We start from the raw sequence: 72,089 nt of genomic DNA on the forward strand, positions 1-72,089 counted from the left end.
AAGTTTGTTTTTTTGCTGTATTTGAGAAGTTAAGAATAAATTAGCCTGGCTGAGCTGCAAGAAGTGGAAAAACAGGTTTCTCCCAAGGGGAGGGAAATCCTCTCAACAGAAACTCACTGATAATTATGATAATTGTGGGTTAGGCCAGACTTTTGTCTACAAAAAGAGAATGAACAGTGGCAGATCCTCCAGCACAGGACACAGAGGTGTGAAAGGGTTGGAAGGAATTCTCCAAAGGAGGGGGCTACTCCTGGACTCCAGGGAGAGACAAAGGGGCGGACCACATGCTGTTAAGAATGAGCAATGAACAATTTTTAAGAGGCGGTAGAACTGTGTAACATATTCTGGACAGGAATGACAATATATGTGGTTTTATGTGAACTGTGTTAATGCTAGAATTGTGAAAATGTACACACACCTCCCTATGTTAAACACACACATTTGTGGAAATTTGCAAACAATTTGGAAAATGCGTTAATGGCAAAAAGGACACAATTCTGTAGAAAGGTGAAACAAGATCCCTGAGCTGCGGGATTTTGATGATCAGATGCTACATAAAATATGGAATCTTTGTGTGTGATTTGTGTAGAGGTGACCAATGTAGAAATATGTATTTAGGATAAAATCGATTTTGACACTAGTGGCTGAGGGGAGGTTTCTAAGGACTGTAAAGCTAAATCATAAATGTGACATCATACGGCCTTGATCCAATCACTCAGATGCAAGGCAGAGATGAGGTCCTGATCCAATCCCAGCTCACAGGGGCAAGCTTAGTTAAGCCGGCCCATTCACCCATTTTGTGATGTCATTTAAAAGGATAAATAGAGATAGCTGACAAGATATAGGGACTCACTGATTCACTCACTTTCCTGATTCCGGCGAAGTACTTTGTTCCAGCATTCAACATCCAGCTTAACATCCTTCCAGATCCAGATGCCAAGACTTTTGCCAAGCAGTAGAGAACTATTGATTTTCAGCAAGGCCTAAATCCTCAAACTTATTCTCACAACCCATTGGAGCGCTGTGGTGTGGGAAGGCCTTCTGAACCAGTATCCTGAAACTATCTGGCTTGCTACCACAAGGGTTGCCTGGTGAACTCACTATCCAGCTGATTTGAAATACCCAGAAACAAGGAGGGCAGATCCTGTGAAAATATGGTGACCGGCCTAGCTGGTTCAGTCTCGCGCCTGATGTGCTGTACTTTCCCGATACAATGAACAGAACTGACAGTCCAATTAATTACAAAGGACTGTAAGTATTAATAGGAAGAACTGTGACCCATAATATATCTGCATTGTATGATCGCAATCTCAAACCCATCCCCTCTTTAATTCAGAACCATAGTATTGCTAGAACTATCCTTGCACTGCATTTCTCTCATCTGTGTTACTAAACTCTAACTTCTATTTGATTTGATTAAGAAAAGTAATTCCCAAACCAAACGGAAACTAGAGTATCACGCATGAATGGTTATGAGCGGCCGTGAATAACTGATTCCTGTGTGGCATTCTCCTTTTTGTAGTCCTTAACATAGTACAAGAAAACCTATCCGTCTTTTTAACCCGAATTTCTGTTTTCCATTCTCATGCCTATTTTGCAAAAACTACTCTTACTAAAACCTCTATAACTCCCTCCGTTTTTATGATAGAAGCGGGATTTCAACTCCTACTTGTACCTAACATGCTTAGCTATCCATAGAACCCTAAACCGCAATGTGATTGGCCCGTTATAGTGAAAACCGCACAAGGAAAAGTTTGCCGTGATTTGACATTCTGAAATATTTTACACGTGTGAATTAGCTTTAAATTATTTCATACTTTGACTATGAGATTACAAATGTTTTCGTTTGACTAAATCATTGCATGTGATTGTGTAAATCTGTTCAAAGCGGCTCCCGTAGAAATGTATCATAATTTAAGAATTTTTGACCACATTTGGTGTTTTTGCTCAGGCAATTTCAAAGCCATTCTGACAGTTGATAAGTCAACTCTGTTCTTCTCTTGTGTTTAAAAGGGTGAAGGTGGGAGTGATATTCTGTTTGATCCGTGTTATTCCTGAATACCTGTTCTCTCCTCACATCTATTAAAATTGCCTATTGGTAAATTGAGGGGTGTTGCAGGGGGAACCTCTAACTAAAGTGCTGTCTGTTCCAAACCAATACAACAGTATTCTTTTCTGTGCTGCATTTGTTTTTGTGTTCATTATTTGACTCCTAGTGCGTTAAAGACAACATTTGGTGTTCTGTCACCCCATTGGTGATTGTTGTTACCTATTAAAACATATTGGGCCTCATTACGACCCAGGCACTAATGGGTTAACAGCGCCGTAAAAGGCTGCGGCACCGTTAACCTATTAGCGCCTAATTACGAGGTCCCTTTGCGGGACCCGACCTTAACGGCTGGTTTTACCAGCCATTAAAGTAGGGACCCGCAAAGGGACCTTGGTGCTAAGTACGGTGCCGCAATTTGCGGCACTGTACTTAGCGCCTTCCCCATTCCCATTGAGCCCTATGGGGCAAAAATGGGAATGGGGAAGGGCCATGGAGGAAGTGGGAATTACCGCCCCGCCAACCTTGTAAAGGGGTGGTAATTCCCCCTTTCTCCATGGCGGAGTCGGTAAGTTACCGGCATGGACCATGGTGCTGTTAGCACCATGGTCCTCCGCCTGGGTCGTAATGAGGCCCATTGTGATTTAAATTCTAAATACATAAATAAATATTTACCTTTGCAAACTAGCCTGATTGCTGGTTCAGTGTGACCGGAGGGTCTCAGGAGAAGGGTGTGATATGAGTGGTATATCGTTCAGAATATTGAACTTATAGATAAAATAAATAAGGGTTTCATTTGTGCACTACATGCTGGGCGTGACTTGGGTGTGTGCCAGATTGAAATCACTTACAAGGCCAATGATCTTAAACCACACGTTCCTGTAGTTCAAGGCTCCACATCAGCCACGGTTCTGACAGAATCTGCAAGGCAGAGCCATGTTACAGCTGCCTAAGTTGATTACCAATCTCCCAGATCCCCATCCCCCTGCGAAAAGAGTGTCCCTCCTGCTTGAGTTTACTGTTCAGCTGGCACATGGAACAAGGAAAAGACTGAACAACAATAATGGCAACTTTGCTCTGGGGAAAAAGAACTCCAATTCAAGTATGACTTTAAAGTGATTTTGCATCCATTGAGTGGAGTCCTGCAATGTATGTCAAGCTCTCCAGCAGCGAGACCTTGCTGAGATCTCAGAAGTGTACCCTTGACATTGAGCATAATGACATTTAAAGCAATTCCATCTACTGCATCCATGCCAAGCAGCGAAGCAAGCAGCAGTTAAATGCAAGCACACATGCATTGCAAACAAACAGCTCAAATAAACAGCACACAAGGAAAAAAGAAATGCGTGTCTGTTCTGTGTTATTGAATAAAATATCCTTTGCACCACGTGTACTAAACACAATAGCAGTACAAATGCATATTGGCAGCACAAAAGGAGGAAGACAAAGGAGTGTATTATTTTTGCTTAGTGTATGTAAGTGCATATGGGACTCAACTGAGGAGGCCTTTTGAAATGTGAATTCCCTGCTGCCTCTGCTCAATGAATGGGATGCCAACAACAATAACAATCACTGCATAGCATATGAAATCACAGGAGAGCACATCGAAAAAAGGTTTTCAGAACAAATCTGGTGAAAAACAATCAATCATGGCCAGGGCCATCTTAAGCATTTTTGGGGCCCTGGGCATGGACATCATTGGGACCCCCCTCCACCAAACCAAAGGAATAAAGTGATCAAGAATATCTGGTGGCACCCGCACCCCCCACCCCCCACTGTGATCATAACCTATAGGTTGATATTCTGCATCGCATCATTCAAAATAAGCATGTTTACTCCATTCAAGTCCCCTTACCCTCTTCATTCTTGCTCTAATTAGAATGATAAACAAGTAGCATTTGAAGGCCAACATTAGCAATCTACGAAGAGGTTACTTTCCAAACCTGACCATTTTTAAAACCAAAATATTACAGAAGGGTGTTATGCAAAATGGGAATGATTCTAGCTTCATTCTCTCCATCATCAAGGGAAGTATATAAATAGCAGCATACCAATCGATGTGATTTAACAGATTTAATGTAGCTATGTCTTTTGTACTTTTAAGCATTAAATACTTCCAAAACAATGGCTTGTGAAATTGTCATTCATAAACGTGCAGAAAAACCTTTGATTTTTATACAAAAAGCAAAACGTTTTTGGTGTCAAATGAGCAGACCTTAAAATATGCTTGTCTGAGGCCTGCAACATCTGGTCCGCTCTCTCCTGTCTACCACCCCCTCCGCTCAAATGGCATACATAAGAAGAAAGATGAAGTAATGCGCTAAACGATGCCACCAGCATGCAAGAAGGCAAACCTCACAGAAGACAGCACAGTAATGCAAGACATATTATATGATTTGGCCAGGATCACTGTATCATCTGCTGACAAAGCCAGGATACAAGAATTAACATGTTGGTTCCACAGTCTTGAAGTTGGATACTTATTCACCTCTTGGACTAATAGTTTATGCTCATCTTTGCAGGGGATTGGCTAGGTTTTAGAATGCCCCATCTGAACAAAGCAATTTCTAGACCTTCACCATACGAATGACATGTTAGTTTTTATAGCAATCCTGATCTGACGCAGGAACATAGCTGATAATTGCACCTCTTTTGATGCAAACAAAGTACACATATAGGTAGGTTTATAAACTTCAGACATAGGAAAGGTTAACACACTGAGATAACTTCTGAACCATTGTGGCACTCAATGTATCAATATGGATTTCAACTTTGGCTATTACAATGATCAACATAATTCCCACAGGAAGGAAAGAATGCTACAGAAGTTGTGCCGTATGGAGCACACAAACTATGTATTCCACAATAAAAACAGAAAGCCTTACAATTGATCAAGGCAGAATGTACTTGTCAAAACGGACAGGCAATAGGTTTAGGCCTCAGCAGCATGCCATAAAATCTCCTGGCGTGTGCTATTTAAGTCTGGTGAACAATAGAATCTTACTTTAGATCAGGCAGCCTTGTGGGGGCCCCCTCCAATGTGGGGGCCCTGGGCAAGTGCCCCTTTTGCCCTCCCATAAAAGCGTCTCTGATCATGGCTGCGATCGGTTTTATGAAAAGGCAGCAGGAGTCATATGTAGTTCTGTCAGCGTGGGGAGGGGTCTTCGGCACTTCAGCAGCATGCATGCTGGCTTTCCAGTGGATGCCAACGGCGACAAATGCACAAATACTTCATTCTTTTCAATACATGTTTGCCAATTGGTCTTGGAAATCACGCACTAAATGCTTGGTGTTTCTTAGAAGTTCATGAAGTCTTCTTAATCCCCACTAAAGTGTTATTATGCTATGGTCTAATTGTTCTGCCATTTGCAGTGCCTAGGCTTCTCTGATAGAACATTTGTTCTCATTTTGCAAAGCATGCACTAACCCCCAAAACGCCATATAATCTTTCCTAGGACACAATGCCCACTCAGGAGGGTCTACAATTATATTTTAGGTCACAGGGTCTTACCAGCAGTGAAATATCAATTAACATATCAGACTGGTCCCACCACAAGGATGATCCAGCACCAGCATTCAAGGCATTTTGGCTCTAATCAAGAGAACTAATAAAGACCAATAAGAATCCAGATGTGTGTTCCATGTAAATCCTGACGTGTGGCTGGGTTGTATCTCTAGTGTCTCTCTGAGCACAGAGAGCAAAGGGCCCATGTCTGGAATTACCTTACAAACATAGGGTGAAACCTCTATTGTTTCAAAATTTTACAACACTGTGATAGCCCCTGGGACAAAATGACTGCTGATCAGCATTAATACAGAGATACACACTAGTTTTTAAACACTTACTCAGCCCCACACTACTACTAGGCCAGCAGTAATCTCAATCACAAAAGTGAAACAGGCACATGTACGGTACACCTCCTTCGCCGCTTATGGTAACGTGTGCTGAGAGCAGTCTTTACTCTTCAGAAGGGGTGTGAGCTAGCAAAGAATCCTCTAAACAACAATAGGACTGTGACACAAAACTAAAAGAATGTACAATCAGGGATCTATAATTAAACTAAAAATAAAAACAAACTGTTGCGCAAATATCAAGATGGCCAGTTCTAACCGAAGCTCTGTGCTTCCAGCTGCTGAAACTCCTTTTGCACCCGTTAATCCTCCTCACGGGTTGGCAAATCAAATATTGAGTGGGAGATCCTGAATGACGCTGCCACGCTGTCAAGCCGGAAAGTGCTGGAGCCGACTCTGAGATCGACGTGAGCTGATCTCCGGGCCTGTGCGGTCTGCCAGCACATTGCCATACTACATTAGTTGTAGCATGTAGGCCCACACCTCCCTCCTGTGGCTGGATCAGGAACCCGGAGCGCAGTGCTTCAGCAAAAGTGGCATCCCTGGACCCAGACATCGATTGAGGTCCTCATTAGAGGTCGGAAAGCATTGAGATGGGAGTGCTGTCAGGAGGGAGGCCCACTGTAACCTCGGCCCCTACTCTGCTCTGGCACTTCCTGTCAAATATCCCTTTGGGTGGTGTGTTGCTGGGCCTACATGACGTTCCCCTCCAAGGATATGTGAGCACAGTGTGGATGCTGCAGCCTTAAGTGGAGGAACTTGCACCTAGAGAACATTTATTGTTAATACAATGCAGTATCATTTAGATTGGATGTTCTGCTGCTTGGGCCACTATTTCTTGCCCTGTGTTTTTTGTCTGAGCTTGCCTGCATGTCTGCAGGTATGAACATGGCCATGGGAGCAAATAAGAAGTAAGGTAGCATGAATGCATACACTAGGGAGACTCTGAAGGCTCCAGATCAGGGCTACCCTGTGGCTGCCACTTCCTCATCCTGATGCTTCTGAATCTTCAGAGCTACAAATAATCCTCTCCAGTATAACAGCTGGCTTTACCACTGTTAACACCAAATCTGATGACATCACAAAGAATATCAATGGCCTAAACACTAAACTGGAAAAGGTTTATGGTTAAATTACTGTAAGCGTAAACAAGAATGGGGTTGGTCACAGATGATGTGGCCTTGATGAAACATGAACTGGATACCCTCACGAAAGAGGTTAAAGCCACTCAGAGGAAATGCAAATACCGTAAATCAAGATATTGCAGCAATAACATTTGCCTGTTGGGGGATCCTGAAGGACCAGCGGGTGGTAACATGGAGTAGTTTGTCCAGAAGACCTTGCGAGAAAAACTCCATCAGTCCCAAATGTCTCCTTCTTTCAAGTACAGCGAGACCACATGTCGCTAGCTGCACCCCCTAATCCGGGAGCTGTGACCTGGCCCATTATTGCCAGGATCCTTTACTTTAGAGCTAGAGACACTATCCTGTGGGTAGATAGAGATGAGGTGACTTGCAATTGGGATCGCATAGAGTTTATATTTATCAATGTTGCCATTCCTCGGGGTCATGAATCTTTACCTGGGGCAGGCTGATTCAAGACCCAATACTATATCCAGCAAAATTGCGTTTTGCCTTTCAGAACAAGACATTTTTGTATCCCCTGCCTGAGGAAGCAACCTAATTTATTGAAAACAACAACCCAGGTCTTGACACTGGAAACATATCCTTGCCGAAGTGAGACAGGTGTCTGACAGCTGAGAAATGTTCATCAAGTTCTATAAGGTGCATTGGTTGGGATACTTGGCAAAAGTATTTCACTTAATTGCAGTTCTGCAGGAAACACATATACCTATTACAGCTTTCCCAAATCTAAGTTGCTTTTGGCAAATGATTACGGGGTGGGTGTTTACACCACAGGGGATGTCAAGGTGGTGAGAGTGGTGATGGGATTGCTGCTGTAAGATGTGAGGAAAAACTACTCTTGGCAGTTAGATAGAGGATTATATCTATAAGAGCACCAGGGGACCAATTCTGTTGGTTACGGTGTGCGGTACAAATACCTTTAAACAGTGAAAAGAAGAGGATTAGTAGGCGCACTACCTTGTGTTTTGTATGAAAAGTCAACTTTCTAATTTCTGTGTGGTAATTTCATATTATTTTCAGGTGCGGGGGAGGAAACGTGACCCTGGCACAGGATCACTTCAACATGTTTGTGGGAAAAGAAAAGAAGATCCAAAGGTAGGAGCCCTCCCGTCCCCTGCACTCTATTTTAAATCCATCAACAGATGGTTCATCAAAGTCAAGTAAGCTGGTTGTTATTACACAATAGTATATACGTTTTATGAATAACAAAGATGATCATTCGTCTAGTAAAAAACCAAAGAAGTTTTAATTGTAGTCACAATTAGTTCACCATTAAAACTTAAAATGCAAAAGCCAAATTAGCTGTCAACAGAATATAATGATAAGCAATGATAATCGATGTATACAATTCAAAAGTGGCTGAAGCGTTTCGGGAAGCATCCCTTCTTCTTGAGCCAAGCGATTTAAACTGGAAAACATAAATAAACGAAAACTGTTTCAATCCTGTGTTCTTCACATGAACATCATGTACCTACATAGGTGTATTAAACTATACATAACATTGCCAATTAGTCGTAAATGTGTTGATGTATCATTCTAAGTACAGTTCAAAAGACATTCTAGCATGCTAGTCAGAGTTATTCAAAATTTAGAGGCCTCTACTGTAGCCAGTGTGTACTAGTATACTCAATACACGCCCCAAATCAATCAGTTAAAAAATCATATTGTTTTGAAAGCAACTATCCATCATATTGTTTTGTGTAGGCATACCTTGAATGTAGAGTGAGTGGAGTTTGTGTCTTCCACTAAAAATGGTGATATGGTGTGTTCCAATTCCTCACACAACGGTTAGAAAAAATGCTCCTCTCCTCTCCTTCAGCTAAAGTAAAAAAATTGGAAATATATCTGTAACCAGCATGACCTCTATCCCTGTGGTGTAGTACATAGTGTTTAATCTCCAAAATGCGTGGTGAATAAAACTATTGGTCCGTTACAGCATGTGGTGTCAGCGAGTATGCACCAATGACTGGACTATAAAAGTGCAAAGCAAAGATTTACTTCTGGATGAGAACAAATCACCGTAAATAGTAAAATGGCTTACCTCTCAAGTTGAGAGGTTTGGAGAAAGTAAGAGGGCTCTGACTCGCCTTGCTTCGAACACCTGGCATACCAGGCATTGTTAACACAGGATCATCTGTGATATTCTATGTAAAAAATAATCCCCAATTCTATACAAACATTCTAAATGTGTGCCACTTGTTTCCTCAAGTACCAATCTTATGGGGGCGTGATTTCAATGTGATATTAGATGCCTCATTTGATCGCATAGGGACAACTCCACACTGCCGGGTACAGACAGCTTGAGTATCATTGCAGGGTATTAAATAACTACAATTGATTGATGCATGGAGCACACAACATCCAGAGAAACACGATTACACCTACTATTCCACAGTTCACGATTCATCCTCTAGGATTGACCTGTGGCTTTTATCCCACATGCTTATGAGCACTGTCACTTTGAATATAATTCTGCCAAGGATCTATTCGGATCATGCAACCATACAGGTCCATTTAATCTTCGCCCAGAGGGGTAGATACCCCGAAACCTGACGGTTTAAATTGCTGGCTTTACAGGGCGTATTCTTCGCCACCAAAGTTCAAGATAACATACAAATGTTTTTTGAGATCAATATGGGCACAGTACAGGAGTTGGGAACCCTATAGCAGGCTTTAAAGGTGGACGTTAGTAGTACTGCAATGTCCTCAAAGTTTGGGGCCCTAAAAGTGGTTCACAGAGATAGTCCCAACTATGAGATGGAATTATGCCAACTGGAAATGAACTATTCTGCCAATCACTCAACGGACAACTTAAACCGTATAGGCGAGGCATTAGATATATTCTGGGCTATTAGGGACAAGGAACTTAAGTATTTTGAGACACCGGCAGCAGCTTGCTTGTATGGTGATGGGGAGTGACTGGAGAGGGCATTAACATGAGTGGTATGACGGGACCAAGGAGAAAGTGGGACTCCATATGTCAAAGACCCAAACAGTAAAGTGGTATATACGTGCTCAGAAATAAATTGTGTTTGAGGATTTTAATACTGCACTATATGCTCAACAAGACACATGTTCCAGAACAAAGATCGATAGCTTCCTCGACAACCTGCCACTGACGTAACTTTCTAGAAACACTATAGAGTCGCTGGACCTACCAACAACACTCACTGAAATAATGAAGGCGATCTAAGACATCCCTCTCGGGTGTGGAAGGCCTCACTGAAGGTTTTTACAAACACTTCAAGTCCTTACTTAGCAAGCACTTATTAGAGGGATGGAACAAGGCAATCGAGTGACAACTTCTTCTCCCTTCTACGATGAGAGAGGCAGTCTGTCATCACTATGCTATTGAAACCCAGTCAACCTGCCGACGACTTTAGCTCCTGTCAGCCGTTATCGCTGATAAATGCTAATGTAAAAAAATATTTGCCAACATATTAACTAATAGGCTACTGCTGTTTATGCAGTATGTGATAAATCTGTATCAATCCAGATTTATTCGAGTTCAATCAACCAACCTAAATATATGTAGGGTTTTTCATGTAATGGTGTGCATTGACACTAAAATACAAGGGCCCTCATTACGACCCTGGCGGAAATCGAAAAACGATGGCGGAAATGCAATACCGCCATCGAATAGCGCTCGGTGCGACTACGACCCGTCACCGCAAAGTACGATGCCATTAGCGACACCGTAGTGAACGCCAACGCTAACTGCACCAAGTACGCGCGCGCGCGCCATGCCAAACCGTAAATACCACCATGGCGCAACGGTACGCGAATTCCGACCCTAGCGGACATGTACCTAACGCCATCAAGCACGGCGGAAAGTACCACCATGGTGAGAAGTACGGCATCGTGAATCAACCGTAAACGGCCCCACTGAGTGCCTGTACACCGCTCCCTGGCCACATTGTACAACTCCCCGTAGGTGCAATGAAGTCACAATGCAACCAGTGAAATGTACAAGTCACCCATGCATGCCAACGAACAAAAGAATCTCAAGAGGGGCCAATGGGAGCTGCAGGGCACAGATGGCACGAATACAGAAGCCATTCCAATGGACATGACCTCAGTCTCCCACCAAGAAACGCACGCTAACACAGGCACCTGTGACCAGCAATATTCCGAAAATCACATCATTCCACCAGTCCACCTGGCTGACCGGCATCTGTTACACAAAACCTAATCCCCCGCCCCTGAGCATGACATCATTCAAACAGTCATATTGGCAGCCCTCATCCCTGACCTCACTGGGCTTCGTAGGCAAACGCGCCCAGCACAGTACCACGCAACTATACTCCGAAGCTGGAACCCAATGCAGATCTCCTCACAATACATCGCTCCCCAAATAGGAATATGCCACATCACTTGCAGAGAAGAACGCTACACGGCCCATATCAGAATAGAAATTTAATGCACAACAAATTCACCAAGCCCATACAGCCATTAGGCCATGAACTCCAAAACACATTTCACCATTGTGGGCTGCATCCGCAAGAAATGACCAGCTACTTCTTGTGTGACGCCCTGTTCCTTCATGGTACACAGGGCCACATTCTCGTACGAAAAGGCAACATGGAAGCGCACAGAACCGCAGGGCCGTCCCAATGGGGAGGCACTAGTCCAGCTGAAAGGCCGAAATGTTGCTCCGAGCCACTAGTACTGCGTAAGGGCATGTGGCCCATTGGCGATCGTCCCATAAGATCGTAATGCTGCTCCACTGATTAACACGAAGCAGCAGGTGTCGGGAGTAAAAGCCATCTGCAGGAGTGGCATACAGATGGCAGTGGCAAAAGGGGAGGAGATACCTGTCAACCAAAAGAAAAGAAAAAGAATAGAATGGCCATCAGAACTACTTTCGAACAACTCACTTCAATGATCACACTAAATCCACAGCCATATGCATGCTAGCCCACTCCAAAGGATCATCACCACCCAAAAACCACTTGCGACTCATAACTATCTATATCGAGGTGAAAACACCATCACAAACGAGTGTACCTGTGCATGCGTCTGTGAAAACAGAATCCATCAGATGGGATTGGTAACGTGCATGGACACAAGTGTCTGAAGGCGCGTCGAGACAGGGAGGGCTCAACAAGGCCAGATAGACGATGGTCCCACTATGGCAGCCCTGCATCACATAGCGCAGGGGAGGCGGACAGATTCCAAGAAGCCCTGTACATGGCAAACACTGTATCAAATCATCTGTCCATGCATCCATTCATCATTCCCTCATCCCGTAATGATAACGCCTGTTTCCATACTCACATAACATGTGAGAATTCCATTGAGTCTGTGCGTTATGCAGCCTGCAAAATCCACTGTGCCCCAGCCCGTAATTCCAGTGTTGTGAAGTAACATGTATTTGGGAACGTCCGGCCTCATCGTCCACTTCGCTATTGCGCATCCCAAACTATTCATATCAATAATTGCATCCTCGCCATGGCCCCTGTCCCAAGGACATTGAACAATAGAACGTTATATTTGCAGTCAGACCTGTGGGCATCTCCTCGCCGCTAGCTGATAACCGAAAGCGCCGCCCTTCGAATTCCTCATTTGCAACATCACGTCGAAAAGGCATCTGTGGCCGCTTGAAATCACAAATTAATCCATCTAGTGCGGCAGTGTGTGAAAATGGCAACTGCCTTCACTCACAAATGGGACGCCCCGCCCGTCGTTGCAACTCGGTACAGTGATGCATGAGGGTCCACCGTTACTCGAGTACTACGTTCCACTGACCCTTCACAAGTCTGTTCGCGACTGCTAAGATAGTATGTGAAACAATGGGACCATAGCCGAATGAACATATCAACCAATGTTACACGGCCATCGGGTACAAATACATGATTGTAATAGCAAGATGACATTCCTCGAATTGCAGCGTTGTGTGCGGGACGTGCTCGGCCAAAGGGGAAAGCAGCTTGCACAGGTGGAATGAATCACCACAGGTGGAGGCCATACAGCCTGAAAACACATAAATAGCACACCCAGTCTCCTCCCACAACCACACCCACTCCGAAATGCTACCGGCAGGACTAGCTATGTTGGCCCTGGGGGACCTGATAGCACTGCAAGTACTCCAACTTCAAGAAGAAGACGAACACCAACTACAACCGGCCGCACGGAGGAGACGCAGGAGGAGGAGGAGGGCAAGGCAGGGCCAGCAAGGGCCGCCAGCACAGCCACTACCACCACGCAGGCAGCCCGCAATCCCACGCCTCCGAGCACATCCGTTCAACCTCACTGATGAGCAGATCCACACCCTCTACCGTTTGGACCGGGACACCATAGCCGCCATTGTGGACATGACACAGGCTGAACTTGTCAGCATGATAGATAGCCCAACCGCCATCCCACCCCTACTGAAGGTGGTGTCTGTACTCCACTTCCTGGCCACAGGCACCTACCAGCACACAGTCGGACAGTTGCATGGCATTTCTCAGCCACTGTTCTCACAGACACTATTGCAAGTGCTCGATGCCCTCCTGCAGCACGCAGACGACTACATCTCTCTACCACGCTCGGAGCAGGAAATTACCAACACAAAAGTGGGATTGCATGCACTTGGCGGCATACCGGGTTGCCTTGGTGCCATCGACTGCACCCATGTGGAATTGGTCGTCCCACATGCCATGGAGGCCCAGTACCGCAACCGAAAACAATTTCATTCTCTGAATGTACAAATGGTGTGTGACTCCAACAGGATCATTACACATTGTTGTGCCCGATTCCCTGGATCAACCCATGATTCTATGGTCTTGAGGAACTCAACAATACCATGCTACATGGAGCGACACGCAGGGTACAGATCCTGGCTACTCGGTGAGTCTCATTTCATGCATGATGATGTGGGGTATGTGATGCGGCAATGACCTGGCAGGAAGGGGGGGGGTGCGTACGTAGCAATGGCATTCCACATAATTCGTTTATCGTCCACATACAGGTGATGCCGGATATCCACTGAAGAGATGGCTCCTCACACCAGTCCGGAACCCACGGGACCAGCATGAGGAGGACTACAACCATGCCCACTCACGTACCCGTGTAGTCATTGAACAGGCATTCGGCCTACTGAAGACTCGTTTCCGGTGCCTCAGCAGGTCTGGCGGGGCACTCCTGTACCGCCATGAGAAGGTTGCAAAGATGGTGGTGGCATGTGTCATGCTACACAACATGTGCGTACGTAGAAATGTGCCCATGCCCCCTGACGCAGAACTGCAAGCACCTGAAGATGGTCATGATGAGGGTGGGGATGTGGCAGCACCTCAAGGAGTCCGCGAGGCACAGGAGGGCCGTGACATTCGTCAGCATCTCATTGATGCATGCTTCTAGCACTCACGCCTGGTGGCTGATACATGGACACGGGACTCGTGGCACTGTGTGTGTCTGGTACATGCACAATATGGACTGTACGCCTATGATGGCCTAGTACACAAAGATCATTGTCCACACATCTCATTGGTTGATCGTGCATTGTTTATGGCATATGTGATATCATGTTGAACACCCTATCGACCCGCCACCCAAGTGAGCCCAACACACCCCCTCCACCCTCCTACCTCCCCCCCGAACACCAGTGTCCAAAGATGCTCATTGTCAGTGGGCAGTCGCTATTGCAAGCCCCCTCTGCGGGTATCAGGGGCACCCCTGCCTGTGGAGCGCAGGTTCCTCCCAGATCTACGTTGGGGGCTGCCCTGGACGGAACTTGCAACGGATGATGTCTCTGCCTGCTCACGTCCATGCATGTCCCTAAGGGTTTGTGAGAGCTCAGTGAGCACACGGCGCACTGCGGCAAGTTCGGCACATACGTCTTTGGACGTCGCATGCAGTTCCCCCCTCAGACTCTCGGTGCTTCTCTCCATTTGGACTCTCAGGCTCTCGGTGCTACTCTCCATTTGGACTCTCAGGCACTCGGTGCTACTCTCCATTTGTGCCCTTAGTGTCTCTGTACTTCTCTCCATTTCTGCCCTAAGTGTCTCAGTTGATGTTTCTATGTCTGCCTTAGTGCCCCCACATTCATCGGCATGGTCCTTGAGGAGCGTGGCCAGTTGCTGCTGTTGCACGATTAACTGGTCGAGGGACTGTTGCCTCTGCTGGGCCATGGCCATTTGCGGTGGTGTCACAGAGTGGCTGTTCGCCTCATGTTGCCCTGCCACAGGGCTTGTGGGGGATGGCCAGTCGTCGTGTTGTGGGTGCCCCTGCGTGGTATCCTCATGGTGTACGGGATGGAACAGACAGGGGGATTGGGACAGGTCATGGATGGATCTGACTTCGACATCCCCGTCTTCTGTGTCGGAGCATGCTGCCATTAATGGGGTGTCACCTATGGTGCTGCTGCCACCAGAGGCAGTGCCTTCTGTGGCATCCATTGGGGGGACCTGTGGTGCTGCTGTTGTGGGCATGCTGGCTGCTGGGGTGCCTGTTGATGTTCCCTCCTCTGTGCTGCCACTTGATTTGTGCTGCTGCCGTGTCTTGATGCGTGCAGCTGAGGTGGAGGGTCTTTGGTCGTTGGTCTTGGCCCTCTTTGCAGGTGTGCTGGTAGGGGTGTCCTGAAGCTCGTCGTTTGGATCGGACCCTGTGGTGGAGTAAAGGAGGGCGAGCGTTATTAATGGGTCTGTGGGAATTGGAATGGCAATGTATCACATGCATTGGGGTGGTACCTGAGGGTGATTTGGGTCGGGGCCTTGGAGGTGCTTTCATTTGTGTGTGGAGTGAGGGTGCAGTTGTTTGGCAGCCTGCAGTTAGGGTGTGCCTGCTGCACGTGTAGTGGGTGTTTTTGGGGTTTTTAATTATTTATGTATTTATTGTGAGTTTTAAAGTGCGCTATCAGGCCAATGTGTGTGGACGTTCTCCTGGCCATGTGTTACTGTTGCGCTATGTGGACACATGTGATTCACATGATTGGACATTGTGGATTTGGCATGGTTTTATTTGGCCCACCTACCGGATTCTCCGGATGTCTGCACTCCTTTCTCCATCCCTCCGACACCCTCTATGCTCTCCATTCCTATGGTGGAGGCACAGATTTCTTCCCAGGGGGTCAACTTGATGGGTGATTCCGATCCTCCCCCGGTGGCTGTGTCAATGTTGCGGTTGGCAGAAAGTATGCTACGGACGCGTATCCGCAGGTCGTCCCATCGCTTTCTGCATTGCTGTGGGTTGCGGGGTGCGGTCCCCACCGCACTTACCCGCTGTGCCACCAGGGCCCATATGGCCTTCTTGTTCGCAAGTGCCGTCCTGGTCATTTGCGTGGAGAAGACGGCGGCGGCATTCTCCTGGAGGGTCTCTGTAAGCACGGTGAGTTCCTCACGGGAGAAGTGGACCTGCCGCTTGCGGTCGCACGCTTTCTTCGCTACTTTTCCCATTTTTCTTGGTTTCACTAGGGTGGATGACGGGTTGGGATGTGTCTCAGGGTAGTGTTTTTAGTGGTTGTGTGGATTTTGTGGTTTTATAGGTGTACGGCGTGTTGTTTCCCGTTCCGGCCCCATGTTTTTACTTCCGTTTCCGTATATTTACGGTCACCGTACTTTCCGGTTGGCGCTCACTGCGGTGTCCGCTAAGATGGGTGGCGGTATTGCACCTAGGGCGCCGTACGGCGGCGGTGTGGGCCGTTTTGGGGTCATTTCCTCCATCGCGGACTTTGCACTTCCGCCATGCCGTGGTGCTCGTGCCCGATGGGTCGGAATGGGCCGCACTTTGCTCCATCGTGCAATGGCGGAAACGCTATTTACGCTGTGGCGGTCCGGTCAGTCACTTTCCGCCAGGGTCGTAATGAGGGCCAAGGTGTTTTAGCCAACCTCGATGCTCATAAAGTGTTTGACTTAGTTTCACTGTAATATTTACATGGTGTGTTGCAAGACTGCAGATTTGACCTATGGTTCATATCATATGTCAGACTATTCTATATGGAACCCTTTACTGCTAAGGTCTTTACTGATGGTACACTATCTCACCCTATACATGTAGGTACAGACACCAGACAGGGATGCCAGCTGTCTTCCTTATTGTTTGCAATTATTACATAACCACTGTCAGATATGGTTAGACTCAAGCATGCGCGTAAAGGAATTAGAATTCATGGGGTGGCAAATGTTATTGCTATATATTCTGATGGCATATTATTGTACACCCAGGAACCGAATATAAATCTTTAACCCATTATGAATGATGTGGCTCATTTCGGCACCTACTGGAGCCTATGTGTAAACTGATCTAAATCAGAGCTGTTCCCATTATAGCTTTCTACTGCCATACCATAGGTGCCTGGACCCCTGTTGCTATATCATACCTGGGAATCAAGCTCTCTAATACATGGGATTCCCTATGTGAACATAACGATGGCATATATTTGGCCCAGTTGACAAAGAAAGTTCAGTGGTGGCTTGCTATATCTCTCACCATAGAGTGCAAGATCTCATTACTAAAGATGATGTGCTCCCAAAGGTTTTGTATTTGTTCTCAAATATTCAGATCTGGCTTTGCCAATCATTCTTTAAAGGGTTTGACTCGCTCATTTAAAAATGTATGTGCACTCTGGTGTGGTTTGCATGACATGGTCTGCGCTGACCAAACCAGACGACAAAGGGGGATTCATGGCTCCATATTTTGAGGTCGAAAGTATTGCAGCTCAAGCCCAATAAATGGCCTAGTTGTTTGCGGTCAATGCCACAAAAAGACATGTATAAATGGAAAGAAAGGCTGGTGGCTCCTGGAATATCAGGTCCCCAATACTCTCCCTCAAATACACCACTGATTGTCAGTTCGACCCAGTGGGAGCCATGGTAATGGTGTCGAGGAGAATTTTTCAAAATATGCAGGTGCAGCATCTGTAGTGCTGGGACATTCCCCTGTGGGATTGCCAGACCCTTCCACCCTCTCAAGATGCAGGACTTGCTCAAATCTGGGCCACACTGCAATCTAATACACTAGGAGACCTGTAAGTGGAGGGCCGTTTTCTCACTATTGCTGAAGCCATATCCGATGTGCGTCGGAACCCTCTGCAATTGCTACAGTATGGTAGGCTGTGTGCATCCTTCCAATCCAGGTGGCCAAACCTCCCTTATGAGCTGGTCAATGATCCATTCCTCTCATACATAACAAACATGTCATCTGCATAGCACTGAAAAGTTGGAGCAGAGAGCAACAATGCGACGGGCCGTATTTGGGCTGTGTGATGGGCCGAGGGCAATCTCCTGCAGCTGGTTTCGTGGCAGGAGCCCTGTGGATTCTCTCAATCACATGTGATCTTGGGTCTTGGATGTGGAGGTGGTCTTGAAATAGGCAGTAAGCATAAGCTTCGAAATCCGATTCCTCCACCATTTCAGGGAGGCCGATGAGGCGAAGGTTGTTGCGCCATGAGCGATTTTCTTGATCCTCAACTTTTGCACCAAGGTGCTGCACTTCTTTTATAATCTCATGAATATCTGTGGCCGCTACTATGCTGTAGTACTCAAGTGCACTGATCCGTTGTTCATTGTCTGTTGATCGCTCAGCTTGGTCGTTTTGGCAAGTCTGCATGTCTTGGATGCTGTACTTGATCTCTAAAATAGTGATGTTTGTTTCTTGGGTGCTATGACCTATGGCTCTCACTTCCAATCATAAGTGTTTGTAGCTGATTTTGCACATCCATCTTTCAGTGTTGGCTTGCAGAATGGCATAGAGTAGTTTCCGGTGGATTCGAGGTGGAGTCTGTATTGCTCTTACTCCGCGACAGAGTTTTTGCCATGCCCTAGTAGCAGGCTGGCAACCAGTGGTTAGATACTTAGTGCCTCATAGCCTGTTTCGGTTCCAGGTCAACGTCCTCTGTAGACTAACAGGGTCAAAACACTTGCATCCCACTCTCCGAGGCACCACACAAGCCTCCAAGCTGATGCCTGAAGTATTGGTGTCTGCCGGCAAATAGGTGGTGCTTAAGATGCCCCTTTAGGCATAAAAAGTGGTTGGGGTAACCAGGCCATCATCTAGGCTTCTGTGTGTACTGCTTGTGGCCGTCTTGGGGGAATACTAGAGTGTTTCCTTACAACAACAAAGTTTACTTGTTGGTGAATTATTGGGCCAGCTGGGTTGCGGGTTAGCTGGGGTGCTTATTTATGCATGGGCCTCATCCCAAGTGTGGAGGCAGGTGGTAGTTGAGAGAAGCCACAGCATAAATTCATTGGGGGTGTGCTGCAAAATTGAGCGAGATTCCTGAAGCTCGCGAGACGTGTTGGCAAGGCGGGTGGCCGATACTCTGTGATCTTTGTGGAGGAGGGGCCCCCCGTTATTGGCTTTCATGGTGCTGGGTGATTGGCGGCATGTGTGTTGGCAAACATGACAGTCATGTGAAGACTCTAGTTCCAATAGTATGAGAGGCCCCTGTGTGTTTTAGAGTGGTTATTGATAGTTCATACCAGGACCCCCTATACGCACCCTTGGTGTTCCAGTGTTGCCAGCCTGGAGGCCTGATATTCCCCTTTATAAGGCCTAGTAGTGAGAGTTCCGATGGGGAGCCTGTGCCAGAGGGCTGGACTGTCTGGTTTAACTGTCCACCACCAATGCGTTCATTTAATTGGAGCTGTGCCCTGCACACATATGGGCTGGGATACGGGCAGGTTGATTGACAGAGCCAGGGGGAGGATGTGCCCACTCACAGTTGCAGGTCTCCGCGATGTGCACCCCTCGGTGTACTTTACATTGGTGTGTGACGGGAGCTCGTCAGGTGGGGAGTCGTCATGGTTGGCCTCTCAGCACATCAATGGAAGCGCTGTGGCAGCCTGGCGAATTGCCAGAGGGGGCATGCCTGGATTTTCTCCTTTGATCATCAGTTCACACCGAGGGCCCATACTCTCAGTGCTATGCTGAAATGATTATGCCAAAGAAGCCAGGCGGTCAGCGTTCTTCGATAAGCCCCCTCATGCAGTAGATCCTTCCCTGCCTCACACTCTGCCAACGCCGGTGGACATGAGACATGCAGTGGCCTCCAGCGAGTTGTATTTGCGTTCTAGTCATCGCTTCTCACTGACCGAGCAAAGTCATCACCGGGCAGTTCCCGACATCCAAGACATATCATTGCTGGAAGTTTGAGTGAAAATAGGTGTGGGATAGACTGTAAAATTTGCGATATTTCGCCTGCCTTCTTTGGAGCATGATCACCTATCTTTCATCGTGTTCAGGCTCACGAGCACCCCCAACCCATAGACATGAGTTCTGATTTTTTAAAAAAACTGTCCTACGAACATTGATGTATTGTATACTTCAGTAAATGTATCATGTGTCTCTTGTCTGTGATGTCGAGTACTAAATAAAGTTTAGTAAAACAAACACTAATAATCTGCTACTGTAAAAGAAGGCAGAGAGTTTGCAGACCTTTGGTTAAATTGGCCCCCCTGGTGGTGAAGACAGGTGTAGAGAGGCAAGAGTCGCTGCATAAGAGTTTAAGTTCAAGGTATATGGGCCTCATTATGAGTTTGGAGGTAGCCATGGTGCTATCAGCGCCATGGCTGCCTCCAAAATCGTGTCCGGGGTCTGTGAATGAGGAATTACCGGGTCATTCCAACCTTGGAGGACCCGGTAATTCCTCATTCACAAAACCAATCCCCATTCCCATTCGAGCCCCCATAGGGCTCAATGGGAATGGGGATGGAGATAATAATGGGCCCGTTTATAATGGACCCGTTATTAGCTCCTTGGGCCCCTCGTGGGACCCAGAAAGGACGTCTGGTTTTACCAGACGTCTGTTCCGGGTCCCGCGAGGGAACCTCGTAAACGGGCGGAATGGGTTTACCAGCACCGACACCATTACCGGTGCAGGTAAACCCATTCCACCAGCCTCGTATGGGCCTCATTACGATTTTGGAGGTAGCCATGGTGCTATTAGCACCATGGCTGCCTCCAAAATCGTTACCGGGTCATTCCAACCTTGGAGGACCCGGTAATTCCTCATTCACAAAACCAATCCCCATCCCCATTCCCATTCAAGCCCCCATAGGGCTCAATGGGAATGGGGATGGAGATAATAATGGGCCCGTTGATAACAGGCCCGTTAGTAGCTCCTTGGTCCACTCACGGGACCCGGAAAGGACGTCTGGTTTTACCAGACGTCTGTTCCGGGTCCCACAAGGGAACCTCGTAATAGGGCGGAATGGGTTTACCGGCACCGGCATCATTACCGGTGCCGGTAAACCCATTCTGACAGAGAGGCTGACTGCTTTACTAATTTCACTAGGTATCCTCGTGCCACAAGTTTGTTTTGCAGCACATTAGCACTGTCTACAAAATGTTCTTTAATGCTACTATTTCGTTTGAGCCTTAAATACTGACCAAATGGTAAATTACATTTAATATGTTGTGCATGGTGACTCGAGAAATGTAGGAGGGAATTCCGATCAGTACTTCTGCTGTAAGTTTTCACTCGTAGTTGGCCTGCTTGATGAAAAATGGTAATTTCAAGAAAATTAATTTTGCAATCCTGAATTTCTTGGGTGAACTTTAGGAACCTATTCTGTATGTTCAACCAACTGACACATTTTTCAGCTGAAACTTTATCACCTTCCCATACTATAAAAATATCATCAATGTACCGTGACCATTGATGTAGCTGGTTTTTGTATGGGTTGTTATCAGCATAGATAGTCACATTCTCAAACATTTCAACATAGAGGTTGGCCACATTGGAGGCCATTGCAGCCCCCATTGCGGTACCTTCAATCTGTTGGTAAAAAAAAACCTCAAACTGAAAAAAGTTCATAGTGAGGGCATATCTAGTGCATCATAGTATGACAGGGTGATTGTCGGAACGTCCCAAAAGGACTTCTTCAATGACTTCTAGCGAGGCATTTTGTGGAATAACAGTGCATAAAGACTGGATATTCAGGCAAATCAGGAGATGGACTCCAGGGATGAAAGTGACACCTTCAATCTTATTAATGCTGTCAGTAGTATCCTTAAGATAACTTTTCATTAAACATACAAAGGGTATAAGGTAAACATCAGCAAATTTAGATAATGGCTCCAGGATTGAGTTAATCCCAGGGATAAAGGACGTCCTGGGGGTTTAGACAAGTTTTTATGAATACGATTGGAACTACGATCCAAAAGGAACTTGAAGCAAATCACAGAGGGGTGTATAGGGGTGTTTTACTATTTGAAGACACGTTTTGATGTTATATTGACGTTTGTGATTTTGCATAGTCCAACTATATGCTTTGGATAGGTGTTGCCTTGAGTGTTTGTGGTACTAAAGTTTGAATGCTCTTTATAGATTTCCATAAAGATGTATCCTGACCAGGACTGACATGAACGTTTACGTTCGGATTTGGAAGAATATAGCAACCCTGATGAATGTCAGACATCGATGAGTCACTGGACAGAAACATGTTGGGTCGTGTTTAAAACACAACAAATACATTTTTATTGATTTTTTTTATGTCTAATATTTGTTGTTTGTTGAAGTAGGCTATGTCATATGTGTAACTGATTGAATTTTGATATCTGTATTTTTTATGTAATGGCTTTGTATGACCTGGTTTTATGTTTGTCTTAAGTATAGACTTTTGTAATACTATATGTGTATTTTTTCAATAAAATGTGTACTTGTATGCTTAACTAATTATGTATAAATGAAAATTCTTTTGATGGGGTAACACTATGCATGCCTGTTTTTTTTGCTAAATGTTTAATTTGTTCTGTTCTCTTTACATATTATAAGATATTGGGCCTCATTCCGAGTACGGCGCTAACCAATGGCGCTATTAACGCCTTGGTTGACGCCGTACCCGGACCAGCAGCGCCTTGGTGGATGGCGGAATTACCGCCCCATTCCAAGGTTGGCGGGGCGGTAATTCCCCATTCACCAAGGCTCTTCCCCATTCCCAAATGAGCCCCCATAGGGCTCAATGGGAATGGGGAAGATGAAAATAACGGTGACCGTTCATTACGGTCACCGTTATTGGCTTGGAGGCCCCTTTGCGCCCTCGACTTTAACACCTGCTCAAAGCAGGCGTTAAGGGCGAGGGCGCAAAGGGAACTCGGAGTATGGCGGTAAGGGATTACCGCCACCGGTCTCGTTACCGGTGGCCGCTATCCCTTACCGCCATACTCGGAATGAGGCCCATTGTCCTGGTGGCCCTAGACAGTAGAGAATAGTAAGGTTTGGCAATAGACCTGTTTGAGGGGTCCAATGTTCTAAAGATACACCGTTACTCTATTTGACAGAAAATGAAGCTGCCATTTTGAATGAACCTCCATTCTTGAGACAATGAAGAGGCAAACATTGGTATGATAGCTCAAAGAGTTAAGTGTTCATACCAGGTAGCCATGCTGGGACCATGATATGTGCTATTATAAAAATATGGGAAGAACACCACTGCTTGCAACTGTCATGCCTGTTTTCCACACAAATACATATCTTGCCTTGCCAATCAGAAAACTCACATCAGTGTTTCCTTAATATTGACCCTCCTAATGCAGTTTGCACAAAGAAAAATGGCGAAGATAAATCATGGGACATACATCATATAACTTTGCTGAAACTGGGCAGGCACTTGAAACAAATAAAATGACCCCCAAGGACATATACGGATTAACATATTTCGAATATTAATTAGACAGCAAGCAGCCAATTATCCGTGTTCTCTGTAGATGTCACCTGTTGTTAGCCCCCTGATACAACTAAGAGACTTTTCACGCGTCACGTCCAAACTAGAGATAATGCCAACATATGCAGTGGCCTAAGTGCAAAAACACGCACATACAAAGACCATATCCATTATGAGGCAAATAACCACATCCTCCACAACGCTTCAACTGAGAGAAACACACCATCAAAAACAAAAATCCACTTACTGACTGGTTGTCAGTTTACAGCAGCATTGTTGGGTAACGGCAGTGTTAGTCTCCATAGGAATCTATGGGGATTCTGTTGAATTTACAGGGAACGGCAATTCCGCTGAAATAAATGCAGTGTCTTTAGAAGGCAAAGTGGAGGGTTTACTAGTCCTTCATTGTGACTCTGACGTCGGATTTCATTGCTATGGGAAACTAGTGGTACCCCTCACATCAGCCCCAATGTCTCACAGATAGAAGCCCTAGCCTCAGGGGACACTGCTGTGGAGGGTTGTGGCTTAATTTTTACTGTACTACCGTTAAAGCCTGTGTTTGTGGTCGCACCAGCTCAGGGGGGACGGTTCAGAGTGTTTCCCCAGTTCGTTCTCTCTATCTTTCTTTTGAGATTGGTTTGAGGACCTCCTGTTGGCGAGAACACTGGAGCAGAGGGGCTTCTTTCAGGGCCATATTGGCTCCACCCTCAATAGTCTACTGTTTTGATCGTTAAGATTAGTAATTGTAGATGGTAATATATGATGCTTCTATTTTTAACCCATCTATCAAACTCACTTTTTCCGCTTCTGACACTGATTAACATGTTGCCCATGAATTGTACTCATTACTTCATCAGTGAAGTGCTCCTCACCAAACTTTGGGTATGGTACAATACAGCACTTCTCTGACCACAAATGGACATGTTACTGTACACGAAAAACAGACCTGTGTACAGTTCTACACAGGGTTGTGGGGGTGCCACAAGGGATGGGAGCCTGCTAGGAGGATTCTGATGTCCTGGAAATTGACAACGATCCTTACTTTTAATGAGACGTACATGTGATCATGCAGAGTTAAATAACCTGTTTTCAATCGATCCATATCACAGTGATGAAGATGCAAATGAGCAAATAGCAATCGGTGGTGTACAGCTTTAAATGATAACGACCCAGTGCCAATGCTCTTATACATCTGTACAGATGTTGCCTAAGCTACGCTGCTTTACTATGGACTGCAGGTGTGTGACTGTACATGTTTTCTGGTTGACGTATTAAGGTAATAGAGCTGCGCATTGTATCATCGTGTTTTTCCCGCTTTGCACACATAACTACACCCATGCTGCTGTGACTTGGTAAGAGGGTTGCCAGTGTCATTCCTCCTACGCTACAGAAGCAGCAGCAGGCCTTCTGCTTGCTCGTAGAACAACTGCACTGAGCTGGAAGCGCCCGTCTGGCTGGCGTATGAATTATGTCTCGCGTGCAGGCTGAGGCCTTTCAGGAAAGAGTGCTTACACCCCGGAGGTTTGCCGGAACCCCTGAAATAATTGCATAGTTAAATACAGAGACTGCGTGAATCATTTGCACTGCACATTGTCCAGACCTCTGCACTGATGCGGCCGCTCTATCACCTTTCATGAAATGAACGTAAATAATTCATTGCAAAATAATGAGCACAATATTGGCGCACGCATACCAGTGACAAAGCGGAATCCATTAGAATGCAGCCAGACCAAAAGAAAGGCTCCGTGCAGGAGGGGCTGTGAATATTTTAGGCAAAGATTAATCTCAATTCTGATTAAGTCAGCCAGACACCCGCAGCTGCTTTTCACTGCAGCTTAATTAACCATCATCATTTGAGGAGCATACATTATTTTAAATGTGCAACCTATGCTGCCACAAACACAGGTTGCTCTTGTCGGCCGACACACTTTCTAAATTAGCACCATGCATAATCAAACACACCGATGATGAAGGTGTATGCGTGTGGTGCGGCACAGGGCAGATTTAGAATGGACGCCCGATGGCCTAGAAACAGAATGCAATCCCATCTCATTGTGGTTTCTAATTTACTGTGGTAGATAGTAAAAGTGATGCGCCTAGGTTCTGGCAGCTGGACTTTATTTCTGGACGATATTACTCGGCCAAGAGTATTTCTCAATCAGATTGGCCCAGCCCTTAAAACCAGTGACGGACTTGGCATCAATTAGTGTGTTCATTCGTTTCACTATGCCTGTCAGTGTTCAGAATCTTCCTCCCTGTTCTACTTTATTTTTAATGTTTCTTTTTCTGCTGCAGTGCCATACCTAAATAAGCTGCACTTTTAATGGACGGGGTTGTCTAATGTAGCTTTTAAAGTCTGGCTAGAGAGGGCCTTGGCCAGTGGTCGAAGTGTACGAAAAGAAGCAGTGGAACTATGTTCCCTGCTGGCCTCCACCCGCTCCCTGCAAACCCCATCACCACATCCCCTCTCACACACAATACACACCCCCAAACACTTGCACCTGCTGTTTAAGGGAACGTTCAGTGCAGTGCACTCAAAGTGCAAGTTTCAACTTCTTCCTACACATTTATTTTAAAACCAAACCATTCCGGAACGTTTTTTTTTTTTTAAAAAAAAGTATTGGAGCTGTAAAAGGTAATTAAAAAAAGTATAGGAGCACCGCTCCCGACCGCTCCGCTCACTTGGACCACTGGCCTTGGCTTTCTCATATACCTAGTGCATACCAATCTTACAAACTGCCTACTGTCAGTGACCCGCTCCGTCAAGCAAAAAGTGCGCCCAATTGGTCCATTGATTCTTGACTTCAAACTTCTTACATTTATCGCTGCTCTTACAGCCACAGTCGAGATGTTTGAGCACCACAGCCAGGCTTGCCGGTGGCTGATATCAGGGAGGTCAATAGTTAATTTACGATTCTTTAAATGAGACGCACCAACTATTTTGGGTTGTTTTTAATGGCGTCATTTAAGTTTTTTCATGTTCTAGGATTTCTGCAACAAAACTGTTAACAAACACACGCCCTTTACGTGGTGTCATGTCTGGAAGTCATCATGGAGGCTTGTAAAGTCGGGGGAATCATGGTGGTGGATTGTGCCGGGTTCACTGTTTTGATGTTTGGGCTGGCATTGTGCCCATGGCATTGGAGACCTGGAAGCATGGCAGTGGTCTGTGAGGCAGGAAACAATATCTTTTTTGCAGCTCAGAACTGTGCCATCGTGGTGTTATGGTAGATGCCTAGTTTACCCATTCTATGATGTGTTGCTTGCATTAATATCCATAACCGGTTTATAGTGAAAATGTCAACTGCAAAAATGTCGAAAAAAATAATGTAGAAAAATAAAATGTCGAATGTTTTAAAAAAAAAAACATTTATTAGTGGGGCGGCTCCCCACCCACCCCAACCCCCCGTTTATTTTTACTAGCTTATCCCAAAAACAACTTACAAATAAAAAAAGCACATTAAAAACATTTTTCGACATAATTTTTTTCAACATTTTTGCATTCAAATTTTGTTTTCGATATTATAACTGGATACCTCCATAACCATCAATGTGAACATGTGATTCAATCCTGTCATGCCATCTGCAAGCAGCATATACATAGCTCTTGGCTGGAACACTAACCTGTCGCAAACTCCACTTATTCCTAGCTTGTGTGGGTCTTATGTTAAATGTTTCCTGATAAATACTGGAGTGGTTTCCAAGTAACATTCAAACAAAGTCTTCAAGCTGTGTTTTCCTGCCTGGCCCACAGAGAGTGTAGAGTGGTCTCAGAAAAGGTCCACCTATATCTTGGCACTAAGGAGGACAGAGAATTATTCAGATGACCAGAATCTGACGGTTGGCCATTTTAGGGCCTCATCACAAGTTGGGCAGTAGCCCTTGAATACGGCAGTAATGCTACTACCACTGCATTTAAGGGTCCACCCAATCTTGAGTTGGGCAGAAAGTTGGATTTTGTGGTTGTTTTCAGCACTATTAACGCCAGCACTATTACCGCAGGCAGTAATAGTGCTGAAAATCCCCATAGAGCTCTATGGACTCTTAAAAAAATGGGGAATTACAGACATGCCACTACTCATGATCCGGCACAAATTGCGCCGGAACAAGTAGCGGTAAAGCTATTTGCATTGGCGATGTCCCAGCAGTATTACCGCCTGGATACCGCCAATGTCATGATAGACCCCTTAGAGCATTATACTGCAGACAATTACTTCAGTGGAAATAACAGAGCACCCACCCCTGTATGTGGAGTGGCATGCTGTGCCCCTACCAGGGGTCGCCAGACCTTATCATGCTGGACAAAGAAAATGAGAGAGGGGAAGATGAGACAATGGGAAAGGGGAAATGGATGCAGTGGACAAAGGGAGGGAGCAATGCAGCAGGCGAAGAATGTTTTGTTAGGGCATTGGCCAGTCAGGTTAGGTCAACCATGGTTTGGCAAAATGGGGGGAGGTGGATAATATCCCAAAGTGTTGTGATAATAGGATTGTGTTTCCATGGCGATTTGGAAAATTGTAAGCTAGAACATAATGTACTGTTGAATGCATGAGAGTCTTGAAAGTGGGTTCAGGCAATCCTGGTGGTCTAGTGACATATCTGCTCATGAAACTCTATAATTTGTACACCAGGTCAAACTCTGGAATGTACATGTTGTGATTTCTAAGGCTTAGCTAAGAATAGACCCTCTATAATGGCAAATGTTATCAGTAATAGAAGGTAAGGGAATGGAGTTGGCAAACTGGTTCAGTAAAATAAAAAAAAGGCCTGGCACGCTGATGCCAAAAAGGTTATTATTAAGAGTGTGTTCCATGTCATATTGCGAAAGACTTTATTTTAGTTCATGGTGAGACAGGGCGGGGCCTTACTTGGAAGTAGGCTATCTAATCATAGTAATACTTAGCCTTCTATAATGATACACTATAGCCCAATCTGCCTATGAATGCATACATAGCAAAGTTTGAGGCCGACAAAAACACACGTTTCAACTAGTTTTGCTTGATGCCCACAGGTCAGTAATAAAAAATGAAGCTGCAAATCCCCATCTTCTTTTATCGTCTATTAATGAGTATTTGATTGTATTAACATCAATTTCATTAGCTAGTAGCAGAACTGAACAGAGATAATGAAACATAAATATCCATATAGCAGCATACGCTTTAAGTTGGCTTTAAAAACACAATCATAAAATGAAGCAAGTGCTTCGCAACACAGGTACTTGCCTCAGATGGCTACAGGTTACACACCATCCATCGATCAAAAAAACGTTTTGCATGTGCATTAGAAATATGCTATGTAGATTTAACGGGCATATTAGGTTATTTGCCTGGCAACAGAATTCAGTTAAAAAAAAGATGCTGCTGGGAGTCCCATGTTTCCTTTATAGACAATAAAGGTATAGATGTGGGAGGAGGGTAAGGAGCGTACAGGAGAAAGAACAAAATAAATAAAAGAAAATGAAACAGTGAAAACATTGAATGCACTAAACATGTCTTATTACCCCCCCCCACCCAAACCGACGTACTCTATGTGGTTTATATATCACTGTGTGATCCCAACTCATGATTAGATGGCGTTTTTAAAAAATAGCAGGCATTTACAGTATACATTGACACCAGATTCATAATATAGATTATCATTACGTGTTAGTATTGGGGAGGGATCATTCTATTAAACGGGTGCCAGCGAGAGGCCAATCGCGTGTGGAACTTCTCGCGCACCTCTGAAATACACGCGCCCAGGCCAATCGCATGTGGAACTTCTCGCGCACCTCTGAAATACACACGCCCAAGCCAATCGCGTGTGGAACTTCTCGCGCACCCCTGAAATACACACGCCCAGGCCAATCGCGTGTGGAACTTCTCGCGCACCCCTGAAATACACGCGCCCAGGCCAATCGCATGTGGAACTTCTCGCGCACCTCTGAAATACACGCGCCCAGGCCAATCGCGTGTGGAACTTCTCGCGCACCTCTGAAATACACGCGCCCAGGCCAATCGGGTGTGGAACTTCTCGCGCACCCCTGAAATACACGCGCCCAGGCCAATCGCGTGTGGAACTTCTCACGCACCCCTGAAATACACGCGCCCAGGCCAATCGTGTGTGGAACTTCTCGCGCACCTCTGAAATACACGCGCCCAGGCCAATCGGGTGTGGAACTTCTCGCGCACCTCTGAAATACACGCGCCCAGGCCAATCGCGTGTGGAACTTCTCGCGCACCCCTGAAATACACGCGCCCAGGTCAATCGCGTGTGGAACTTCTCGCGCACCCCTGAAATGCACGCGCCCAGGCCAATCACATGTGAGAAACATCTCGCGCACCTCTGGAATACACGCACACGCTCCCCCAGGCCCGATCGCGTGTGAAACTTCTCGCGCACATCTGAAATACACGCACACGCTCCCCCATGCCCGATCGCGTGTGAAACTTCTTGCGCACCTCTGAAATACACGCACACGCTCCCCCAGGCACGATCGCGTGTGAAACTTCTTGCGCACCTCTGAAATACACGCACACGCTCCCCCAGGCCCGTTCGCGTGTGAAACTTCTCGCGCAACTCTGAAATTCATGCACACGCTCCCCCAGGCCCGATCGCGTTTGGGCCTTCTCGCACGTGTAGAACTTTGGCGCACATTTTTTTCCTGCGGAGGGACGCTACCGCCTGCTTTCGTGTGGCGGACATGTATGGGCCAGTGCGCTTCTTTGGCCGTGCGCTGTTTTTCACTATTCGATTCCATGAATACGTGTTGTAGGCGAGCGTGTGGGCGTTCTGCGCACTTGCCTCCTGTACTTCCCCCTTGACGCCCACATTTTCACGAGTTGTTCCCCATTCTGCGTGTGACGCCCCGTGATACGCCTACTTTTGTTATGTGCGCCGCGCTATGTGCAAATTCGCTGTGGCCTTATCGCACGCCGTTCGATGACCTGTGCGCCAGCGTGCACCAGCGTGCGCCAGCGTGCGCCGCGCACTTTTTCAGCGCACATCCCACATTTTGCGCGTGCACGGACTTCCATGAATAGATGTGCGATGTTTTCTGTGCGATAATCGCACTTGCACTGCGATTTTCGCTATTTCACTGCGAATCGCACGTTTTCGCACGCGTGCGCCGTTTTTTCAGCGCACATTAATTCCATGAATCGGGCTGATAGTGTTTCAGTCAAAATGGCAGATGAGGTAATCAAACACTTTTTTTCCAAACAAGAGCCAATGATTTTCTTCATTGGTTAAAGTACAATCCTGTTGCTGAGCCAATTGTTAACCCCACTAAGGATCAAAGGCATGTTTGCAGAAAGAACTTTCTAAAACATTGAGGTACTAACATTTAGATTATGGATGTTGTAGCCTTTCTTCATTAGGAGAAGATGTGCTTGACAGTAGGGTCTCAAGATTATCCATAAAGGTTTTCATCAAAATAACATATTGAAGCCAAAAGGATACTGGAGTAGAGAATTTCATTCTAAATTCATTAAAGTTAAGTGGGATTCCCTGATTAAATAATTGATGTATTTATTACCTTTATGGAGCCAAGCTTACCAGAAAACCTTTTTGCCATTTACAGGTATGAAGTCATTAAACCAGAAATATTGTAAGACAAATTGGGATGAACATGCAATGCATAAGTAGATTCTAATATATGTGGTGGAGATAATAACATTTGTGCATTTAATACATCTGTTTATCCGAGTAAACATATCACAATCTGTAAGTCATAAGTGGAAAACCATATTATTTTCTAAATATGACCATGCTGGCACATTATTATAATTAACTAGTGGAAAAGCCTGTGTACACGGCTAATGTGCATAAAGTAAGACATTTTCAGAGGGTAAATATATATCATGTGGTGTATTTTAATGTAATTTATGTTAATAGAAAAACGCTTTTTCTTTAAATGATCTTGCTCCGTTTACATGGAGGAGGAGTAACAACAAACAAAATCGCATGCTATCCATTGAAAGTTCAACATAGTACATACAGCCAATTGTTGTATGTGCTGCTTATTGTCTTGGATTCCACTTACTGGTTTTGGACTCAAATATATAATCTTGAGGTATGTCAGATTGATATAATTCATGTTCAGCATGATTTGAAGTAAACATGAGATCATAGAATAAAGTATATTGAAGTCAAATAAAGTTTAAAACATACATGAAGAATATTATTGATATAATAGTACATTTCAGGACATATTACAATGTATAATTACATAATACATAAGTACATTGAAAAGAAAAAGTAATTGATTTTGTTAGAGAAATAGTTCTTAATCAAAAGCATTTCGTTTATACGTTTTTGTAAATGTATATATGTTCTTAGTGTATGCAACTTGAAGTATGCTGTTAATGTGATATCCCAGTCTTGGACCTTTTCTGCAGCGAATTGTATGTCATCATTGTAGAAATACACATTTGGTTCTCCTGGAAGATTAACTTGAATTCTAATTGTTGTATGCGTTACGGCAACATCTCCCCCTAGCGTTGATTACTGGTGAAGTGGGCAGGATGGCTTAGGACACACATACATCTGTCCTTTTATTATATAATATGATGGGTGCAAACCACATTTGAGCCTGCCTTAACACAAAATCTGAGTGATATATAGTTTCTATAAATCTGGAAACCCTACACCCCTACTGTGAGAGGATCTTTTACGTTTAGCTAGTGAAATTCAGTTTTTTCTTTCCCCATACAAATGTAGCCAGACATGAATCAATTGATTTATAGAACTTGGAGGGAAAAGATACAGGGAGCTTGTATAGGGTGTACAAGACAATCAGAGATATCATAATTGTGATGGTCTCAAGACACCCCACCAGGACAAATATAAAGGGGACCATGAATCTGTAAGGAAAAGAATGTTATCTGCACAGATGGCTAATTTAATTTGCACATCCCCAGAGTTATTGCCCTGTATTGTTGGGTCGACTCTAATAGTTTCCAGAAATGGCTCTACGGCTAACATAAATAATGGGGAGATAGGGGGCAACCCTGTCTACTACATCTAAACAAATGAAAATATGATGACATGTGTCCATTGTTGAAAATAGCCATTTCTGGGTTTGAATACAACACTTTAATCATGGATAAGAACGGGTCACCAAGACCATGCCATCTGAAATCCCACTCCACCCTATTGAAATTTTTTCTGCATCGAGAGCTACAGCTGCATAGGAATATTTTGGTTTATCAACAATATCGACGATATCTAAAAGAAGGCAATATACCATTTACGTAAACCACCTGATCATTTTTGATTAAATTGGGGAAGAATGGAAGAAGTCAATTGGCTAGAAACTTAGCAAAATGTGTACAGTTAGCAGTTATTAGGGAAATAGGCCTGTAGCTTTGAGGGAGCTCGGGATCTTTATTAGGCTTTGGAAACACAATTAGCATGGCCTCTGAGAAGGTTTCTTCAGATTTACTCTGTGCAACAACATGAGGGAAGAGTCCATGACATTTTTGAACTAGTACATCTTTGAAATGCATTGAGAAATCAATGGAAAAATCATCTGGACCTGGAGATTTATCTTTTTTAAGGTCCCAATTTGCTTTATGAATTTCACGTTAACTAATGGGATTATTTAACAAGCTAAATTATGGTATTAAGAACAAGGATAGGATTATCTTTTTCCACACCTTCAGCAGTCCTACAATGCACCGATTATTCATCCTAGTTCTGTTTTCAAGGCTTTTGGACTGCTTCTGTGAAGACTTAACTGCTGACTCCAGTACTTGCACTCTGCTGGTAATACCTTCTGTCTAACCAACTCTTCATTCAACTTCCACCATTCTGGATTCGAACAATGACCATCTGTCATCTAATTCTTGCAATTTAGTATTTGTAGCTTCCATAAAGGGTTTCAATGCCCGAAGTTCCATTAACATAGTTTGCATGGATTGCTCTGAATGTTCCTCCTTTGGTGGTAGAGAATCAATTTTAGGGTGGTAAAATGTGTTGGAAGTTGCAGGAGTGGCCTCCTTATTTTAGCATTTTTATGAAGATGCCATAATATCGTTTAATGTGCCTCAAGATATAAAACAGGTTCAATATTATAATATTCCTGCTTGCTGGGTAGTTTTCATGCAGTACCCCAAACACACCACTTGAGGGAGATATATATGTTTTTTAAGCCTTGTGAACTGGGAAAAATAATTAAAGTCTTGTCATGGAGAAATGCAATATCCTTTTTCATTTGATTGCCATCATACATCCGTGCACTTTTCACGACAACCGCACATGCCATCTGAGGAGAAAGCCACCTGAGTTGCAAGGCCCACCGCCATGCCTTACCACATCTGTACAGCGGACAGCCTTTTCATATGTACTACTTGTTCTGAACCCTATACCTGAGAAAAATAATCACTGAAAGTCACACATATAGCCCTATAATCAACTTATAGGAGCAGAGCGACAGAACTTTGCCGCCATCCCATTCGGCACTAAGTCATGGCCCACCCCGTCCCACCCTAAGCCCACTCACCCTACTACTGTCACCGCTCCCTCTACCAAAACATTGCTATCTCCACACCAACTCTAACATTGCTCTCTCTGCATGCATCTACCCACCCTATCCTACTCTCTCTACCACCACCCACTATACTCCCACTGTGTCTACCCAAGCTCACCCTATACCCACCCCCCCACACATGCCAACCGTACCCCCTGATCTGTCTGTCTCCACCCATGCCCTCCCTCTCTAATCCAATCCCTCTCTCCCTACCTCACCCATCTAGCCTGCCCCCCTTCCCTCTAACTACACACTCTCTACACACCACACACCCTACCCCCACTCTCTCTACCCACACCCACCAAAGATACCCCACTCTCTTTACCCACACACAACTACCCTACCCCTGCTCTCTCTAGCCCCCATCCTACTCTCTCTAATGGCACCCACCCTTCCTACCCTACTCTCTCTATTACCACCCAATGTCTGCTCTATCTACTCTCAAATCCACCCACCCTACCCCCGATCAATCTCCTCCACCCATCATAGATAAATGTACAACAAGACAGATTAGGCCCAGGCCTAGAGTGGCAGATTGCCAGAGAAGCAGGATTTTATTGCAGTTTATTTTCAATTTGCTAGTTGTAATTATTTTGACATAGAGCCAATTTTGTTTTTCCGAGTCTGGCCGATCCACAACTGTGATAAATTTTGAGCTGTTAGCAGTTATTCCACTGTGACAGCTAAAGTATTTGATGGCCAAACATTTATATATGCTTGATATTTACAAAAGCTTTATTGTTAGGGTGACGCTATCTCCCTCAAATGCTCTTTAATATGTAAAACAGCCAACACCTCATTGGTTTTATTGGTGCCGCTTCACATCATTTTTGGAGTTATTTCTAATGAAAACACACTCCCACTGTGTTAAGCAGTCACTTTTATTCAAATACACGACATGCATTTTTCAAACCGTTGCAAAAATGAGGGTTTCCCTGCAGAAAAGTAAAGGTTAAAAATGATGCATCATTTTACAATATTAAATACATGCCCATGCTTAGGTGAAGCACAGAGTTCCCACAGATGGCACTATAATGATATAAGCAAGCACTAATTTCCCTCCTCGGCCCCACATTTGGCCGCCTCAAAAGGTGTAAGCATGAAAGAGATCAAAGAGAAGTTAAAATGGCAACAAGTAAATCTGAATGCACAAGCGCATCAAGAAACCTATGAAAGGATACCCAAAGCCATTGAAGGGTGAGAACAAAAAGGTTGTGCAAAAGGTACAAACTGGATCACAGCTTTCAAGAAAGTGTCCCGTAAAGATATCCATTCAGCCATTTTTATAGAAGCTGCTTAGTGCTTAAGAGGCAAATGACACTGCTGCTGGGTTTATCATGTGTGTTTGATGACATTCCGCTGCACGCTCAGTACCACTAGGAGAAGTAACTGCAAATTATGTCACACAATGCATAACTGTTAGGCTTATAAGTAATCTTTACATTAATTATATTTAGAATACAAGGTAGGACTCTTACTTTGAAACAGTACTTCAGAAAACAGCAGAGCATCTATATCTATACCCACGCATCTCAAAATATTCCTTTGTATTGTACAGTCCAACCAACTCTACAGAGTTAAACATTTTAAATTACCTTAAAAGCAAGCTGGCAAGAACCATAGCCTAAACCACACCCACAAAGGTAATATTGTGCTGGAACAGCCAATTTATTGCTCACTTTTACTCTTGGAGCGTTGCATCGTTTGAACAATTACACAAACAGCAATGATGTAAACAGTATGGACCACTTTATTTGTTATGACAAGTGCTTGAATTGTGCAGCTACGAGGAATGCTGTTGCTTTCCGCACATGAATGTTCAGTGTCACCGTTATCCATTACTTCACTGTGAGATTGCACAGCCAAAGATTCCAAGAACCTCCTCCAACTGTCTTTAATCTAATGAGGTGTTAAAGCGCAGACAGAGCTTACAAATTTCACTTAAGATTTTGTCATATTTTAATGGCATTCCAGTTCGAGGGAATGGAGGTACAACGGCTGCAGCAGATAACTTGCCTTATTTACATTTTCCCCCCTGCTAACACCAGAGCTGAATTATTGAGAAGGTAGTTCAGTTCTTTTTATTGAACAGTTTTATAAGATGTCCCTGTACCACTTGCATATATTTCATATTCAGTAAAAAAACTTTGTTAAAGGGACGTTATGGTTAAGTTGCGCTACTAAAAACCTATGAAATTCAGTAACAAAACGTTGTTAAAGGGACGTTATGGTTCCAAGTAAAATGGAAAAGCCCCTGAAATTCGCTGGTTATGGTAAACTAAGCAACCATAACTTGCGCCACCAACGTACACTGCTAAGACTAACACCCAGGACATCAAAGATGACATCACAAATGTCATTGATGACATCACTGATAACATCACATTTCGCTGTTTTTTACTTTAGTGATATATCTTAGACAGTAATAGTTAGGAACAAAAAAATCAAAAACTACTATATTTGTAGACTTATACTTTAAATATGTTCTTACAATAATTCTCTTAGGGTCCACTCACACCATATAAAACATATACATCGGAAAATACACAATCAGTAAGGTTATCAACACTTTCTTATGCTTTTGCTGTTTTTTTATTACTGTACTTTCTCTGGTTGTGCTCATATTTGTATTTGCATTAGTTTCTTTAGGGTGCAGTCACATTGTGCGATAGTTGTACATAGGGAAGTAATAGGTTTGAAGCAAAGCAAACCTTTCTGTGCATGAAGTTAATCAGCTAGGTTGTGAACACTTTCTGCTTGTACTGCTGCTTTTTTGCATACTTCACTTTCTCTATATGTACTCATATTTGTATGTGTTGTTGGGTCTTTGTGTTTTGTATGTAATAATGAAGTTATGTAGTAAGTGGTTTTATTAGCTACTTATTACATGATATGATATGATATGGCATTTGTAACGCGTCTATACACAAGTGTTTCAAGGCGCGACGAGGCAGGGAGGGGGGAACAAGGGGAAGACAGACAACGATCCTACTAGGCCAGGTGTCGTTGAGATCGCGCAAGTGCAGGGGTAGGGGGGAAGGGAAAAAGTGCAAGGGGAAGGGGAGGGGGGAAGTGCTGAACAGGGTAAGTAGAATAAAAATAAATAAATACATAAATAAATAAATAGGGCCAGCTGGTGGCAAGTGCAAGGTAAGTGCAGACAAGTGCTGGGAGGGGGAGCTGTAGGGATGCAGAGACAGTCCCGCAGTGCAGGGGTTGCCAGGGAGGCAGTGCAAGTGGAGAGTGGCTGGGCCAAGGACCGAGGTCGGTGAGAGTGGCCCAGGTGCAGGTTCAGTGCAGTTTTAGTGAAGAATTTAGCAGGGGAGAGGGAGAGAGAAAGCAGAAGCAAAGAGGAAGGTTTTGAGGTGCTTCCGGAACCGAAGATGGTTCTCCTCAAGTAATGTTGTGTACATGTTGCACAGTACACAAAACTAAAATAAGAAAGCATTTATCATTTCACTATTCAATATGGTACGATTATGAATATTTCACCTCCATCATGTTTGCTGCACACAATGCTTATATTTATACTTGAGTAGCTTAGTATACTGTAAAGAACGTCATAATAGAATGCTATTTATATCAATGCATTGCCTAATGCACTACATAGGTCAAAATATCTATTCCAATTATCCTTGACACTTTTTCTGTCAACATTATAATGAGAATCCCTTGTACAGAGTTTTCATGAAAAGTAAATGCACATGTGATGTTATCACTGATGTCATCAATGACATTTGTGATGTCATCTTTGATGTCCTGGGTTTTACTTTTAGCAGTACACGTTGGTGGTCTCGAGATATGGTTGCTTAGCTTACCATAACTGCCGAATTTCAGGTTTTTTTTGGTTTTACTTGGAACCATAACGTCCCTGTAACAAAGGTTTTTTACAGAATTTCATAGGTTTTTAGTAGTGCAACTTAACCATAACGTCCCTTTAACAACTTTTTTTACTGAATTTCATAGGTTTTTAATAGCGCAACTTAACCATAACCACCCTTTATCAAAGTTTTTTTTACTGAATATACATTTTTATAGTGTGAATTTGATAAATGTTTACTAGGATTCCCTTACTTTACATACATGTAACATAGAACATACCAAACACCCCGCTAATGATTTTGATGTCCGCGGACGGTCACGGACGACATCAACACTACCCAAACACTCAGGGGGTATCTGAAACTGTTCCATCTTACCATATAAACACTGCACAAGTTCAAAAAGCAGCACATAAACACATTATATATAATAATATATAAGCAGTGGAACCTACATATTTAACACATCAACCATCCATTTAAATACCATATGTAATAAAATGGATTATACCATAACAAAAAAGATATGCATCCAACATAATTACCTCACAGAAACTGCAGAGCTAGAAGCAACAGTAGACCTACACAATACTACGAATACAATTTACCAGAAACTAGTAAGTAAACTTCATTTTTCTTATATATTTCTAAACTTTTTGTATGAGGTACAGTACAATTAAAATATTTTTGTTTTTCACACAGAAATGTGCAGTACTTTGGAGTGGCTTGAGGAACATTTTCCACGTGAGGAAATGTCTGAAGACATTGATAATAATGGTATCAATGTCATTATTGACATTATAAGCAAATTAATAATCATTACTTTATGTGTACTTAACATATATATATATTTATTTGTAACAGACAATACAAACATTGAAAATATTACACCAAAAGACACATTGGAAAAGACTCTGGAAGGCATGGAACAGAAAATAGACATGCTCAAGGGAAATTTCAATGGTTTGACACAGTTAGAGGAGGACCACATAAAAGACAAAATGAAGTACCATTGTCCCACCTGTACCTGTGCCCCCTCTCCATGTCCCAGTGAACTATCCCCAAAATTATCATTTTGATGAGACTTCCATCCCTTCATCCCCTCCCATCCATCCTCTCCAAACCCCTAACTCCCCTGTATTTGTATAAGTTTCTGCTTCACCCTCTCTTTCATAAATTTTGTATATGTATATAATAAAAAAAATGTTATGTTTCTTTTAATGAAATTCTCTGTATCTTATTTTTTTCTTAAAAAGCAGTTACAATGTCTGCGGACAGCGCACCTGTCCGGCCTGTCCGTAATTAACAAAATGTGGATGTCCTAAGGACAATACACCTGCCCGTACCATTCACAACCAAGATGGAACTTTTCTTAGAACACACCAGGCATCTGGAATGTCCATAAATGAACAAAATGGGGGTGTCCTAAGGACACTATACCTGTCTGTACCGTTCGCAACCAATATCGAACTGTTCTTAGAACACGCGCGGTGTCCGGCATGTCCGTACTCAAACAAAATGGAGGTGTCCTAAGGACACTATACCTGGCCGTACAGTCTGCAGAGCATCTATGCACATGCGCACTACACACATAAGTCCTGCGAACATCGCACCTGTCCGTAACTGTCCGTCTCACTTGTGTCACACTTTTAATTAGTTTCAGGACCCAAACACTGTCTGTAGAACACCCGCGCGTATGCCCACAACCATTCCTGTGCATTTGGTGTCCTGCGGACACCCGTTCCCTTCGCAGACACGTTCCTGATGTCATCATGTGACCAAACCCACGCTGAGCGTGTGTCCTAATTTGCGGACTCTGTCCGGTTCCCCAACATTTTAAAAGAACTTTTTCAGACAATCCAAATTATTTTACAGTACAAAATCACCATTTCACATGTCCCAGACAATGGCCCTGGCTTTCCACATACTTTTTGTAACTTTTTGAATGCTTTTGAGTGCTCGATATGTTCTCAAGGCGCACCCCTCCACCTCTATAAAAGGCCACACCCCAGAGCTGATCTTCATTGTACTTCTGGCTATTGCAGATTGACTTTTGCTGCCTTTGCTGCTCTTGCTGAGATTATCTCATCAACCCTAATGGCATCCATGGCTGCTGTTGATATATCTGCATCAGCACCACCCCCAAACCCTCCACCATCTTCCCAAGGGCCTGCAGAGGGGAACACGCGTGAGGATGTAGAGAACGAGGATGAAGAGGATGAAGAGAATGAGGTTGAGGAACTCCCTACTACCAGCAATCGCCGGGAGTCTTGGGTGTGGCGCTTGTTTACCGTTTATGGTAACATACCAAAAGCACGTGCAAACAAGGTCACCTGTAACCAGTGCAAATTGGTGCTGAGTCATGGGAGACGTGGTTCATACAGCTTTGGTACGACATCCATGAAGCGACACCTAACTTCGTTCCATGGTGGGGCCATTCACAAGGTTGTACCTTGTGATCAATGTAGTAGGTTGAGTTCCTCTACTACATCCTCCGTTTCCGCTCCTCTCACCAAAAGAGACACTCCTCTGGGAGAGCACATCCCTCCAGCTACCTCACAGGCCATTCACGATGCTGATGACCCTTACCGTTCAAGGGTCACAGTTTTGTGTATGTACTGCGACACAGTACTCTGCAGGGGGGAGAGACTTCAAAGTGCTTTCGAGACTGCGGTCTCAGAGCATGAGAAGACCTGCCCACTACCTAAGTAAAGCCCACCCTACATCTTCCTCTCTACACCTGCCCTTTCTTATCCCCATGCTTGGTGTACCCCCCTTACCCTCCTTTCCCCTCCTCTCCTAGTGTGTTGTGTGTAACAAAGCAAATAAAATATAAAACAACAAAAATCCAAAAAAGGGCTCTTTTCAGAGCCGCCTTTTACAGTTTAACAATAGAAGTGGGAAATAAACAGTGCAGGGCCCTGCACATTTTTTGAAAGTCTGCGGACAGTCCTGGACAGATACAATTTTGGGGTGCTGCCCTAGCAAAACCAATGCACTTTTCTCTGGGAGGAAGTGATGGCTCTGAAAAGAGCCTTTTGGTGGTGTTTTTGTGTGTTTGAAAAAAGTGGAATCGTCAACATCTACTGCAATTCCAAAAAAGATTGCAATGGATTTTGTACATTTCTCAGAAATATCTGATTGCCAGCATATATAAGATGGATTCCATCTCTGCGAAAAATGTATGTGCCACGAAAGATAATATTTTCATTGTGAAAAGATGACATGCCAACATCTCTTAGAAAGGCACAAACAGCCTTATTGACATTGTGCCTCGCTTTCTCCATTTGTGGACCAAATGAAGAAGAACGCAGCCACATTTGTCTTTGCGCAATACGAGAAAAAATGACTTGGGAATTTGGAAAAATGTCCATGACCTTCTCAAGTCCTTCTTTCATTTCAAATTGCAAAGAAATTCCAGACACATGTCCTAAACTGTTCCCTCCACAATGAATTATAATTATGCCTGGATGATGCTCTGTCTCTAAAGTAGCACAGAGAGGTACCAAGTCCAGCCGCTTCATTCCATGCACTCCATGCCAGCGCACTTCCACATGAGGGAATCCAAGATCTGCAGCTACTCCACAACGTTCTGCATGCACCTCCAACAAATGTATCCATGATTCTCACAAAATCCAGATAATCTGTTTTCGAAAACACACAGCCATAGTTATCTGTTCTTCTCTCAGGAAAAAGACGTTCTCACAAAATCTCTCCTTACACACCACACCCGCTCATTCTCATTTGCATGTCTCTCCACCCCAGAATCCCTGTATGTAATACGCACTGTCCGCAGACTACCGCCATGTCCGCGGACATATCGAAGATCTGAGCGTGGTGAATGTACATTTAAATAGTGTGCCCCATTTCCCCTTTGAGATGGGCTCTGAAAAGAGCTGTTTTTTTGGGGAGGTTTTTGGCAGATGCCTGACAGACACCTGTTATTTTGTATTTTTTTTCTTCTTACTTTACAGCTAAAAACTTCACATAACCTTCTCCAAAGCAACCCTTACATTCCAAAACAGCATGGCATTTCCCAAAAAAGGAAAAAACACCATCTTCTTCAAAATAAACCGCATTACTCAAATCAATATTCTCATTGTTACAGAAAAACATACCAGCTCTAAGCATGAAAGCATGCATGCCTCGATTGATTGCACACCTAGCAATGTTTTGCTCAGGACAAAAAAAAAAACTATTGCCCTCGGTAGTAATCCAAAAAAAATTACTTTTGCATTTGGAAGGGTGTTCATTACTGCTTGAACCAACTGTTCCAAATCTGCCAACAAAGTAGGGGCACGCACATAGCCCAAATGGAAAGCACCATAGTGCAAAACTACCAGATGGGGACTGTTCATCCTACGTATATCTTCACAAACTTCCAGAATTGCCTGTACATTGCAATCAGGCACAGCGCTCCACACCACCTCCACTCCTTTAACATCAAAATTGTTTGCCACATGCCTGCATTGAGAATACTGCTGTAAACCATAGACAAACATCTCCAAGCATCAACACCCTGACTTTCTCCACCTCTGCCATCCTCCCTACACACACTCTCTTTCTACACAAATCCACAACGTTAACATCTGATTGGCTGATTCCTACAGTCCCCTTTCCATACTGGATTTGCTGGAAAACCCCGGATGTGGCATGCCCTACCCGCGGACAGCCGCGGTGTCCGTGCGGCATGTAACTCTTAACCAGCCCTTCTACCCTTTCCACATCACTCTCGGTGCCATTCCCTCATTGGACATAGCTAAGCAGTCACACAACCATCTACCAATCACATCCAAGACCTCTACATCTAACTCCATCATCAGCGTTCCGCACTTCAAATGTACTGTTGATCTCTCTGAGTACAAGTCTCATATCATTGGAAAGCACCTACTACAAAAACTACTCTACAAATCTCGAAGATTTCTACCTACAGCTCCATGCATATCCCCATGCATGATTACAAACTAGAGGTATACATATTTTATTCAGAGTACATGTACAACTCTTATGAATCCATATAAACAGAGTAATGCCACTAAACCTGCATACCCATGGGGGAGCAGTGCACCACTCTCATTGACGTGGCATCCATTGGGGGAGTGGGAGGAGTGGAGGCACTGGCACCAAGGAGGCTGGAGGTAAGTCACCCCCCTTGCAAACTGCATTGTAAATAGGCCACCACTCAATTCCCAGTGTGAATGTCCAACAGCCATGCACTGTGAGTGAGTGCAGTGTGTGTGATCGACCACAGCCACCCATGACTGCACCCTTGTACCAGTGCAAGTACACTTGTGACCGAGGGATCCAGAGTTGTGAGTAGGGCAGTCAATGTACACATGCAAGTACCATTGCACACACATCCATGGCTGGGACACAGCAACATCAGGTGGACGTGTGTAGTACCAACCCCCCCTCACTGACTGCTGCATGCCAGAAGAGGACCCACCCCACCGCACCAGGGGCTCACCACCTCAGCACCCACAAGCCACCAGGGGCTCACCACCTTGGTGCCCACAAGCCACCAAGGGTTCACCGCCTCAGTGCCCACAAGCCACCACGGCCGCCTCACCAAGCCCATCCCAAGATGCTGAGGGCTCACAGGATGGTGAAGGTGCCACAAGTGAAACCACTCCAAAGGAGGGTGCCTCACCCTGTGAAGAGCATCATGCTGTACCAGTCATATCACCTATACACAGTCCATTGCAGCAAATGGACACACCCAAGGGGGCACTTGAGCATGTGGAGAGTCACAGCCACAGTCCACATGTTTCTGCACGCTGCGGCCGCGCACAAACACCAGTGGCAGATAACATTCCCTAATATGGGTCACCTGCTGGCAGCCCCTCCATCCAGGGTATCCCCACCAGACATCCCAGCACCACAAGCAACATCACAGCCCCACTACCCCACATAGACCTGCCAGGCAGAGCATCCCCACTACAGCGTCAACCTGCCAGGCACAGCAGCCCCGCATGGCACACAGGAGAAGTCATGGCATGCCTGGATGTGATGGAGGCACACCAGATGACGATCGAGGGCATGGACAGCGAACACAACCACCACATCAAGGCCTTTAGCAATGTAATTAGGGAGGCTGCCAAAACCATGGTGCGCAACAATACCCGGACACGTAAGGTTGTAGAGTGCGGCACTCACAGGGTTTGGCCAGGAAGTACGTGAACTATGTGAGGTACAATCTGTGCATGCTGAACGGATGAGTGAGACAAATAATCTCCACCAGCAGCCGTAGTTGGCTGCATCAGTGCCATCCATCTCAACAACCCCACAGAGGACTCCCTACAGGGGTCACCCAGGCATCAATCACTGCAGCATTTACTACAGCACTCTCCAGAGGCAGAGCACATGGAAAGCAACAATGTCCATGTTTGAGGGAGGGGGTTAGTTCCACTTTAATTAAGGCCTGTTCAAACATGACAGAAAGCTTAGACATTTATGATTGTGTACCAGTGTTATTTATTTTACAAGTGCAGAAATAATTCTCAATCAACGCATGTCTGGCCAACCTCCCCTCCCTCACCCCATCCCTGTGTGCATTAGCCACAGCAACAGGCACATGATCATCGTCACTCTCATCCATTGGGTGTTGCCCATCAGCATCAGGGGGTAGTGGCACATTCCTATGGCAGCAGATGTTGTGCAGCATGGCACAGGTGAGTGCAATCTTTCCAACGTTTTCTGGTGTATACATCTGTGCCCCTCCAGTACAGTCCAGGCACCAGAAACGTGCCTTCAACAAACCAAATGTCCATTCCACACGCATCAACTGAGTATCAGTCAGGGACCAGAGGGATGGATGCCCGCCTTGCTGGGGCTGATCTCCTTCTACTACACTTCTTCCCTGCCATGTGCTCCCTGTGCCCTGGGCTGGTTGTCAGGCCTCTATAGCTCCTGGCGTAGCATATAGAGGTCCATGTCAAGGCTCCCAGCTCCAAATGGCAACATGGTGTCGGGAAGTGTGGGTGGGGCACGGTGGGTCTTTTGTAGGCCTCTTGTGTGCATTGTTTGCACCTGTGCCTTTATTGCTGTTACCTCCTTGCTCCTAATGGCAACATGGTGTTGGGAAGGGCGTTTGGGGTCTGGGTGAGTCTATGTGCATTGTTTGCACCTCTGCCTATACTGCTGTCACCTCCCTGCTCCTTTGGCAGCATAGTGTTGGGGAGGGTTTGAGGGGCATGGCTGGGTCTTTTTTAGGCATCTTGTGTGCATTGTTTCCACCTGTGGCTTTGTTACTCTCACCTGTGTTCTTTTACTTCCAGCATTTGGCTGGGGGTACTTTCAGCGCTATTAGCACTGGTTTTCCTGCACTAGGAGCGCCTACACTGTACTTGTGATAGGTCTGTGATAGCGTGTAGGGTTGTCAGCGCTATTTCAGCCAGCGCTATTACAGCTGGCTGTAATAGCGCCCGACTGGCATAGCACCGGATTTAAAGGCTACCGCCAAACTTGTGATGAGGCCCCATACGTTTTTCCCAAAGGAGAGGATTATCAATGTAATCATACTCAGCTGCTCTGTTTTTTTTTTGTTGCAATCGTTGCTTACTTTAATGAGAAAGATTGGAAACTCTGAATATAATCTCTTTCCAGCAAGGGACATCTCTCACCTTAAAATGTCCAACATAAAGATATGAAATGCAAGCAAGGACCTATGTATTTGTGTACCTGTTGGTTCTCTTCCTAAAATAGATGTTGGATTTATGTTCCTTTCTTCTTAGTCATGTCATGTTACAGTTAACCGTGTCTCAATCTTAGCACACATTTTCTTAAATACATACTCATACAATTAGGTACCATTCACTTTCCTCATGACGCCTTAATTCCTTATTCTTTTTTGCGATCGCTCCAGAATCTTAGGCCTTGACACTGCTAGAGGCCCCTGGTGGTTATAGCAGAAATCACTCTGACATTTTTTGTTTTTTATTTAAATAGCTTTTCTTTTCACATTATCTTTAATGTAATTTTCACTAGTAAGGCATGCACAACCACTATATCACATCTCCCCGTTCTCCAATCAAATTGCATAACTAACAAATGTCCATCCCTGCACTTGAACAACAAATGTAATGAAAACAAACACCCATCATAACTTTTTGCTACACATGTCCCAATGCTGCGAACGTAAGTCTGTCACACTCTACAAAGGGTGAACCCAGTATCAAGTTATTTGCAGCCATAGATAATTGTCTGTCTTGGGTTGAAGAAGCTATGTTTAAAATGGTGGGTGTAAAAAGGCTTGGAAAAAAAAATCCTTTCATCTGAAGTGTGAAACTAAACCATTGGAGCCAAGTCACACTTTCCACAGTGCCAGCTAGTAACCACCTCTGGAGGTCCACCTCCATTTCCGAGCCACATTAGCAAGGCAATGTGGCTACGCAAACTAGCCCAAATCCAAGCCAGTTGCTCCAGAAAAAATTATCTGGTTTACAGAGAAGAGCTGCTTTACTAATGATCCCTAATAAGAGTGAAACAAGGTATGTAGTTGTCTGTAGCCTTGAGAAATGGCTGTCTTGGATTGATAAATCTATTTATAAAGTATGTATAGTGGTGCCCTATTATTAAGATGAAACCGATCATCCATAGGAAATGCAAATATTCAATGACTAACAACCTTTGAGTCATAGGACGGTTCAGTACACCATTTGACATTCCTAATTTGGGGTTTGGGCCACCAGAACTGGAACATTTTATTCAAATCCTTTTTACAGTTCAAAAGATAAAAAGGGTCAAAAAAGGATGTAGCATTCCCCTTTTCTTTAATTTTCCCATACACAAAATGCAAATGTTGGCTCAAGTGCACAGCCCAAACCAATGGATAGATCTGTGCCAAATGAGAACCAAGTCGGGAATTTTATTTTGGTTTGGAGTATATATCTTTCCAGTAGTGTTTTATTTTATTTTTGATTTTGTGTAGAGTGGGGTGCCCCTGTACCCTGTACCGAAAAGGTAGTTATATCTCCCATGATTCGTTGCTGGTGCCAAGGTTTTTCATTTCTGAAAACCTGTCATTACAAGATTTGAGAATCAAATTCTCTAATTGATTTTGGAAAGCGCACTAAAATGATATAAGGGGTGTAAGCAGGGCAGTTGTGAGGCCAGGGAGCATTTGGGCAGGCTAAGAAATGATGATTGTGACGGTTCGGGGCATTTTTCTGAGGTTGTGTTTTGTCACCAATGGCAACAAAAATAGAGTTAATACTTTAAAACTATAATATATTGTTTTGCGGTAAACACTGTGATTGTTTGTTTGGGATGAGGATTATTTTAAGTTAATTTAAGAAGCAATGTTTTTTTTTTTCTAAATATAAAAATATTACATGGATTGCTTCCTAAATTAACTTAAAATGTGTGGGAGGAGGGTGTTGGAGGCTATTAGTGTTTTGGGGGTATACAATGCGTTAAATAAGTGTATATTTGCTTGATTAGTTAAGTAAAAACTGTGCAACAAATGTCAGTGAAAACCGATGATTGTTCACTATAGCCTTTGTTTTGATTTGACACGCTTTTTGTGTGACTTAACAGTGGAGATCTTAATTGACTCCTGATGTCAGAAGGGAAGATATCTACACTATTGCACCTCCCTCTTCTTTGTCACAGTACATAATTAGTATACCTACCTGAACCTCTACATCCCCTACCTCGTAGCCATACTGAATAGTAATCATACCTTTATACGCCCACCTCACTCTTCCTCGTCACAGTACCCCACTCACCCAACCTCACTCTGCTTCGTCACAGTACCCAACTACCACTACATCACTCTTCCTCGTTGCAGTACACCACTACCACAAATTCACTCTTCCTCATCACAGTACCCCACTAAAACCATCTTGCTTTTTCTCTTCTCATTTCTCCCCCGCAACCACAACATCACTCTTCCTCAACACAGTACCTCTCTACAACCAGCTAATTATTTCTCCTCTGAGCCCCCTACTACCACCACAAACGCTTCCTCATTACAGTACCCAAATGCCGCTGACACACTCTTAAATATCACAGTACCACACTACTGCCACCTAACTTTCCACATTGGAGTCCCCCACTATCACCACCTCATTCTTCTTGGTCACTGTCCCCCACTGCCCACACCTCACTCTTACTCTTCACCATCCTGCACTACCACCACCTCATTCTTCTTCTTCATAGCCCTCCATTACCACCACATCACTCCTCCCTGTGACAGTACCAACTTACTCTCCCTCGACACAGTCCCTCACTACCACCACTGCACTCTTCCTCATCAAAGTCCCTAACTATCACCAACTCACTCTTCCTCATCACAGTCCTCAACTACCACACGTCACTCTTCCTCATCACAGTTCCCAACTGCCTCACCACACTCTTTCTTGTCACAGACCCCAACTACACAACTACAATCTTCCTCGTCACTGTCCCCCACGAACCCCACCACACTCTATCTCTTCACAGTACACCATTAACAATCTCTTAATACATAGTGCTCACGCAAATATGAAACACTTAATAAACCTGATGTTGCATAGCTGAAGAACAGATGCGATAAAAAATAATCTGATATCAGTTATCTTATCAGAAAATGTAATGGAATCACAGGTAGTTGAGGTATAACATAACAAAACTCTTCAAATTCAGTGAAAACACTTTATTTTACGCACTTTTAAAGTGAAAAAAGTTGATGCAGCGAAACCCTTGAAATTCAAAGAAAATATTTTTAGTTAAATTGACTTTAAGGTGCCGATTTATTGCAGCAAACCCCCTGAAGTTTGTGAGGTGTTGAAAGATACACCATCTTAACTATGAGGCCCCCTTTTTGCAGCTCCTAAGTACACCAATGACATCACATATGACATCACGTAAGGCACCATCAATGATATTGCTGGCACGGTGGTCAGTCAAAAGGCCGAAAAAAAATATCGAATGACAAAAATCTCGAAAAAAAAATCTCGAAAAAAAAAAAATCAAATTTTTTATTTATTTATTTATATGTATTTTTGGGGTAAGGTAAGTAAAAAAAAGGGGTAAAATAAAAAAATGAACAGTGGGGTTGGGGGGGGGGACCCCCCCATTTTGAAAAAAAAAACGTATTGAAAGAAATATTTGATTTTGTTTTTTTCGAGATTTTTTGGTTCAACCTTTTTTTTCAATATTTTTTTTTCGGTCTTTTCACTATAAACCTGCTGGCACAGTATTCTTACACACCATAATTACTCTATATTGCATAAGCATTTATTATGATAAGGTACCTTTATCACTCTGTCCTAAACATGTTCCATATGCAAAGAAGAAATTTGGGTAGTACAATTATGCCTTTGCACCAGACCACCAAAGAATACAACGTACATGAGAAGGAACAGCTTTTGAAATCATTGTATCTTCATAGATCAGCCTACTTACTGTCAGTAAAACACATCAAAAGGGTAGTCCTTGACCATGTAAAATGGTAAAGGTTAGGGCAGGTGGTCTGGAATGGTCAACAATGTTAAACAACACTATCATGTTGTGAGTGCACATAGTTATCAGGATAAGAGTAGCTAATGCACTGGGGGGATGTAAGTTGTAATCATTATAGTGCTGCAGTTTGAACCTGGCATTCGCCTACATGTTTGAACTATGACGCCCATTATCCCTGACCATTGCCTATGCTGGGTAGGGCCAGTGGAAGTTGTAATGTAAACAACTCTGGAGAGCCAAAGCTTTCAGACTCTGCTGTAATGCATCTGAAATTGTAGATTGCCATGTGCAGACCAACTTTCTGTACTTCCCCAAATATTTATTACAATGCTTGAAAAGTTTTTTCTGCCTTCATGAAAGACACAGTATATTTCATCTGTGCCATATCTTCAAATACAGTCCAAAATGTTTCCGAATGGCTGGTACTTACCAGTAAAGTCACTGAGGAGGTCATAGGTTGTGTCCTACCTGATTTCTCATGTGATGTCATCACTGATCGCATCTGACATGTCCTAAGTGACGTCATATGTGATGTCATATGTAACATCACATATGACGTCAGTGTCCCATTTTCAGTGTACATTGGAAAATGCGCCAGTAAATATTATGTATTGTTTGCAGCATGAAAATGTGATTTGATGTGGAATTGTTCAAGTATCTTATATGTGCACAGTGAATGTATTCTTGGGAATCATTCCGTATTTTGGTGAATGTCTGCAAATGAGCCATTTGTGTGCAGCTGAAGGGTGTGGATCACCTCACAGCCACTGTGGAGATTATGTGATGACCTCATTGTTCACTTTCTCGTGAAACCCAAAACGCATAGAGCTCTAATCCTGACTTCTGATAATATTTTCTTTGGTTAAAATAATTTGGTGTTCTTGACAGTTTCTCTCTTTTACAACTTATTCCTAAAAAACGACATTATGCTTGACAGTTGATTCCGTACAGTGGTGTCCAGGGGAGTCGAGGGTCCTTAAGTCTAGGACTCTTACTTTCTTTGTTGTATTAGTCTACCTTGTGCCAGGTTTGTTCCACTCTCCCCCACCCCCCTATTTGATGTAACACATATTGGGCCTCATTACGAGGTGGGCGGTAAGAGATTACCGGCACCGGTAAGGGCACCGATGTCGGTAATCCCTTACCGCCCTACTATGAGTTCCCTTTGCGGGTCCTTCCTGAATGCCTGGTTTTAACAGGCGTTAATTACGGGACCCGCAAAGGGATACCGGGGTCAATAACGGTACCGCAATTTGCGGTACCGTTATTGCTGCCTTCCTCCTTCCCATTAAGCTCTATGGGGCTCAAATGGGAATAGGGAATGGCCCTGGTGAATGGGGAATTACCGGTCCCGCCGACCTCAGAATGGACCGGTAATTGCTCCATTCACCAGGCCGGAGCCGGAAGGGTTTTGGAGGCAGCCATGGCACTACTAGCGCCATGGCTACCTCCAACCTTGTAATGAGGCCCATTATCTTTCCTTTAACAAGAACTCTTTTACACAGGTGTGCACTGATAGTCCTTATTGTATTTTTAGGCAAACAGGAGAGGCACATAGAGTATCAGGAAATACCCTAAGAAAAAACAGTTATGACATTAGAACAACAACCTAGAATTGGTCCTCAGAATGTCAGGACCAGGAGTCCAAAAATCGAGAAAGACACTCTGGGACAGCACTCAGGAGATGCATAGATGACATGCAATCTGGACATCAGATCATGTGCAATCTTTCAGAATGTTGGGAAAGACAAGACAGGAGAGTACAGGGTAAGCACCCTGTTGCACAGTTCTTACACAGACATATGACTAACACACTGAGTTCAGTACAGGAACTTGGCAGATCTGGATATTCATGCACTAAAGACACTTAAAACCCCTAGTTTGTAACATTAAGAAAGGTAGCAGGAGAAATGATCAGGATTGGTCTCAGCAAAATGGGGTAAGCACTTTAACATACACTCATGACAAAGGGATGGACTAAGAACACCTCAGGCAGACAATCAGGATATACTGATAGCGCCAGAGGACATATGGTTAATCTGTCAGACTTTAAGGGCAGGTACTCAGGATTAAGATTGCTCTAACTCTCAAAAACTGTCCAGAAAGCCTGCAGATGTTTTTGAGGGCATTCAAGCTTCTTTTCGGAGAGTGCATACTCACAATCCAATTTCAAGCAAGAGTTTTAGTCTTGCAGTGATCCAGCTAGAAGCCTTGAATCACTCAACAGAGGTTGAGCAATTAATACGATGATATGCATGTCTAAATGGAGATTTGGGGCTTTACAAAAGTCCAGATAGCTTCCTATTTCTTTAGTGAGTTTATCCAGGGTATCGAAGGTTGGTTTCAAATGATGAGCTCACAATTAGGGCTTTGAGAGATGCTGCATTGTTTTTGGAGGTCTTTAGAAAAGTGTTGTGAGTACTTTTAGAGAGCGTTTGTAAATAGGGTTATTTAATGTGAACATATTTGCCTGTTTTGAAACCCATTGTTGTATCTCATTGTTTTTGTTGTTTGTTGGGCTCTTTTTGTCCTTTTAACAAAGACAAAAAAGCAGAAACTAATTTCTTGGTTTTTCCTCTGTTTCTTCGCCACCATAGGTACCCACAGTAAATACAAAATGCTACGTTGTACCCCCTTTTCCACTTGACATTTCCAGAAAAACTAAAGAAAATCAAACAATGCTCCTCCCTTGTCTGCTGATTCCTTAATCATGCAATCCCTTTATCTGTGCATTGTCTTTATGGAGGTTGCTGCATTTCATTACTGGGAATAATTGTGAGACCACACGGTAGGGAGAATTCTAGTTTGCTTTTGGTTGGACTTTGATGGGAGATGAAGAGCAGGATGTGCACTACTTGCCTTAGGGGAATGATGGGTAGTGCGGGCCTCTTGTGCTTAGAGGGCATGATTGTAGCCCTGCATCCATCGCTAGAGCAGATAGCAGAGGAGCTAGAACCAATTGGATAGTCTCAGCACACAAGTTGGAAGCAGGTCATTGTGGTGGGATTCTGGGCAGAACCTGTGATTAATGGGTTGCAGAGGAGAGGGCAAGCCTGTTTGAAGAGGGCATGCTGGAGTAGGAGGAGTTATTGATGAGGAGTATTGGGAGAACATTGGAGCATTGTTGCTCCTTGAAAAGGAGGAATCAATTTGCTGCCCCATGGAGTGGAACCTGTACAGTTTTGCCAATCATGCTCATCACATCTATTCTGAAGTTGATGTGGGGATGTATCACAGTGTGTGTGCGGATATTAAGGTGGAGAATCCCTAATAGAGTCCTTTTGAAGTGCAGGCGGTGTACTGAACAAGTTAGTGGCTCATTAGGCACAGGAGGAGAACTCTGCATTGCAGATGAGGAAAGATAAGCATAGGAGATTCTGAGACATTTCCAGAAGTTATCAGTGACCTCCACATTCATCATACTACCACCCAATTCTGGCAGCACTGTGAAATACACAATGTAGTGTCTGACCAGGGGAAGGCCTGCACTTTGATGTGCACCTTCTTCAAGCTAGTCAGAGTCAGAGCAGTAAGAGTTTTGCTTTGGACACCATGGCCATTTGAAACAACATTTGTACACCGTGGCCATGTGCAACCACATTCACCCATTCCGTTGTGCAAGCTCCCACCTATATGCTCCCCTCACCACCGACTGTGCAAGCTTAGCACCTTCCATCAGTGTGAATGAAGTGTACTCATAGAATACAGAACCATTTCTCTGGGCACACAGCTGCACAGGTTATACCAGCTGTGATATTAAGAACCAGCGGGCCTGTGCTGCCAGGCTGACCTATGGTAATATGCTGTGTGAAAACAGAAAAATAATATGAGGCCGGGAAGCCCAAAAAGAAACACACCAACAAAGGTTACAAAGAAACATACAAGTGCTTTATTTCAAGCTACAACAGTTACCAAATCAATTGACAAACGTATAGCTATTCGGCTCTCAGTATAACATAACAAACTTCAACGAGGGTTCGATGTGTTAGTGAGAGACCGCATATTGGAATACCCGGGCCTTTTATACAATTTGTCCAGCCCTTGGCCAACCCTCTTGCAGGTTAACCATTCTGCGAAATATTTAATTCTGGTCTTAGGGTTCCTTGCCAGGTCAATCCTTTAATATATGCATTTCGATTAGTTTCGCTGATATAAGTAGTACATTTACATATAGGTCAACAGTAGGACAAGGTCTCTGTTCGCGACCCCGACAAGTGGCCTGCAGGCATATTAATTATTCAGTTGTACGGAGGTCACAACGGCCAGAATCTTACTCAGAATGCCATTTGGCCTCCATTTTGATGTTCAGGGTGACTTCTACATAACAAGAGAACCTAAAATGGTGGCTCAATCTAAGATGGCGGCTTACATTGGTTTCTCTAAGGTCAAGACCTTGCCGTGGAGTTTGTTCGCACATGATGTTTAGACAACTTGGCATAGGCCAATACACATACAATTATTACAATAGGAGGCATAATATTGTTTCTATTCTGACACTGGTTGCAAGTACATATGGACAGGTTGTACAAGATCAGTGCATGTGGCATCCAGGCACTCATTTTTTTATTATGGTGTGTCCATTTGTCATTGTATGAAAAGTGAACATGTCAATAAAACATGCCATGGAAAGGTACATGCTCCAGCACCACACTACTCTCTTGGACATGCTTGGGCAAGAGGAAAGGAAAGAGTAATTCACGTGGTAGCAACTCTTCTCTATGGGAACGCTATACAAATGAAGACTCATGTCTGTCTGAGAGACTGTAAAACGGCAGGACTAGCCTTGCTGTCTAGCAAAGCCTCAAACATTGAAGCAGTAGTGGCACACACTGTAGAAATGACTTAAACATTGGAGTGGGTATGCACTGTGGTGAAGGTTAAGAAAATCAGGACTAGTTTTGCACTCTGTTGAAGTCTCAAATATTGCAGGAATATCTCATCTCTGTGTCAAAGGCTTAAACACTGCAGTCATATATCTTCTCTGTGGCAAAGCCATACAAATTGCCCAAGTAGGTCCGTATGCAAATGTTTAAAAAGTGTTGGAGCAGTTCTGCTCTGTTTTAAAGCCTCAACATTTGCAGGAGTACAGCCCCCCTTTGTCCAAGTCAGAAGCATTGTGCATGGTGCCAGATTCAGAAATGTGTCAGAAGAGAACATATACATTCCCTCCCACTATTTGTTAGAAGGAGGGCAGCTTAGGGTGTCAGTGGTCAAACAATATAGTTGTGTCCAAATAAACTACTAACCTAACCAATACTGTAAGAGATCCTCATCCCTTCCAAGCTGGTATGTCAAGAATGTAAGAATACACTATGTGTGCAGTTGCATGCCCACTCTACTGTACCATTGTAGACACCAATGAAGTGTGTATGCTTGAGTTTGTCCCAACATGTTTTTGTTCCATCACTTGGACCAGAGTCAATTTTAGATTGAAAAGAGCAAGTACTGCATATGGTTGTTAGAAGTGTTTGAGTGTGATGCACATGAGGTTTTCTATGGGCATACCCACTCAACTCTTGTTGCACTTGGAATTCAAGCAACTCACCAGTGCATTCTTGTGCATGGTGAGCATGCGGATTGTGCCAACACATATGAGCCTAAGGTGCTGAGGCACCAAAATAGAATCCAGCCTTTCTTTGGCACATGGTCTTCTGGCACGGTGTCAGTGGCACCATGTGGTCTTTGCTTGTCCATTACGAAGTGCTTCCACACATTGCATTTCTGCTGTAGCCTGAGGCAAGCTCTAGTGTCTGGATGTTCTGGTCACCTTGCTGTACTGTGCATTGGCTGGCTGTGCATTGGATGTGGCAGTGATGTTACTGCCACATGGTGATGATACACACAAACACTGTGAGGTCTTTGGCACTATTTCTCAAAGATATTGGGCCTCATTATGAGGAATGCGGTAAGGGGTTAACGGCGCTGGTAAAGGTGCCAGAGCCGTTAACCCCTTACTGCCCCATTACGAGGTCTGCTTGCGGGAACCCACTAAAGACGCCTGGTTTTACAAGGAGTCCTTAGCGGGTCCCGCGAGCAGACCAGGATGCTAACAACAGGCCTGTTATTAACGGGCCCTATGTTAGCATCATCCCCATTCCCATTGAGCCATATGGGGGCTCGAATGGGAATGGGGATGTACCGGGTCCGGGTTCCTTGAATGAGGAATTACCGGGCCCTCCAAGGTCGGAATGGACCGGTAATTCCTGATTCAAGGAACCCGGCCCCTGTACCCGGTATGGGGGTAGCCATGACGCTAAAAGCAGCATGGTTACCTCCATCCTCGTAGTGAGGCCCATTGTATACAGGAAGTAGAGGAGTCTTCATCATTTGCTTCTCAGACACTGTTATCAGATCAGCCTCTCCCATGGTGGCATCACTACCCATCTTCATGATAATTATTCTCCCAAGTCAAGATACCGCTTAGTGTTCCCTCATACACCTACTCGCAGAGAGGCGATTGAAGATTCTTTGTTGTAGCTCCTAAACTATGGAATCCCCTCTGATGTTTTTAAACTCCACAGGGGCACAAGGCAGGGTTGCCCGCTATCACCTTTGCTGTTCATTCTGTCTATGGAACCGTTAGCATTGTGTTTAAGAGCGGATGTCAATCTCAAGCCGATAATTGGTAGCGATCGTGATAATTTGATTTGGTTGTATGCAGATGATCTATTAATGGCCCTTCAGGAACCGGCTTATGGTATACCTCATATGATACAAGACATTCAGCAGTTCGCAACAGTTTCAGGTTACAAAATCAACTGGGGTAAGTCTGAAATCTTTCCACTTAATAATCTGTTTCAGCAGAATACATGTGCTAATTTTTTGTTCAGATGGTGTAATGAGAAAATGAAATACTTAGGCATCTGGATTGGTGCTGAGGTGGTCAAATTGCCAGCGATGCATTTTGGAATGTTCCTCCCAACATTAAGATCAGAGAGAGATGGGGACTCTTAAAATTGTCCACATGGGGAAAAAATAACTGCATAAAGATGAATCTGGCCCTCAGAGTGAATTATATTTTGTCAATGCTACCAATCAGGATACCAAGCCGTTTTTTCAGAGAAATAGACAGGCTTATGCAAAACATTATTTGGGACAGAAAACCCCTGAGGCTCGCAATTTGGAAATTGCAACTAACGCAGAAAAATGGAGGGATGAATTTACCAAACTTCACTGACTGCCATTTATCATTTTCCACTCAGCATCTATCTAGGATCATTAATTCAGATAATGAGTGCTCGCAATATCTGACCTGGGATTGTGGTGCTGTATTTTTATACACACAACTGAGGCAGACTCATAACATGGCTGATTGTACATTGGCTGAATATGGGAAATTGAAGACTATTGTTGCTACCTGTCTTGATGTGCCTCAATTGCCGAATAAGAATGTTGCCTCGTCTGCTCTGCTGAAATGTTCGAGTGCCTCTTACTTGGCTGCCATGATGTATGGATTGTTAAAAGCTTGCCGTAAAGTTAATCCAAGGCTGCCGGCCATTTGGGCAGAAGAGCTGGGAGAGGACATTAATCAAATTTGTTGGCAACGTTGTGAAACTACTTGTCTGGTGAGTCTGGACTGAGGTCTTAGCGCGTCACAAACACAAATGCTCTTTAGATCTTACTGGACACCTGTTAAGCTATTCAAGAGACAACTCTTGGATAATGAACTTTGTTGCAAATGCAAGGACACACGAAGATCCCTTAGTCATCTAATTTGGTTTTGTCCCAAGACAAGGACGTTCTGGGAGAGTGTATCTGAGAGGTTGCGATTGGTCTTCAACTGTACTGTCCCCCTTCCAGCTGCCTTACTAATTCTTGGAGACACATCTTTGATGGATGACATTACATTTGGTCAGATGACTTGGTTGCTCTGTGCCAGTATGATGTCTTAGAGGATGATATTGAGATCTTGGAAGTCATGCAGCTCCTTCAATATCGATGAATGGGTGGATTTCAATCTATGAGAAAGCCATCTACAAGAATGCAGGAGACATTGGGAAATGTTGGGACATTTGGAAAAGTGTCCTTGAGGTCTATGGATAATTTAGATCTTTTGTTTAGGATGCAGTGTCTCTGGAAATGATTATTGTTTTTGCTAATTCGCCTATATTTACCATTCAGTGTTGTTGTTTGATGACTTGATAACTGATAGAAATGTTTAGTGGTAAATTTGTTTCATGGTTCTCTGTTCTTATTCTATTATCTTTTTCTTTCTCTTTCCTCCTTCTATTCTGTTTATTTTCTTCTTGAATTCATTACTTAGTTATAGTTAAGTGGTTTTTTTTATTGTTGATTACATGCCTGATACATCTCGCTAATAATAGTGTAATAATTAGAATGATTGATGATGTTTCCTGCTTCTACATGTTATGTATTGAAAATAAAAAGTTAAAATAAAAAAAAGAAGATATGACAAATTGATAATGTTTTTCAATTGTGAAAAGTAATTAAAAAATGGCTATTCTGTTAGTCTTTTTCTCTGTTACATCTGTAACAACAAACTAGCTTGCACTGGCTTTGTTGTTACTTTAAAGAGAGAGGAGTGCACAAATAGTTTTATAGACCTTGCCCTCTGTTTATGCTAAGAACTACTGACATCTATACCTTTTTAAATGCCCTTGCTGTGCTCAGGTCTTTAACTCGGTCTTCAGGGCCCGTAACGACCGGTACGGCCCTCAGGCAGCATCTACAAAGAATAGTTATAACCCTTGCAGGATAAATGTGTGCTGTGACTGGAAATCTGCAGAGTATAAAAACCAGTATAGCTCATAGAATGTAGCAATCAGATTTTTCTGAATATTATATCCTTAAGCTACCTGTAGCATGGGCATATTGACAGCCACCTCCCATGCTGATTTGTGTACTATATTCACATGGGCAGTCACAGGCAACGAACTGACGATGAATTAGCTATATTTTTTGATATTCTTAAGAGAGGCACAGGCTATAATAGCTTTATTGACTCCACCGTCTGGCCATAACAGGTTTCATTGGCTCACAAACCTAGTTAAATGCCCTCCTGGCCTCAGGTGTTTTATTCTTCAAGGCCCATAATTGCTGGTATGACCCTCGTTCTGAATCTAAAAAGTTTGATGAACACATGGATTCCATTTTCAACTGCCTGTAAACCAATCAGAATGCCCAGAATACAGCCTAAAACCTGTAGCATCAGCTACATTCCAAACAATATGATTTCAGCAGGAGGATGTCAGGTGGCAGAGAAACTATTGTATTCAGTCATGGAAAGGCAGCACAGATGTTGGCAGTTTGATTTCCCCAACTATCAAACGACAATGACACGAAAATGATGTAATGTTTAGTGTTTTTAGTTTCAGGTTAATTAAATTAATATTACAAGTAGATAATACTTTCCCCACACATGAAAATGTGATCCATGTTAGCTGCACCAACCAATGTGCTAATAATTTCATATGCATCATGTGGGATTAATTATCACTTGCTATAGTGACCCAAGCCATATCATAGCCCTCAGCTTCGTCACAGGTTACATTTGGGGTTGGGGAATTATCCCATGATGTTGCCCTTTCCCTCACTCTATGAGGATGAATTATTACTATTATGCTGACAAATTAGGGTTCTTTAAAATACATTTTTGCTACCTCCCCCCCAAAATCTGCCAATTTCAACACATGCCCAGAACATATGCATCAGATCCGCGCCTACTTCCCCACATGCCCGGTTAAACTTGGCTATCTTGTTTGGAGTCATGTGTCACATACCACTGGATCTGCTGCAGTCTTGCATTCCTTGACACTTTATGATAATTTTTTTCTCTATTCCATCCGTAATCTGACAGTGGTTCTCCCAGGTCTGCTTCCCACCTTTGTCTAGTTTGGTCTATTTCTTTCCCCACCTTAGACATTAATTCTTGTATATACTTGAGACTTCGTGCCCCGATACGTCATAAAATGATTTGATCTCCCCCACAGGCTGTAAGGGCATGTCATGTTCGGGCCATCTTTGTTTTAGACATTTTACAATTCTAGCATGCATGATGTATTGCCCTTTCTGTATCCTGGTATCTACAATCAGCTCTTTGAACCATTGGGGTTTCCCTTCTTTAAGTATATTCCCTACTGTAGTTACTCCCATGGGTTCCCAGCTCTTCCTTACATTCTTCCTAGTCTGTTCATCCACCCCTTCTAGTGTCACTAATGGTATTTGCGGGGAATATGGTACACACATCCTAGTAGCCGTATCGCTCTGTGCTACATATTACATCCCAGACGTAGCAGAAGGTGCTAGCTGGTCCTACATGCATCCGACAGCCACATGACTTTGTTCAAAAAGAACAGTACACTTGCTGTCCTCAGCAGCCTCGATTCCGGAGTTAGTTCATGTGACAGCCATCTAGCCACATATTGCAGTTGACTAGCCACAAAATACACCTTCAAAATTTGGCAATTTTATTCCCCCTCACTCATGTGTATTTTGGAGCTTCCATAACGCTACTCTATTTCTGGAGCCGTGCCATGTGAAGCTCCTGCATATACTGTGTAGTCTACCGAAATACTTTTTCGGGATTGCAAAAGGAACATTGGCAAAATAGGGCAAGAGCCTGGGCAGTACCACCATCTTCAACAGTGCTGCTCGGCCCATCATGGACAGTTGTAGCTTCGGCCAGAATGACATGCTTTTCTCTATCCTGTTCATCGCCTCCATCGTGGTATGCTTGTGTTCATCCTTGGGATCATGATATATGTCTACACCCAAATACTGGAATGTCACTAACTCCCATTTAATTGGCAGCACTGGTAGTTTGTGTATGGGTCTCTGCTGTACCCTCCCAGGGGTATAGGTGTAAGATCTATCACACGTTAAAGAGTAAACAGTTTGCCCAGGGTTCAGCATGCAAGATTACACCCACCTTTGTGCTTCTCTCTGTTACAAGGAGGCCTTATCTGTGTTCATGAGGTAATAAGGTTTCACCTAGTGACCCCTCAATGATCCCGCTCGGAGAGCCGGGAGAAGAGTGGAGCCTCCAGGGAAAACCCCTGTGATGTGCTGCTTGAGTACAAGGACTCCACAAGGCAGCTGGAACTCTGGGATGCTATTGTCTTGTGAGTTGTATCCTGATGCAGGTGATTACCAGGATGAAACCTGGGATGGCATGAGCAGAGAGTTAGAGGGTCATTTATGGTATAAAGAGGAATAGAAACTGAAAGGGAGTTGGTTTAAAGAATAGCTCACCCTAGAATACAAGGAATGAGTGGTCCATTGAAGGAGGAGAGAGAACCACTGGATCATAACCTGAGGTAGTAGAAAGCAGTCATAACTAGCAGTAATGGAGAGTTCTGATTTATCTATGAAAGATGGGGAAAGCAAGCTTTCATAAGTACATACCAGCTGGGATGTCAAACCGGAAGTCTGTGGATAGCTGACCCCTTGCTAACGCTGAAGATATCCGAGGTCAATGTGCACTTGCCTGGAAACGGAGTGACAGGTGATATTAGTGCAAGTCGTGAAAACAGGGGAAAGCAAATATGCGGGCTGCCGCGCGGCGTAACTAAAGGCTTCAGACGGAACCCGGGTTGAGACGATGGGTTCTGAGGATGGAAGTAAACAATGGACTGGCGGCTCGGCTAAGAAGAAAGAGATGCGTGTAAACGTGAGAAAGAATAGCGGAATAGGAGGTAGACAAAGCTTTTCAAGAGAGTAGTTGAGGATAGGTTTAGGCGTACTTACGGAGCGTAACCAGACTCAAAGGGAGAGTAGCAACGCAAAGCTTCTGAGGCGAGGATACCGGATATGTAGTCGGAGGAAGTAGGGGCGTGGCTAAAAATTCATTCCACGTAGCCCAGAAGCCTAGAACACTGAAGCCGGTTCCTCGTATAGACATAATGGAAGTACTCTGTGCAACGTGAGAAGAAGAGTGAGCTGAGAGAGATGAAACAGAATGAGGCGTAACAGTATGCCCCCTCTTCAGTTGAACACCCCCTGGTTTTCCAGGATGTCTTCGATGAAACAGTTCGACCAATCATTGTGCATGAATTGCATTTTCCGGTTCCCATGTTCGATCTGCTGGGATGTACCCCTTCCAATCTACTAGGTATTGTAGTTTACCACGGTGTATGCGTGAATCACATATACCTGAAACCTTGTATTCAGAACCTGTGGGCAATGCAATGGGTGCAGGGCGTGAAGAGATATGAGGGTGAAAAATGCTTCTTCTATCTGGTTTTAACTGAGATACATGAAAAACTGTGTGTATTCGGCTCCGGGTCTTAGGAAATCTAAGTTTGAATGCTGCTGCTCCTATAGTAGATAGCACCCGGAAAGGAACCGTGTATTTAGGTGATAGCTTGGAAGGTTTGAGATGTCTGGGGAGAAACTTGATGACAACCAAACCCACTCTCCTGGTTTAATATCTGGAGCCGGAGTTTGGCGGCGATCGGCTGATCTTTTTACTTGATCTTGTGTTTCTTTCAAGGCTTCTTTTGCAGAGTGTTGAGCATGATGTAACTGCTTAAGGAGAGAGTTTACGTCCGGGATCTTGTTATCAATGAGCCGCTTCTCTGGAAATGATGCTGGATGAAATCCAAAGGTGCAAAAGAAAGGGGAGGTTTTGATTGCCAAATGTTATGAGTTATTATAGGCAAATTCAGTGATGGGAACCAAGCTTTTCCAGTTGTCGTGAGCAGCAGATATGTAATTTCTCAAATACCCCTCCAGTGTCTGATTCAGCCTTTCAATCTGACCATTAGTTTCTGGGTGGTACCCTGAACTCAAGGTCCGGGTGATCCCCAGATGTGTTTCCAGTACCTGGAGGTATATTGGGATCCACAATCGGAAATTATTGTTTTCGGTAGACCATGTAGGGTGAAAACTTTATCTATGAAGATCCTAGCCATTTGTGCTGCGAGAGGTATAAAGTGGGCCATCTTGGTAAATGAATCGATGACTACCATGATAGTGGAACATCCTCCTGAAGGTGGTAAGTCAACTATAAAGTCGGTGGAAATGATTTGCCAGGGGCGAGAAGGTAAAAGCATCTTGACCAGTGATCCTTATGGAGGGTGTCTTAGTCTTTTGGACTGAAGGCAGACTGGTCAAGATCCCACATAACGCCGAATGTCACTCTTTAGTGAAGGCCTCCAAAAGAAAAGAGAGATTAGTTCATAGGTGTTAGTGTAGCCTCGATGTCCTGCAGATATCGAGTCATGATGCATGCTAAGAACTTCCCTTTGTAAGGATTTAGTTGGTACATATGCTTGACCACCACGGAAATAACGCCCCTCTATCTTAAGAAGGTTGTCTTGTTCTGCTTTGGATAACAGTTTAAATACCTTGGATCCTGAACATTGTTCTAGACATCTCTGGAAGCATGGAATCTTTGAGATTCCCAATGCCATTGATGGAAAAATTGGCTCGGATCTAATCATAGTGTTAGGATAATATTCCTTATGTGATAGAGCATCTGCCTGTAGATTGATCTTCACTGGAATGAAAGTGAATATGATCCTAAAGGGAGAGAAGAAGTATGCCCATCTGGCCTGTCCGCTGTTGCATGTATGGGCGTATTGAAGAATCCAGAGATTTTGATGGTCAGTTCTGACTTCTACTGGATGTTGTGCTCCCAGCTGCAAGTGCCTCCATTCCTCAAATGACCTTTTAATAGCTAACAGTTCCTTCTCCAGAATGGTGTAGTTCAATTCGGCAGATGAAAGAGTTTTAGATAAATACACGATGGAACATTCTATACCATGCCCATCCTCCTGCAAGAGGACTGTCCCCAAGGCATATTGAGAAGCATCTGTCTCGATGATAAATTTGCGTGACTGGTTAGGAGTCTTCAAAATTGGAGCTGTAGTGAACCTTTTTTTTAGCGTATCAAAACACTTTTGTTTCAAGTTGGTCCAAACATAAGGGATCCCCTTCTTTAGTAGATTGGCTAGGGGTTCAGTGAGGGTAGAAAAGTTGGGAATAAAGCGACGATAGAAATTGGAGAACCCTATGAACCATTGAATATCCTTGCAGGATCTTGGAGTGGGCCAGTCTTGAACCGCTGCGACTTTCTCTGGATCCATGGAGATGCCCTTGGCAGATAAGATGTATCCCAAGTATGTCACCTTGGATTGGTGAAATGAACACTTCTCGAGGTTGCAATACAAATGATTTGTATTTAACCTGTTTAATACCTCACAGACATGGGTCCTGTGTTCAGGGATGGATTTGGAGAACAAGTATGTCATCCAGGTAAATGATGACATAATGAACAAGTAAATCCGAAAACAGATGGTCCATAAATCTTTGAAATACTGCAGGAGCATTAGATAACCCAAATGGCATCACTTGATACTGAAAATGTCCAAACGGTGTCCTAAAAGCAGTCTTCCATGCATCTCCTTCCATTATCCAAATTAGATGGTACGCGCCTTTAAGATCCAATTTTGTATAAATGGTAGCCCCTTTAACAGCTTCCAGAATGTCTGGAATCAAAGGAATAGGGTACCTATCAGGAGGGGTAATCTTATTCAGCCCCGATAGTCAATGCAAGGTCTAAGTTTGGTGGAATTCTTTTTAGGTACAAAGAAAAGTGATGCTGCTGCGGGTGATGTTGATTCTATTATCAGTCCCTTTTTGAGATTAGTATCTAGATAATTTCGGAGAAACTCTTTCTCTGAAGAAGACAGGATATACATTCTGCCAAAAGGTAGTGGCTGTTCAGGTATGAGATCTATAGAACAGTCATCACTTTGGTGCGGGGGTAAATGAGTGTATTCGACTGAAGAAAAAACCTCTGCAACTTCCTGGTAATGTGCTGGGAGTCCGGCCACCAGGTTAAGTGTACTGATCTGTCTAGACTCATCAGATTTAGAATGAACCACCAGGGGCTCCCTTTCAGGATGACCAATACAATGGGCAAGGCAGAATTCAGAGCCCAAAAAGAAAGACCCTGCGGTCCAGTTAATGAAAGGATTATGCCTTTGCAGCCAAGGTAAACCCAGTATGATGGGGTAATGAGCGGCTCGAATAATGTTCATGGTTAGAACCTCTTGATGGGTGGCGATCGACATGGATAATGGACATGTCTGATTGACTATTGGGCCTGAGATTAGTGGACTACCATCAACACTATCCACTGGTACAGCCACTGCTTTGAGAGTTTGAGGTATCTGATTTTGTATGGCCCAACAATCGTCAATGAAGTTTCCTGCAACGTCACTATCTACTAAGGCTGATACCTCGGGAAGAATCTTGTTCCCGAATTTTAGGGTGACGTGCAGCACCAGCATATTTGTGTAAGGTGTTTTGCTGCTATGAAAAGTCTGTAAGAGAGTGGAGGAACCTGGTTTCAACACACAGCCTCAGACCATGGTTCCTCCTACGGCCGGGGGTTGGCGTTTCCCAACCATCTGGGAGGCGCAATGAGACGCTCCTGCACCGTGTGGGTATTGGCGTCACAGTACATACAAAGACCCTGTGTCCTTCTACGAGCCCTCTCTTCAGGAGATAATGGTCCTCTGGCTGTTGCGCCTAGCTGCATTGGTTCTTCAGAGGTACTTCCTCTATGAGTAGTTGGGGCAGTGGCGAAAGTCTGAGTATTTTCCCTTATCCTTGTGCCTATCAGTAATACGTTCTTTCATTCTGTAGTCGATTTGCACGACAAGGCCAATAAATTCTGTCAAAGAAGTGGGCCGAGATACCCTAGAAATCTCGTCCTTCAGTTCTTCGGATAGGCCCCTCTGGAACAAGGTCACCTGAGCGTCATCCGACCATGTGGATTCACTCACAATCTGCTTGAATCTGGTTATGTATGTTAATATATCCTGATTCCCTTGTCTCAGATCTAGCAAGTGTTCCTGTGCAGCTATTCGTATTTCCTGTCTCCTGAACATAGATCTCACACTGTTACAAAAGGCAGTGTAAGAATCAAGTATGGGGTTATTAGTCGTAAGTAAAGGAGTAGCCCAGGCAAGTGCTGGACCCACCATTTGTGATATCATGTAGCCTACCCGATCTCGGTCGGTATGGAAGAACACACCTTTAAATGAGAATTGAACCAAACTGGCATCAAGAAATTCCTTAATCTTATGAGGATTGCAGACAAATTTACCCTGAGAAGTGGACCAGGAGGCACCTCAGAACAATAAGGTACTCGACTAATTGCTGCCTGCTGAGCAGAGAGTTGTGCTGCCTGCTGTGGGTTCTGCTGAGTCTAAGACTGCATTTTCCTGTTTAAGTGTCTGAACTTCTGAGGTCAGTGACTGGACTGCCGCTATCAGTTGTTGTATTTGTTGGTCCATGACTGGCGTGAATCTTGCCTGCTGAGCCCTTGCTTCCTAGGCCAATTGGGCATTGCTAACTGTAAGATCTATCACACGTTAAAGAGTAAACAGTTTGCTCAAGGTTCAGCATGCAAGATTACACCCACCTTCGTGCTTCTCTCTGTCACAAGGAGGCCTGATCTGTGTTTATGAGGTAATAAGGTTTCACCAAGTGACCCCTCAATGATCCCGCTCGGAGAGCCGGGAGCAGAGTGGAGCTTCCAGGGAAAACCCCCAAAGGGGAAAAAACCCTGTGATGTGCTGCTTGAGTACGAGGACTGCGGAAGGCAGCTGGAACTCTGGGATGCTGTTGTCTTGTGAGTTGTATCCTGATGCAGGTGATTACCAGGATGAAACTTGGGATGGTATGAGCAGAGAGTAAGAGGGTTATTTATGGTATAAAGAGGAATAGAAACTGAAAGGGAGTTGGTTTAAAGAATAGTTGACCCTAGAATACAAGGAATGAGTGGTCCGTTGGAGAAGGCGAGAGAACCACTGGATCATAACCTGAGGTAGTAGAAAGCAGTCAGATCTAGGAGTAATGGAGAGTTCTGATTTATCTATGAAAGATAGCGAAAGCAAGCTTTCATAAGTACATACTGGCTGGGATGTCAAACCGGAAGTCTGTGGATAGCTGACCCCTTGCTAACGCTGAAGATATCCGAGGTCTAATGTGCACTTGCCTGGAAACGGAGTGACAGCTGATATTAGTGCAACTCGTGAAAACAGGGGAAAGCAAATATGCGGGCTGCCAAGCGGCGTACCTAAAGGCTTCAGCCAGAACCCAGGTTGAGACGATGGGTTCTGATGATGGAAGTAAACAATGGGCTCGCGGCTTGGCTAAGAAGAAAGAGACGCATGTAAATGTGAGAAAGAATAGCGGAATAGGAGGTAGACAAAGCTTTTCAAGAGAGTAGTTGAGGATCGGTGGGTTTAGGCGTACTTACGGAGCGTAACCAGACTCAAAGGGAGAGTAGCAACGCGAAGTGTCTGAGGCGAGGATACCGGATATGCAGCCAGAGGAAGTAGGGGTGTGGCTAACAATTCATTCCATGTAGCCCAGAAGCCTAGAACGCTGCAGCTGGTTCCGCGTATAGACATAATGGAAGTACTACGTGCAACGTGAGAAGAAGAGTGAGCCGAGAGAGATGAAACAGAATGAGGCGTAACAATAGGCTGGATTTCTGGGGGTTTACCATTATACCTGACACCATGGCATATTGTCCCATCACTTCCAGGACATATTGTAAGTTCTCCTCTGGGTATTTCAGGTACAGAAGCATGTCATCCGCGTACAAGGAGATCAGATGCCTACCACCCGCTGTATTTACTCCAACTTCCCCATATTCCATCTTTAAATACACTGCCAATGGTTCTAACGCCAGTATAAAGAGCATTAGGGACCATGGACCCCCTTGCCTGGTGCCTTTACTCAATTTCCATTGCTCCGAGATAGTGGAGCCCGTCCTGACTCTCACCATCAGGGCATTATACAATACCTGTACCCGCCCAAAACCTGGAACAAAATCCTGAAAGAAATAATTCTGAAAATTACTAAAAACCTGTCTCTTCACCACCACAGATTTAAACTGAAAAACCGAAACAACCGAACGGAAAACACAAAGAAAAGGATGATTACATTTGGGATGACACTGACAACACCTTGTCTGACCAGAGAAACTCTTACTACAACAAGAGAGAAAATTCTAAGTCGAATAGGACACAATTGATACCCACGAGGACAAGAATCATCATCCCTAGCCAACTCCAGCCAACAACCTCACCCGCCCCTTAATTGCTACGAGGTATCATACTTGTATAGAGTTGTGTGAATGTTGACACTTGCCACACTTGAACTAAGTGGCATTGGCATGGGCATTGACCGTATGGAGTCATGAATGAAGGCAGGTCCCGCCCCGGGACTTAATTGCAAGCGTTGGCATGTGCCACATTTCGAAGGGGCTGGGAACGATAGCCTGCATAAAAAAACTGCATAGGATGAAGGCCACCCACCCGCCAATATGGATGGAGTAACCTTGGCTAATCAATGCCGTGCACCGAGTGGATTGGGAATGCTCTCTGGGCCGGATTTGAAGGACGCACAAATGCCTGCCTGCCCTGCATACAGACAGGTGTCATGTAGGTGGCCGAGGCCGAACTTGGGTAGGGTTATGAATGTGAGTGGATGCCATGTGTTAAAGGGATTGTGAGTATCGGACAGCCCAGATCAGGACAGAGATGCAGAAATGCTCCTGCACCCCACCTGGAGAGAATAGAGAGATTCAGCATGTCACTTCTGGACAGCAACGCCAATGAACCAATCCACTAACAATTTCACCCATCTGCATACACCTCTCAAACTCTAACCAAACACAACCCCAGCCTACATCACAACAATCCGCACACACTTCACACACTACAACAACAAAACAAACCACACATAGTTGCACAACAGCACATGACGACTACCGACTGGAAACTACCACAAGCCCAGCCAACAGACCCACCAGGCTCAGACCTCCAACAGCACATCACTGCTCTCTTGCACTTTTCCAGCTCATTCCCACTAACTCACCCCCTCCCTTTTTTTTCAGAGCCGCCAGAGTGCCAGGGGACCACTCCGGTGGTGATAGTGCTTGGTAAAAATATCCTTTAACATTAACATTAACATGTTTGGGTGGTGTTTGTTCCTGGGTGCCAAACCGTTGACGTTTCTCTCAATCATTCTTCATCTGTAACCAACTCATTCAAATTCAGAAATGGCCTGAAGCATAATTATACCAGAACTAACAAGAAACACCCCTAAAATTCCTTACAACCCTTTCTTGGCAATTTTGCTTGTGTACCTTCAATCCCCTTGGGTCATGTATAATGTTACACACATGAAAAATAAATAATTAAACAAATACACAAATTAACATATAACAAAGTGCAAATCTGGATTTCTTTACCATAACCCTTTCTTAAGCAACTCCTTGCACATCATTATAAGCCAACACCCATCCTTCCATTCAGTGACATGCCAGCTTCTGGTACATCTGACTACCTCATGAACATTCTAAGCATTGAGGGACAGCACTGCCCCTCTGCTCCCAAACCAATGTAGAGATGTGGTCCTCAATAATTCTCATTTTTCTCTACCTGTTTCTACATAAGAGACTGTAATTATCTTTAAAGCTGCAAGTGGGTTCACCCCTGAATGGAGGTGATTTTGTTACCCTCAAGCTCTCCCTGATCTTTCTTTCTGTTGTCACCAGGATTTGCTGTGTCCCTAGTGGCTGCATTGTCATGCATTCTCCGTTAGCACATTGCTTACTTGTCTCATGTTTACATCTACACCTACACCATTATCTTTTTCTTTTCTGTGTATTTATTTCAAGGATTTAAGCTATACTCAGTTACCACCTGCTCCCCAATGTAATACATATATATATATATATATATATTACATGGACGCGCTAGCGTCCATGTAGTTATGATTAAGTTGGTGTTTCCATAGGAAGAGCGCTTTTTGGGTGGCTTATAACTTCGCTCCCTCTGGACGAATCCTCACCAAACTGCAAAAAAAGTATATGGCCCACTCTGAATTTTTTTGCAAAGTTTGGAGAGGTTTGGTCCAGGGGGGGGCAAAGTTATAGGGGGGTCCCAAAACCTTTGTTTTTTCCTATAGACATAATGGGAAAAAACTTTGCGCACGGCTACAGCCCAAACCGCTGGACGGATTTACACCAAATTTGCTTGGTCCCGAAAGCGTGCTTTTGCAAATTTGGTGTAAATCCGTCCCGTAGTTATTTTAAAAATGACCAAAATGTAAGGCAAAAAAATTAGTGATATCTGTGTTCGCTTCACGGACGGACTTCCCTGTTCGCTCCGCGGACAGCGCCCCGATTGGCCCATGGGCTTGCGTCATGTCCGCGGACATGCGACGTGTTCACTGATTGGACGGCGTGGGGCGTGTAGCGCATCAGATTTTCTGTGGCGCCCGCCATCTTGTATTCGCCGTCGACCGCGTACAGCGCAGTGAAACTTGGAATAAGAATTGTATTTAGTGGAGTGTGTTGGTGTTTCAGAGTGTTTGGGGAGGGTGGGGGAGTATGAGATAGGTTCAATGTTTTGTTTTTTTATGTGCTATACGCTTTTGTTGTGTTCGATTTGTCCGCGGAGAACACGGCTGTTCTGACATTTTGTAAATAAACTAAATGGTGGGGTGTTCAGAGGACGGAGTATGTGTCCTTTTTGTTCGCAAGGAAGGTAAAATTGAGCTAAAAACACTTGCGGTGTATTGAAATGTTTCTAAATACACAAACTGGGGGTGTCCTGAGGACGCTGTCCGTATTGTAATCTGTCAAGTTGAATGTGTTCTAAGAACACTCGCGGTGTCCCGAAATGGTTGCAATTACACAAAATGGGGGTGTTCTGAGAACGTTGTTTGTATTGTTTGTTGTCAGGTTGAAAGTGTTCTACGAAACCTCCTTTTGTCCGCTGATAGTACAATTTCCTATGGGCCTCACCCGACTTTTTGTCCACTAAAGAAATGATAAATCAGGCTGGTGTGCGCCGACATTATGTGATAATCCTATGACTGGCGCTATTGACCTGGCTGACTTGCTTTTGCGCCACTAAATCATATCTCCCGCCCCTAAGCCTGACATTATGAAAGCATTCATATTCCCCGCCTCTCTCCGTGACGTTACAGGGTGCGTCATCAAACGCGCCCAGTCGTCTCCAGTCCTACGCGACTTTACACAGAACCCGGAAGACAACACACATTATGTCACAACACAGCCCGCCACAATTCGGAATATGAAACTGTGATTTAAAAGCAAACAGCAAGATTGTCAATTTTGTAAAGTACATTTATTTGACATCAAATGTTTAGAGAATATTCAGCGATTTGCATTTGTCTTTGTTGTCGATCCGCAAAAGTTCATGTTGAGCCACGCGATGATCCTTTGCGTTATAGAGGGTGTTAGGTCAGCTTAGAACACAGTGCGCCACAATTCGGAATATGAAACTGTGGTTTAAAAGTAAACAGCAGGATTGTACATTTGGTAAAGTACATTTATTTCACATGAAATGTTTAGTGAATATTCAACGATTTGCAATTGTCTCTGCTGTCGATCAGCAAAAGTTTATTTTGAGCCATGCGCTGTTCCTTTGCGGTAGATAGGCTGTTGGTTTATGATAAAAGCAGTAAATGGTTGCACTGATAATCGGAAGGTTGCTCCAACAACGAGGCATTAGACCACCATAATGGTTGGTATGTTGCTTCTAGCTGCTAGTACTGCGTAAGGGCATATTGGTCCTTGGCGATTGTCCCATAAAATGGTGAGGGTCATGAAGTTGCTTACATGGAGCTGCACCTGGCAGTTGAAAAATCCATCCGCTGGAGTCTGAAAATCGTGACATTGGCAAAATGGGGCAACATACCTGTTTTAAAAAACGTAAATTAGTCTCACCAGCCGATCTTTATTAAAAATATTCATTTTATTTATTAGGGCGTGAAACTATTTGCTAGCGAAGATAGTGCAACGGAGTATGTTAATAATAAAATAATAATATTTTCGCATTTATATAGTGCTAAGAACCCATCAGGTATCTCAGCGCTGCTTATTATTACCCACAGTGTGTGGTGCTCATTTATCGACCACAGAAGGATGAAAGGCTGAGTTTGGCTGTGCCGGGATTCGAACCTGCGTTAGTAAGCTGTGCACGGATGTCAAAGCGAGCGCTCTACTCGCTGTGCCACTTGACCAGCTACAGTGAAGTGACACAGCGAGTACAGCGCTCAACCGGCTACAGACCGGTTAAATTATTTCTATTAACCCACCCTGTCCCGTCTGCCTTTTTCAGAGCCCTCTAAACGACAGGGGATCAATTCATCAGTGATAGCCCGCGGTAGAAAACAATATGCCACATTGAACGAACAAGTACAACTTGACCGGGCTTTAATGCCACGCTATTGTTATTATATTCCGGTATAAAATAATCTAAAGGGTTACTTACATTATAATTGCATTTTGCATTGTCCAAGTGTAGTGCAGTCCCAAAATACGACTCCGCGTGTGCCAACCATCTTTCTCAAAGTGATATAATATACAAAAGTGGTTTCGTTTCAGAAATGTCATCTTTATTGTGTCTTACGTTTTTGCTACACTTCTTCAAAAGAAGTCTTTCAGCACAATCTCTGTCTGTCAAGGTAAAAAAAAAAATAGTACCTTATACTGGGAGTCGTGGGCCTCTCCGGGCCGCGAGAAAAAAATGGAAGCAGCTGACCTTCACTGTGAACGAGCATAAATGCTTACTTTGCAACATTCTGTGTAAAGCCATCTGTGAGAACTTGCTGTTTACACTACATCTTTGTATATTGTTTGCGTGCTAATAAAAAAAGTTTGTT

The sequence above is a fragment of the Ambystoma mexicanum genome, chromosome 6q, assembly GCF_040938575.1.
Source record: "Ambystoma mexicanum isolate Mex_15411 chromosome 6q, UKY_AmexF1_1, whole genome shotgun sequence".
In the NCBI taxonomy this organism is placed as follows: domain Eukaryota; kingdom Metazoa; phylum Chordata; class Amphibia; order Caudata; family Ambystomatidae; genus Ambystoma; species Ambystoma mexicanum.